Source organism: Heterodontus francisci, chromosome 16, assembly GCF_036365525.1.
Source record: "Heterodontus francisci isolate sHetFra1 chromosome 16, sHetFra1.hap1, whole genome shotgun sequence".
Lineage (NCBI taxonomy): Eukaryota > Metazoa > Chordata > Chondrichthyes > Heterodontiformes > Heterodontidae > Heterodontus > Heterodontus francisci.
The window spans coordinates 75,196,982-75,268,236 of record NC_090386.1 but is presented as its reverse complement, the minus strand read 5'-3'; the positions used below and the strand labels follow the sequence as shown (position 1 = coordinate 75,268,236).

General features: G+C 43.5%; 1 protein-coding gene across 1 annotated transcript; it reads left to right on the top strand.

The window, feature by feature from the left end:
- The first annotated feature begins 58,674 nt into the window (after positions 1–58,674).
- Positions 58,675–67,718, top strand: LOC137378207 (serine/arginine-rich splicing factor 6-like). Its single transcript, XM_068048393.1, has 6 exons — positions 58,675–58,881; positions 61,426–61,586; positions 62,184–62,302; positions 62,395–62,597; positions 64,687–64,782; positions 66,527–67,718. The coding sequence occupies exons 1-6, from the start codon at positions 58,775–58,777 to the stop codon at positions 66,897–66,899; spliced, it is 1,059 nt and encodes a 352-aa protein (XP_067904494.1). The 5' UTR covers positions 58,675–58,774; the 3' UTR covers positions 66,900–67,718.
- The last annotated feature ends 3,537 nt before the right edge of the window (positions 67,719–71,255 follow it).

The following is a 71,255-nucleotide window of genomic DNA, read 5'->3' as shown; positions in this document are numbered from 1 at the left end:
CTCTTCTTTGGGGAGGATACCTGTCATTTCTGGGTCTTACTCTGAGTATTTCCCCTTCTGCTGCACTCCTGACTGTTTCGTGCTGGAAGTGCACCTCAGCCTAGATCCCAAGGAGATTCAGAGCCATAATTTTTATTTCTGTGTCGCTTCCGAAGGGATAAGAATAGAATCAATATCATCATAATGAGCACTTTTTTTTACACACTGAGTTGTTATGATTGGGAATGCACTGCCTGAAAGGATGGTGGAAGCAGATTCAATAGTAATTTTCAAAAGAGAATGGATTAAATACTTGAAGGGGACAAAAAGCTATGGGGCTATGGGGAGACAGGAGAGCGGGACAAACTGGATAGCTCTGTCAAAAAGCTGGCACTGGCATGATAGGCCATATCATTCTATGATTCTATAATTATATCTGGCCAGCTAACATTCTTTAGAAGTTTTAGACAGACTCACCATTACATCTGCCTCTGTGAAAGACCCAGATTGAGTCATTAATGTAAAAAGATTCCGCTGATAGATAACTTCAAAAACAATAATTTGGGCAAGCTGACACATGGATTGAAAGTTGACTATCAGCTTAGAATACTGAAGGTTGGCATGTCATAGAATTATAGAATGGTTACAGCACAGAAAGAGGTAATTTGGCCCATCGTGTCTGTGCCAGGTCTCCATAAGAGCAACACAGCCAGTACCACTCCCCTGCCCTTTCCCTGTAGCCCTGCAAATTGTTTCTCTTCAGGTGCTTATCTAATTCCCTTTTGAAAGCCATGATTGAATCTCCCTCCACCACCACACTTTCAGGCAGTGCATTCCAGATCCTAACCACTCGCTGCATAAAAATGTTTTTGCTCATCTTGCCATTGGTACTTATATTGGCGTTCTCTGGTTCTCGACCTTTCCACCGATGGGAATAGTTTCTCCCTATCTACTCTGTCTAAATGCCTCATGATTTTGAACACCTCTATCAAACCTCCGCTCAACCTACTCTCTCTAAGGAGAACATCCCCAGCTTCTCCAATTTATCCTCGTAACTAAAGTCTCTCATCCCTGGAACTATTCTCGTAAATCTTTTTTGCACCCTCTCTAAAATTTTCCTGAAGTGCAGCGCCCAGAATTCGACACAATACTCCAGTTGAGGCCAAAGCAGTGTTTTACAAGCACCCATCATAACTTCCTTGCTTTTGTACTCTATGCCTCTATTTATAAAGCCAGTATGCCTTCTTAACCACTTTCTCAACCTGCTCTGCCACATTCAACAATTTGTGCACATATACCCCCATATCTCTCTTTTCCTGAACCCTTTAGAATTGCACTCCTTATTTTATATTGCCTTTCCTCAATCTTCCTACCAAAATATGTCACTTCACACTTCTCTGCATTAAATTTCATCTGCCATGTGTCAGCCAATTCCACCAGCCTGTCTATGTCCTCTTGAAGTCTATCACTATCCTCTTCACAGTTCACAATACTTCCAAGGTTTGTGTCATTTGCAAATTTTAAAATTGTATACTCATTAATATATATCAAGAAAAGCAGTGGACAAGTACCAACCCCTGCAAAAGCCCAATGTATACCTTCCTCCAATCCAAAAACAACTATTCACCACTGCTCTTTGCTTCCTGTCACTCAGCCAACTTCGTATCCACGCTATCATTTTCCCTTTCATTCCATGGGCTTCAACTTTGCTGAAGTCTGTTCAGTGGCACCTTACCAAATGCCTTTTGGAAGTCCATATCCACCACATCAATGCTTTCTGTTACCTCATTAAAAAATTCAATCAAGTTCGTTAAACATGATTTACCTTTAACAAATTTTTGCTGGCTTTCCTTAATTAATTCTTGTCACTTGTCCAAGTGACTGTTAATTTTGTCCGAGATTATTATTTCTAAAAGCTTTCTCACTACGGAGGTTAAACTGGCTGGCATGTAGTTGTTGAGTTTATCCTTACACCCTTTTTTGAATGAGGGTGTAACATTTGGAATTCTCCAATCCTCTGGCACCATACACCCATATCTAAGGAGGATTGGAAGATTATGGCTAGTGCTCCCATAATTTCACCCTTACTTCCCTCAGCATCCTCGGATGCATCCCAACTGGTCTTGGGGTTTATCAATTTTAAGTACAGCCAGTCTTTCTAATACCTCCTCTTTATCAATTTTTAGCCATCCAGTGTCTCAACTACCACTTCATTCACTATTATTTCCTTAGCATCTTCTTCCAGTTGTTCTTATTCAATATTCAGCGACCTTGCTGGAAGAATGTGTGTGTGATTGTTGGGTAAGGATAGGTTTGGGCTTGATTGCATCAAACAACCTCTGAATATTCACTGTCAAAGATCACACTTAAAGCTTGACTACTTGACTACTGCTTGACTACCAGAAGCCACCCAGATGCCCATGAAGTTATATCCCAGCAAGGTACTGACAACTTCAGTAGCAAGGGGAAAAGGAAGGAGAGAATATTGGTGGGTATAATTCTGGACATTATGGATCTTTGTAAATTATAAGAAAAGAAATAGCAGGGGTACGGGATAATGAGCATATCTCTTCCAACATCAGTTCCATCTTCCAGTGGGCACAGCTTTTACTGCAGTGCTTAGGTTTGTTCAATAATTAGGAAGGAATGGAAGAAGCAACAGTGAAGTGTCTTTTGTACCCAGCTACTCCTGGGCTAGCCTGAATTTGCTTATCTCTGACTGAGAATTGATGCTTGGCTTTGGGTCTCAGGTGTATTCAGCACATGGGGGGAAATTTCATGGTGACAATGACTTATGGCAATAAGGCCAGAGTGACATGGCAGTGCCTCGGAATGTTGTCAGTATCATAGAAATCATAGAAATTTACAGAATGGAAGGAGGCCATTCGGCCAATCGTGTTTGCGCCGGCTAACAAGGAGCCATCCAGCCTAATCCCACTTTCCAGCTCTTGGTCCGTAGCCTTGTAGGTTACGGCACTTCAAGTGCATATCCAAGTACTTTTTAAATGTTATGAGGGTTTCTGCCTCCACCACCCTTTCAGACAGTGAGTTCCAGATACCCTCTGGGTGAAAATTTCCCCGTCTAAACCTCCTACCTCTTACCCTAAATCCATGCACCCTGGTTATGGACCCCTCAACTAAGGGGAATAGGACCTTCATATCCACTGTATCTCATTTTATACACTTCAATTAGGTCTCCCCTCTGCCTCCTCTGTTCCAAAGAAAACGACCCTAGTCTATCCAATCTTTCCTCATAACTAAAATTCTCCAGTTCAGGCAACATCCTCATAAATCCCTTCTGTACCCTCTCTAGTGCAATCACTTCTTTATTGTAGTGTGGTGATCAGAACTGCATGCAGTACTCCAGCTGTGGCTTAACCAGTGCTTTATACACTCTCAGCATAACCTCCTAGCTCTTATATTCTATGCCTTGACTGATAAAGGCACGATCCCATATGCCTTCTTGATCACCTTATCTACCAGTCCAGCCACCTTCAGGGATCTGTGAACATGCACTCCTAGTTCCCTCTGTTCCTCTATACTTCTCAGTATCCTACCATTCATCATGTATTCCCTTGTCTTGTTAGCCTTCCCCAAATGCATTACTTCACACTTCTCTGGATTGAACTCCATTTGTCACTGTTCCGTCCACATGCCTAGCCCATTGATATCTTCCTGGAGTCTACAGCTTTCTTCTTCATTATCAATCACACTGCCAAATTTTGTATCATCTGTGAACTTCTTAATCATACCCCCTATGTTCAAGTCCAAATCATTGACAGATACCACAAAAAGCAAGGGACTTAGTACTGAGCCCTGCTGAACCCCACTGGAAACAGCCTTCCAGTCACAAAAACACCCATTGACCAGTACTCTTTGCTCCCTGCCTCTGAACCAATTTTGGATCCAACTTGTCACTTTGCCTTGGATCCCATGAGCTTTTACTTCTGTGACTAGTCATTTTAGTCAGACATGACCTTCCCTTAATAAATCCATGCTGACTGTCTTTGATTAATCCATGTCTTTCTATTCCTCAGAATGTTTTCCAGTAATTTTCCCACCACTGAGGTTAGGCTGACTGTCCTGTAATTATTCAGTCTATCCCTTTCTCCCTTTTTAAACAATAGGGCAATGTTAGCTGTCCTCCAATCCTCTGGCATCACACCTGTAGTCAAAGAGGAGTGGAAAATGATGTTCTGAGCCTCTGCTATTTCTTCTCTTGCTTCTCTTAACAGCTGAGGATACATACGAACATATGAATTAGGAGCAGGTGTAGGCCACTCGGCCCCTTGAGCCTGCTCCGCCATTCAGTACGTTCATGGTTAAACTGATTATTCCACATTCCCACCTATCCCCAATAACCTTTCACCCCTTTCACTTTCAAAGATGTCAAACCCCAAAATGCCTCCTCTCCCACTATACTAATTTCATTTAATATTTCACATTCCTCCTCCCTAATTGCAATGTCTGTATCATCCCTTTCTTTTGTGAAAACAAATGCAAAGTATTCATTGAGAACCACACCAATGTCCTCTGCCTCCACATACAGATTACCCTAATGGTCCTTAATAGGCCCTACTCTTTGTTTAGTTATCCTTTTGCTCTTTATGTATTTATAAAAAATCTTTTCTTGATTTTACTTGCCAATATTTTTTCATGCCCTCTCTTTGCTTTCCTAATTTCCTTTTTAATTTCACCCCAACACTTTTTATACTCCAGGTTTTCTGCAGTATTGAGCACTCGATATCTGTCATCAGCTTCCCTTTATTTTTTCATTAGCCTTTTCTTTAGCCTCTCCTTTAAGCCCCTTGACATCAGGGGGCTCTGGATTTGTTAGTCCACCCTTTCTCTTTAAGGGAACATACTTGCTTTAAACCTTCACTATTTCTTCCTTGAATGCCTCCCACTGATCTTGCACTGATTTAACTTCAAGTAACGGTTTCCAGTCCACTTTAGCTAAATCACATCTCAGCTTAGTAAAATGAGCTTTTGCCTAATTGAGAACTTTTATTCCTGGTTTATCTTTGTCCTTTTCCATAACTACCCTAAATTTAATTGAATTATGATCACTTCCAGCAAAGTGCTCCCAACTGATACCCCTTCCACTGCCCAGTTTCATTCATGTATGGACTTCTAGAAGGCATCTGACAAGGTTCCTCACAGCAGATTATTATCATAAATGAGAGTGCATGGAATTGGAAGTAGCTTTATGGCATGTGTTAGTAATTAGTTGGGAGGTAGGTGACAGGAGTAGGAATAAAGGATTTGTTCTCTGATTGGTGGGATGTGACATATGTTGTTCCCTTAGAATCTGTACAGATCCTCAACTTTTCACTATATTAATGACTTGAATGAAGGAATAGAGAGTTTTAGCAAGTTTACAGATGACACTAAATTAGGAAGCACAGTGTGAATGAGAGTATGAAGTGACAAATGGACATAGAGAATCTATGTAAGTGGCCAAACAATGGCTGATGGAGGTCAATGTGGGGAAGTTTGGGATCTGAAAAAGACAAATCAATATTTTTTCTTAATGCTGAAAGATGAGGAGTAAAGGGAATTTAAAAAAAATCATTTCTGGGATGTGGGCATCGCTTGCAAGGCCAGCACTTATTGCCCATCCCCAATTGCTCGAGAAGGTGGTAATGAGCCACCTTCTTGAACTGTTGCAGTCTGTATGGGACAGTACTGTTGGGTAGGGAGTTCCAGGATTTTGACCCAAAAACAATTAAAGAACGGCGATACATTTCTCAGTCAGGAAGGTGCATGACTTGGAGGAGAACTCACAGGTGGTGGTGTTCCCATGACCTGTTGCCCTTGTTCTTCTAGGTGGTAGAAGTCACGGGTTTGGAAGGTGCTATCAAAGAAGCCTTGATGAGTTGCTGCAGTGCATCTTGTAGATGGTACACACTGCTGCCACTGTGCATTGGTGGTGTATGGAATGAATGTTTAACATGCTGGATGGGGTACCAATCAAGTGGGTCACTTTGCCTGAGATGGTGTCAAGCTTCTTGAGTGTTGTTGTAGCTGCACTTATCCAGGCAATGGAGAGTATTCATCGCATTCCTAACCTGTGCCTTGTAGGTGGTGGAAAGGCTTTGAGGAGTCAGAAGGTGAGTCACTTGCCACAGAACACCCAATCTCTGACCTGCTCTTGTAACCACAGTATTTACGTGACTGCTCCTGTTAAGTTTCTGGTCAATGGTGACCCTCAGGAGGTTAATGGTGTGGTATTTGACTATGGTAATGCTATTGAACATCAAGGGGAGATGATTATACTCTCTCTTCTGGGGGTAATTACTGGCTGCCACTTGTGTGGCATGAATGCTACTTGCCACCTATCAGTCCAAGCCTGGATGTTGTCCAGGTCTTGCTGCATGTGGGAATGGACTACTTCATTATCTGAGGGATTAAAAATGATTGAACACTGTGCAATCATCAGGGAACATCCCCACTTACAACATTATAATAAAGGGAAGGTCATTGATGAAGCAGCTGAAGATGGTTGGGCTTAGGCCACTACCCTGAGGAACTCATGCAATGATGTTCTGGGGCTGAGATGATTGGCCTCCAACAACCACAATCATCTTTTTTGTACACAAATCACAGAAAACTATTGCACAGCTAAAAAAAAGTAATTAAAATGTCTAATGGAATGCTTCCTTTATCTCAAGACAATTGGAATTCGAAAGATATATTGTCCTTAGAAGGGGTGCAGCACAGATTCACTAGAATTATATCAGAGCTTGAAGGTTTACATTCTGAGGACAGGCTACAAAAACATGGCTTGTATTCCTTTAATTTGGCAGGGTGTGGGTCATCTAATCAAGATATTTAAAATAATAAAGGGATTCAATAAAATAGATACAGAGAAACTATTTCCTCTGGTGGGAATTTAAAACAAGATGTTAAATTTAAACCTTAAAATTAAATTTAGATCGAAGCAATTTAGGAGGGAAGTCAGGAAGCCTTTTTCGACACAAAGGGTAATGAAAATTTGGATCTGATTCTGCCAAAGGGCCACAGATGCTGGGCCAATTGAAACTTTCAAGACTGTGATTGGTAGGTTTTGTTCAGTAAAGATATGGAGCAAAGGCGTTTATATGAAGTTATGGTACAGATCAGCCATGATCTAAGTGAATAGCAGAAGAGGTTTGAACAAGAACAAAGAACAGTACAGCACAGGAACAGGCCATTCGGCCCTCCAAGCCTGCGCCGATCTTGATGCCTGCCGAAACTAACACCTTCTGCACTTCCGGGGCCAATATCCCTCTATTCCCTTCCTATTCATGTATTTGTCAAGATGTCTCTTAAACGTCGCTATCGTATCTGCTTCCACCACCTCCCCTGGCAGCAAGTTCCAGGCACTCTCCACCCTCTGTGTAAAAAAAGCTTGCCTCGCACATCCCCTCTAAACTTTGCCCCTCGCACCTTAAACCTATGTCCCCTAGTAACTGACTCTTCCACCCTGGGAAAAAGCTTCTGACTATCCACTCTGTCCATGCCGCTCATAACTTTGTAAACCTCTATCATGTCGCCCCTCCACCTCCGTCGTTCCAGTGAAAACAATCTGAGTTTTTCCAACCTCTCCTCATAGCTAATGCCCTCCAGACCAGGCAACATCCTGGTAAGCCTCCTCTATACCCTCTCCAAAGCCTCCACGTCCTTCTGGTAGTGTGGCGACCAGAATTGCACGCAATATTCTAAGTGTGGCCTAACTAAAGTTCTGTACAGCTGCAGCATGACTTGCCAATTTTTATACTCTATGCCCCAACCGATGAAGGCAAGCATGCTGAATGCCTTCTTGACTACCTTATCTGCCTGCGTTGCCACTTTCAGTGACCTGTGGACCTGTACGCCCAGATCTCTCTGCCTGTCAATACTCCTAAGGGTTCTGCCATTTACTGTATACCTCCCACCTGCATTAGACCTTCCAAAATGCATTACCTCACATTTGTCCGGATTAAACTCCATCTGCCATTTCTCCGCCCAAGTCTCCAACTGATCTATATCCTGCTGTATCCTCTGACAATCCTCATCATTATCCGCAACTCCACCAACCTTTGTGTCGTCCGCAAACTTACTAATCAGACCAGCTACATTTTCTTCCAAATCATTTATATATACTACAAACAGCAAAGGTCCCAGCACTGATCCCTGCGGAACACCACTAGTCACATCCCTCCATTCAGAAAAACACCCATCCACTGTTACCCTCTGTCTTCTGTGACCGAGCCAGTTCTGTGTCCATCTTGCCAGCTCACCTCTGATCCCGTGTGACTTCACCTTTTGCACCAGTCTGCCATGCGGGACCTTGTCAAAGGCTTTACTAAAGTCCATATAGACAACATCCACCGCCCTTCCCTCATCAATCATCTTCGTCACTTCCTCAAAAAACTCAATCAAATTAGTAAGACACGACCTCCCCTTCACAAAACCATGCTGTCTCTCACTAATAAGTTCATTTGTTTCCAAATGGGAGTAAATCCTGTCCCGAAGAATCCTCTCTAATAGTTTCCCTGCCACTGACGTTAGGCTCACCGGCCTATAATTTCCTGGATTATCCTTGCCACCCTTCTTAAACAAAGGAACAACATTGGCTATTCTCCAGTCCTCTGGGACCTCACCTGTCGCCAATGAGGATGCAAAGATTTCTGTCAAGGCCCCGGCAATTTCTTCCCTTGCCTCCCTCAGTATTCTAGGGTAGATCCCATCAGGCCCTGGGGACTTATCTACCTTAATGCTTTACAAGACACCCAACACCTCCTCCTTTTTGATAATGAGATGACTGAGACGATCTGCACTCCCTTCCCTAGGCTCATCATCCACCAAGTCCTTCTCCTTGGTGAATACTAATGCAAAGTACTCATTTAGCACCTCGCCCATTTCCTCTGGCTCTACGCCTATATTCCCATCTCTGTCCTTGAGTGGGCCAACCCTTTCCCTGGTTACCCTCTTGCTCTTTATATATGTATAAAAAGCCTTGGGATTTTCCTTAATCCTGTTTGCCAATGACTTTTCATGACCCCTTTTAGCCCTCCTAACTCCTTGCTTAAGTTCCTTCCTACTGTCTTTATATTCCTCAAGTGCTTCATCTGTTCCTCGCCTTCCAGCCCTTACAAATGCTTCCTTTTTCTTTTTGACTAGGCTCACAATATCCCGTGTTATCCAAACTTCCCGAAACTTGCCAAACTTGTCTTTCTTCCTCACAGGAACATGCTGGTCCTGGATTCTAATCAGCTGACATTTGAAAGACTCCCACATGTCAGATGTTGATTTACCCTCAAACAGCCGCCCCCAATCGAAATTCTTCAGTTCCTGCCTAATATTGTTATAATTAGCCTTCCCCCAATTTAGCACCTTCACCCGAGGACGACTCTTATCCTTATCCACAAGTACCTTAAAACTTATGGAATTACGGTCACTGCTCCCGAAATGCACCCCCACTGAAACTTCGACCACCTGGCCGGGCTCATTCCCCAATACCAGGTCCAGAATGGCCCCATCCCTAGTTGGACTATCTACATATTGTTTCAAGAAGCCCTCCTGGATGCTCCTCACAAATTCTGCCCCATCCAAGCCCCTAGCACTAAGTGAGTCCCAGTCAATATTGGGGAAGTTAAAATCACCCACCACTACAACCCTGTTACCTTTACATCTTTCCAAAATCTGTCTACATATCTGCTCCTCTACCTCCCGCTGGCTGTTGGGAGGCCTATAGTAAACCCCCAACATCGTGACTGCACCCTTCCTATTCCTGAGCTCCGCCCATATTGCTTCGCTGCATGACCCCTCTGAGGTGTCCTCCCGCAGTACAGCTGTGATATTCTCCTTAACCAGTAATGCAACTCCCCCACCCCTTTTACATCCCCCTTTATCCCGCCTGAAGCTTCTAAAGCCTGGAACATTTAGCTGCCAATCCTGCCCTTCCCTCAACCAAGTCTCTGTAATAGCAACAACATCATATTTCCAAGTACTAATCCAAGCTCTAAGTTCATCTGCCTTACCTGTTATACTTCTCGCATTGAAACAAATGCACTTCAGACCACCAGTCCCGCTGTGCTCAGCAACATCTCCCTGCCTCCTCTTCCTCTTAATCCTACTGGCCTTATTTACTATGTCCTCCTCATTTACTTCACTAGCTGTCCTACTGCTCTGGTTCCCACCTCCCTGCCACACTAGTTTAAACCCTCCCGAGTGACGCTAGCAAACCTTGCAGCCAGGATATTAGTGCCCTTCCAGTTTAGGTGCAACCAGTCCTTCTTGTACAGGTCCCATCTGTCCCTGAAGAGAGCCCAATGGTCCAGATATCTGAAACCCTCCCTTCTACACCAGCTGCTCAGCCACGTGTTTAGCTGCACTATCTTCCTATTTCTAACCTCACTGGCACGTGGCATAGGGAGTAATCCAGAGATTACAACCCTAGAGGTCCTGTTTTTTAACTTACTACCTAACTCCCTAAACTCCCCCTGCAGGACCTCATCACTCTTCCTGCCTATGTCATTGGTACCGATGTGTACCACAACCTCTGGCTGTTCACCCTCTCCCTTCAGAATGCCCTCTGTCCGTTCAGAGACATCCTTGACCCTGGCACAAGGGAGGCAACATACCATCCTGGAGTCTCTTTCACGTCCACAGAAGCGCCTATCTGTGCCCCTGACTATAGAGTCCCCTATAACTATTGCTCTTCTGCGCTTTGTTCTTCCCTGCTGAACAACTGTGCCAACCGTGGTGCCACTGCTCTGGCTGCTGCTGTTTTCCCCTGATAGGCCATCCCCCCAACAGTATCCAAAACGGTATACTTGTTAGAGACGGGGATAGCCACAGGGGATTCCTGCACTGACTGCCTGCCCCTTCTAGCCATCACCCATCTATCTGCCTGCACTTTGGGTGTAACCACTTCTCTAAAACTCCTGTCGATGACGCTTTCCGCCACCTGCATGTTCCTAAGTGCATCCAGTTGCCGCTCCAACCAATCCATGTGGTCTGTGAGGAGCTGCAACTGGGTACACTTTCTGCAGATGTAGCCGCCTGGAATGCTGGAAGCTTCACGGACCTCCCACATCTCACAGGTGAAGCACTTCACCCCTCTAACTGTCATTTCTGTCACTAATTAGTTGATTGATATAAAATAAATAAATACTTATTAAATCCTTACTAAATTATGATACATTTCACTTTGTGGTCCCTAGTGCTAGATTTCTACAATAAATATTAAATGCTGTCTAAATACAGTAATCTCCTCCCTCTGGTTTAGTTACTCTACTTATTAATTAGTTAATTAGTGTTTTAATCAATTTTTATCAGTTTTATTTTCAAATTCGGTATAGATTCCCTACCAGCCAATCAGGTCACAGCTTTCCTGTGACGTCACTTTTTCAGTTTTTTTTCCCCCCACCCTGCCGAAGCTGCCGAATCACAAGGTAAGTACTTTATACTGAAACTTACCTTCCCAGCTGCCCCCTGGCTCTCACTCTCACTGCTACCGCTGTTCAAAAAGAAGCTGCTGAATCACAAGGTAAGTACTTTGTACTGAAACTTACCTTCCCAGCTGCCCCCGGCTCGCACTCTCACTGCTACCGCTGTTCAAAAAGAAGCTGCCGAATCACAAGGTAAGTAATTTATACTGAAACTTACCTTCCCAGCTGCCCCCGGCTCGCATTCTCACTGCTACCGCTGTTCAAAAAGAAGCTGCCGAATCACAAGGTAAGTACTTTATACTGAAACTTACCTTCCCAGCTGGCCCCTGGCTCGCACTCTCACTGCTACCGCTGTTCAAAAAGAAGCTGCCGAATCGCTAGGTAAGTAATTTATACTGAAACTTACCTTCACAGCTGCCCCCTGGCTCGCACTCTCACTGCTACCGCTGTTCAAAAAGAAGCTGCCGAATCACAAGGTAAGTACTTTATACTGAAACTTACCTTCCCAGCTGCCCCCTGGCTCGCACTCTCACTGCTACCGCTGTTCAAAAAGAAGCTGCCGAATCACAAGGTAAGTAATTTATACTGAAACTTACCTTCACAGCTGCCCCCTGGCTCGCACTCTCACTGCTACCGCTGTTCAAAAAGGAGGGGCTGAATGACCTATTCCTAGCCAATGGAATACAACCAGTAGGTTTTGAAACCCTGCACTATACAGACTTCTTGAGCACTTGTTCCAAGGAGACATCTACTTTCAAAATGGAGAGAAAAAAATACTTTTAAAATATTAAACTTCACCTTTTTTCTGTACAGTCGGTTAATAAATGTGAATTTGTGAAGAGTGCCTACCCGACTAAGGGTTAAAGCTCAATGCTACTTTGATTAACACATCTAAAATTAAGTTGAAACAGGATTTGGTTTGGAACAAGATTGAATATTACGAATGTAAGTAGTGATAAAGTTGATTCAACACTTTGTGTAACTTGGCGGATCCTGAACTGATGGGAGCATGAAAATGTCTCGTCACTGAAGTCATTCAGTTAATGATTAATAATGTTGGATGTAAGCTTTGCCAGATAGTCTTGCATTTTGCTCAATTTATCTTTGGAGAAAGGAGATGATTGCAGAACATTTCCTTTTTTGAAAGAGTTGAAAGGAGTCCACAATAAAGTAGACTGTACATGGTCTATGAAAGACCGGGTCCAATGGGCTAAATTGTCTCTCTTTTTATGCATGTATTTATTTATGTTTTCATGGGCAGAACACCACCAAGAAAACAGTCCATTGCAATTGATTACCCCATCTAGTGGATCAACTGAGTCACTGCTGCTGCATTCAAACTATAAAGCTCATTTTTTGAAGCCAGTTGAATGGAAAGTTGACATCTTCTCAATGTGATTTGCACGACAGTTGCTCCATTCAGAAGAGAATGATGTGATCACTGATTATCTGCAGGGGAGTTACAATGTCCTGGATCTGCTCATTTGTATACCCATTGATGCAGGCATTGGTGCAAAATGGGTGTTTGCAGCTGAACGACCTGAAAATTTCTGTGTAGTCTTTAAGAAGACAGTTCAGCTTGAACTCCCTAGTAGCAGAGTCAGGAACAATCAGGTAACAGAGGAACTGTGCTTGGTTCATTCACATTACTCTCTAATAATGTCACTGCTTGTCTGCCCAAGATTTTTATTATTCTTGTACAACAATAATGACTTGGATTTATATAGTGCCTTTAACATAGTAAAAAGTCTCAAGATGCCTCACGGGAGTATTATCAGATAAAATTTGGCACCAAGTCACATAAGGACAGGTGACCAAAAGCTTGATCAAAGATGAAGTGGAGAGGTTTAGGGAGAATTATGACTATGCAAGCACCAGTCATACCCAAACAGTTGCAGAGTAGGAACCCATCCAGGAGAAGAACGCCAAAAAATTACATCTCCAGCCCTTCTTTGAGGAGATTAAAGGCAGCAGGCCCAGATTTCTGGATGTGGGTATCACCAAGACACCCAGAAATATTACTTATGTCATCCGAAGGGAGGCGGCATTGGCACTGAACTGCAACTTCCCCACCTGAGGACTGCGGATTGGGGCAGAAAAAAATTCAGCAAACTCATCAGGGCTGGCAAGGTAACACAAGGGTCACTGTCTCCTTTTCTTCCTTGCCCACCCTGGGTCCACACACATGGGTTGAAAAAACATTTACAAATTGAAGAAGTCTCTTACAAAAACTTCCCAGACTCTTCAAATCTCACAAACTTTCACTTTTTCAGGTGATCCAGGCAGTTCCGCAGTCTGAGTTACCAAGAGTGCAATAGCATCACAATATCAGGAAATGCCACTGGCTCCATGTCATATTCAAATGAGGCCAGTGCATCCAGGGAACAGAATAGGTCAAAAACAAAAGGAAACATAGGAGAAGTGTCTTAAAGATGCACAAGTTCCAGAAATGACTTCCACCGTTATCTCTTTACTAAAAGAACTTCTTATACAATTTTTGGGCCACTGAAAATATTGCGGAATTCATCACTAAGATAACTGTTGGTGGTTGGTAATCAAAGGACATATTTCCCACGTGCATACCACAGGTAAATCACCGAGGCGCATTTTAAGGAAACTGCACTTGCACAGCACATGATTTTCCAGTTGAAAATCGTGGGCTGAGTACATGATTTCCTGATGTCAGCTCCTGACAGTTGAGCATATAAGCAATTTCCTCTCAAATTCTACCTCAGCCAAGCCCAACAATGTACCCATTTTATTGTTCTTTTCTTTCATTTTTATTTGTTAGGGCAGTCCCAACAAAGCAGCATTCTCTCAATACTGCACTAAATAAAGTGTTAGCCCAGATTATAAACAGAAGTCCATCGTGGGACTTGAATAGACACATTTTCTGACTCCAAGGCAGCCGAATCAAGCTGATACTTAGGTTTTTGTTTTATTAGTTTCCATTTCATTGAACCAGATATTCCCACTTCTATCAACAAATGACATGTAATTTGCTAATAAGCACTCAGTCAACCTTGCTTCATGTAGCATCTGTTATTTGCACTCCACTGCTTTGCAGCAGACCAGTGGCACTGAGCAAGTGCAAATACAGCTATCATTATGAAGATAAGATCAACCACTATTTGTTTTCCTTTTCTGTTGTGGGTAACAGAAACAATCAAAGCAGAACACTGGGTTGCGGGTCCATATTACAGATGACTTTTCAGCTTATACCACCCTCACGTCCCCATGGCAGTACATGACAATCACAGCTAGGCAGGAAATTAGAAGCTTTTTGACTATTCATTTTTACTACTGCTGCCAGTTTGAAAACTACACCACAGTTAACAATAACTTTGATCCCAATTACCATCAGCTGCAAAAACTAACCTGTAGTGGTAGGCTGAATGACGAAGCTAAACCCTGTAAAAACTTCTATTCGTCCGACAATTTACCAAAAGAATTGTAGGTCATTGATGATATAACTGTTGATAAAACTCCTTCACAATAGCTTAATTCTGTACTAAAGATCAATTTGTTAAAACATATTGGCATGAAAATCCATAGTCAGTGATGCAAGCAGTCACACTAACCAAAAATATTTGTTATGTAAGATAACTGAATTTCGGCCGGGATTTTGCAGTCAGTGGCAAAGGGACTGCACTCACTGCCCCCCACAAAGATTTAGAGGGCACGATTTCCCCTGTTATGATGTCAGTTTTATTCTGGTGTCATCAATAGGTGATCTCTGGCATCCAGGAACAGTGAAGTCATCAAGCAGCCAATCAGATCAAAGAATTTTCACAGACAGCAAACCAGGAAGTGAAAAGCAATGATTATCATTCACTTTTTAATCATTTTACAGATAGTGAAATAAAAATTGGGACTTACACATGTGGTATCGAGAAATGGCTGAAGGCACTGGATACTGCAAAGGCTACGGGCCCTGACAACATCCCAGCAATAGTACTGAAGACTTGTGCTCCAGAACTAGCCACACCCCTGGCCAAGCTGTTCCAGTACAGCTACAACACTGACATCTACCCAACAATATGGAAAATTGCCCAGGTATGTCCTATCCACAAAAAGCAGGACAAATCCAATCTGGTCAATTACCGGCCCATCAGTCTACTCCCAATCATCAGCAAAGTGATGCAAGGTGTCGTCGATAGTGCTATCAAGCGGCACTTACACAGCAATAACCTGCTCAGTGATGCTCAGTTTGGGTTCCGCCAGGGCCACTCAGTTCCTGACCTCATTACAGCCTTGGTCCAAACATGGACAGAAAGAGCAGAACTCAAGAGGTGAAAGTGGCTGCCCTTGATCTCAAGGCAGCTTTTGACCTAATGTGGCATCAAGAAGTCCTGGCAAAATTAAAATCAATGGGAATTAGGGGGAAGGCTCGCCACTCGCCATCCTGACTTGCAACTATATCACCGTCCCTTCACTGTTGCTGGGTCAAAATCCTGGAACTCCCTTCCTAACAGCACTGTGGGTGTACCCACAGCAGATGGACTGCAGCAGTTCAAGAAGGCAGCTCACCACCACCTTCTCAAGGGCAATTAGAGATGGGCAATAAATGCTGGCCTTGCCAGCGATGCCCATATCCCATGAAAGAATAAAAAAAATATAGACTGCAATTGTTCAAGAAGGCGGCTTACCACAACCTTCTCAACGGTAATTAGGGATGGGCCACAAATGCTGGCCTCGCCAATGCCACCTACATCCCATGAAAGAATAAAAAAAGGTGAAATATCACAAACAAACTCAATTTGTTCATTATTTTAAAAATCTATGGAACTTTTATCATGAAATGGAGGGAATGACACTCCGGATTTCTAAAATCAGTTTTTCAGAGCCAGAGAGGTTGTTTAGTACAGCTCTGACTTAGTATACCATTCAATACTCAGTTACACCTCATTCATCCAGGCTTAACTTTATCAATTCATTTGCAGCAAGAATAGTACATAAAAAGTCGACGTTCACACTAAATCACTGATACTGTGCAGATTACTTCTGTGAAAACTATAACAGCGTACTCTGTAGAAGAGCAGGCTATCACTGGCAGCAACGTCTGGATTTCCGCATTTAACTGCACATGTGTGGACTCCAGAAGTTGCTATTAGTTTTACACAGTAGTGATGGTGAACACTGACAGTCCTGCCATCATTAAAACAGCAAATTCTGGGCCCTTTACATTTGACATAAAATTGCTCGTATGCCCTTTGGGTCTGATGTCCTGAAAGTTTGGCTATCCTATAACAGTTCACCCAAATTGTAATTATTCATTTCTTGACAGCATGCGGCACCATGCTGTTCGGCCATGGGCCACCATAATTGACCTGATTCATCCTAACCCACCAACAACACGCATATAGAATCAGAAGTGGTTGTTGGATCGTGATCAGTGGGAACCTTTGCTTATTTCTTCCCCTTTACTCCAGAAGCATGGATCCCAATTGTAATGCTAGTGCAGTACAGACTTTTGATGTAAACTGGATCCTTCTTGGTCTTTATAGCTCAGCTACATAATAGATACATTTGCTAAGCCATCAGTAGAGCAGCCAGAAGTACATTTTAATTTATGTCTGAAAAGATTGACAGAAAAAAGAAAGACTTGCATTTATATAATGCATTTCATGACCACTGGATGTCTCAAAGTGCTTTATAGCCAATGAAGTACTTTTAAAGTGTAGTCACTGTTGTAACGCGCACAGCAAACTCCCACAAACAGCAATGTGATAATGAGCAGATAATCTGTTTTTTTTAATGTTGAGTGAGGGATAAATATTGGCCAGGGCATCGGAGATAAATCCCCAGCTCTTCAAAATAGTGACATGGGATCTTTTACATCCAGCCGAGCAAATGGGGCCTCAGTTTGGCATCTCATCCGAAAGACGACACCTCCCACAGTGCAGTACTCCCTCAGTACTGCACTGGAGTGTCAGTCTTGATTTTAGTGCTCAAGCCCTGGAGTGGGACTTGAACCCAGAACCTTGTGACTCAGAGATAAGAGTGTTACCAACTGACCCACAGGAATTGAGATGTAGGTTATTTTCAAATAGTATTGGGAAACTTTTTCTTACTGAACATGAACCCTTTGTCCATAAATTATTTTCTTCTTTTTAGTAGACAGGATGTTAATCTGTCTAAGAAAATTTTCTACTCCCTTCGTCCCTTCAAACTGCTTAGCTTGGAATTATAACCTTGAAATTGTGTAGGGCTTTCACTGATCTCCTGCCATAATCGTGAAGCCAAAAAGAGAAACAATAGGAGATTTGAAGTTGTTAGACGACACTAACATATGCATCATTGTGATTCTTTAACTGATGTAGATGAGTTACTATTGGGAGACCTATCACAACAGTAACCTTAACAGCAATGAAAAATTACATTTCCAATTGAAATTCAAGATTTAACCATATCCAACAATATTTTGAAGTTGTAAGAATTGCAATTTTGTGGATTCTCATTGATGGTGAGACATTATAGTTGTTAATAATCTATGGAAAGAAAAAAGAGCCACACAGTTGTTCAAATATACCTAACACCACCAATGACACCGGATTTTGCAGACAGTGGCAAATTAACCGTGTTAAAAATTCACTTACGCTTGAATAGATGATTCCTAACTTCATCTGGCATGTTTAGTGGGCATCTCCTAAGTATCCCAACTTCAGGTCCTTCACGTGTTTGAATGCAGAATTCCTCAGCAAGGTCCTTGTAGTATAAGGATCTGAAAGGGTTAATGTTTGGAACAGTGTGAGTAGCACCTCCTACTGTGATGATGTCAGAGATCATATGTGATAGAAACTGAAGAAGGAAAAACGGCATCATGTCAGCAATGAGTTAGATATGCTTAAGAGAAACTGTAAACAGTTTCTGAAATGTAATCAATGAGTTATTGTTTTCAACCTTACAAGGACTCAGCGATCTCTACAAACTAGAGGAATCAAACCTATCTCCCAGTAGCAACAATATACAACATGGTGGCAATGGTGAACAACAGAAAAATTTGAAGAAAACTACTTATCTGCAAAAGTAGTGCCAGAAGACTACAGAACTCATAAGGACGCTGGGAAGAGCTCCAGAGTGGCTCCAGGCATGAAGGACGGCATGGTGAGTCAGGGAGTTGGTGTACAGAGGCATTCAAGCTACACCACAAAGGTGTAGTGGTCTGTGAGGAAAATCCTGATCTAGCGATCACAGGCTTCGTGTCGGAGAACCAAGCAATGGTCGGGATCTGGTGAGCAACCCTTGGAAAGGGTACAAAATTGATTATAAAGCGCACTAGGCAGGCAGCATTGCCAAAGCCAATTCCTTAGAAAAGGTGAATCTGAAGTTGGCAGCCATTACACAAGAGGGCCGCGAGGCTGAAAAGCACAGGAGAACTCCTAGAAAGGATGGGAAAACTCCCGAAAAGCATGGAAGACTTCCATTATGGGAAGGAAAATTTTTAAAAAGAACATAAATACCTAAAAGCTTAGGAAGGCTATGGAGCCTCAGTTTAAGCTACTAGAGAGATTTGAAAAAATGGAAGGAATGAATTAAATTCAAAATTGGTATCTGTGGAGGAAATGATTTCTGAGATTCTGAATTGCTTCTCAATTAAACAGCAGGTCAGAAGCAGAACAAGTAAGTACATTACGGCACTCCATAGGAGCAATAGCAGACTATGTTATTGCTAGACAAGGCATTAATGAAACATCCGATAAATTTTATGAAGTTTCAAATGCCTTCAACAAGTATTTTAACCTGAGGAGCAATAAAATCCTAGAAAGGGCTAGATTTAGCTGAAAAGTCCAGTAACCTGGTGAATCAGTAGATGCTTTCATTAATGACCTTTACAGGTTAGTTGAATGTGAATATGGAGACCTAAACTCAGAATTGATAACAGGCTGCATTGTAGTGGGTATTGCTGATAATTCCTCATCAGATTTATTGAGTCTAAAGAAGACATAACCCTAGAAAAAGCAATACAGCGGGTGAGACAAGCAGAGGTCCATAAGCAGAACAGAGCAATCCTCAGAGGTAAAGAAAAACCTTGGGTCAGGAAACCTCCAATGACTGTACAGCTCCTGAAGCCCAGAACAGTAAAAGAAGCACCAGAAAAGAAGGTGCACGACGCCATTAAACTCTGCCAGCACTGTGGCACCAAAAAGATCCACAGGCACGAACAGTATCCTGAAAACAAAGCAGAATGCTTTCAATGGAAGAGAGTTGACCATTTTGGGAAGATGTGCCAAAGTAAAGCCTCTACTTTAAAAAGTTCCAAAGAAAAATCTTTACACATAGAGCCATTAATGAACTGGAACAAACTGATTTAGAAAATAAATCATAAGACTTCCTTGGTGAGATCAATGACCCTAATCATGCATTCTGGATTGCAGACATATATGTCAATGGACATATCACCAACTTTAAACTAGACACAGGAGCTAGTGTGATGGTTTTGTAGTGTGCTTTTCAGCCTCACGGTCCTCTTGTGTAATGGCTGCTGACTCCAGATTCACCCTTTCGAACGAATTGGCTTTGGCATTGCTGCCTGCCAAGTGCGCTTTATAATCAATTTTGTACTATTGCTAGGGTTGCTCACCAGATCCCGACCATTGCTTGGTTCTCCGACACGAAGCCTGTGATCGCTGGACCAGGATTTCCCTCACAGACCACTACACCTTTGTGGTGTAGCTTGAATGCCTCTGTACGCCAACTCCCTGACTCACCATGCCTTCCTTCATCCCTGGAGCCACTTTGGAGCTCTTCCCAGCATCCTTATGAGTTGCTTATAACCAACAGATGCTCAGTTACACAGTCCAGGAGGGATTGACCTGAAAGTCAAGGGAAAGCTACAGGCAACACTCCAGCACAAGGGAGAACAGATATTGGAAACATTGTATGTCTTACAGAATCAAGAATTTTCTCTTTTAAGTTGAAGAGCTTGTATAGACCCTCATCTTATCAAGAAGATGGAAGAAATTAAGTGGCAAGAATCTGGGAGTCACTTCCAAAAAGACTTTCCAAAATTATTTACTGGTCTAGGAAGGCTTAAGACTGAATACAGCATTACGTTGAGAAAAGATGCTAAACTGATGTGTCTTTTTATGCCTAGAAAGATACCACATCTACTAATGAAGTAAGTCCAACTTCAGTTAGAAGAGATGACCAGGATGGGAGTTATTTCACCTGTCACCAAGCCAACAGATTGGTGCTCGGAAATGGTTCCAGCTCCTAAACCGAACGGTAACCTTCACATTTGTGTAGACTTAACTCAACTTAAGGTTGTCGCAAGAGAAATCCATCTGATGTCTGCAGTAGATGAAAGCTTGTAAAAATTATCCAAAAGTAACGTTCACAAAGCTGGATGCAAATAGTGGCTTTTGGCAGGTCCCATTGGACAAAAATTCAATATTACTGACGACCTTCATTACTCCATTCGGAAGGTTTTGTTTTAATCATTTACCATTCGGTGTAACATCTGCACCTGAAATATTCCAAAAAACTATGTTGAACATTCTACAAGGAGCAATATGCCATATGGACAACATCTTAGTCCATGGTGAATCTGTTGAAGAACATGACCTGAGGTTTTGAGCGATTTTGAATCGTCTACAAAAAGAAGGCCTGACACTAAATGAAAAGTGTGAGTTCTGGAAAAAGTCTATTCGTTTTTGAGGACACATTGTTAGCAGCAAGGGCATAATGGCAGACTCACAAACAACGAGAGCCATTAGTGAATTCCCAATTCCTACCTCTGTCCAAGATCTTCAACGATTCCTTGGAATGGTCAATCAACTGGCAAAATTTCAACCCCATCTAGCGCAAGTTACTGAACCCTTAAGCAACTCTTAAAGAAAGCTCAAGCATGGTGTTAGAATGCACATCAGGAGCAGGCATTTCAAAGGGTCAACGAAATGCTCCTTTCACCAGATATCTTAGCACATTATAACATTTCACCACCGACCACAGTTGCAGCAGACGCCTCATCTACAGGGTTGGGGGCAGACCTTTCTTAAGCGCAACCAGATGGATATCGCAGACTGGTTTATTAGGCGCCTCAAGCATTGTCTGAGACTGAGACGAACTACACTGTCATAGAGAAAGAAGCTCTTGCAGTCACGTGGGCTTGTGAGAAGTTCTCAGATTATATCATCGGCTTAAAGTTTGTCAGTGAGACAGACTATAAACCCCTAGTTTCCTTCCTTGATGAAAGGGAAGCTTGAATGCCTGCAAGAATCCAGAGATTCTGGTTGAGACGAATGAGATACATGTATGAAACAGTTTGTCTACAGAGCAAACTGCAAACCTCTGCAGATGCATTGTCCAGAGCTACTGTTGACCATCCTACCAACAGTATGTTAAGTTCATTAATGAAATTGAGTCATAGTCACAGGTTACTGCATCACAATGGGCAGCAAGTTCAAAAAAGCTCCAAGAAATTTGTCATGTTCAGATGCAAGATGAGGAATGTATCCGAATACGCCAATATAACGCACAAGGTTGGCCACAGCAACGTCCCATTGGTACGGTGATGAAAATCTACTTTCAGGACAGGAGGCACTTTACTACTGTGGGTGATTTGCTAGTAAGTGATGAGAAGCTGGTGATTCTGGTCTCACTCAGGACTGATACATTGGAGAAAATACATCAGGGCCACCTGGGTATCAGGAAATGCAGAGCACGGGCTCAGTCATTCATCTGGTTGTCTGGAATATCAAAAGGTATAGAAGAAATTATTTCAAATTGCCAGGTATGCACAGTGCACAGACCAGACCAGAGGGAACCTCTTATTCTTTGGCCTCCTTGTTTCAAGAGGTGGTCAGTGGTTTATGGAGCAGCGCCTAGAGTGGCTATAAAGGCCAATTCTAGAGTGACAGACTCTTCCACAGACGCTGAGGATAAAATTGGTTGTCGGGACTGTTACACAGTTGGCTCTCTCCTTACACTTCTGTCTTTTTACCTGCCAACTGCTAAGTCTCTTCGACTTGCCACTCTTTAGCCCCGCCTTGATGGCTGTCCGCCAGCTCTGGCGATCACTGGCAACTGACTCCCACGACTAGTGGTCAATGTCACAGGACTTCATGTCACGTTTGCAGACATCTTTAAAGCGGAAACATGGACGGCCGGCGGGTCTGATACCAGTGATGAGCTCGCTGTACAATGTGTCCTTGGGGATCCTGCCATCTTCCATGCGGCTCACATGGCCAAGCAATCTCAAGCGCCGCTGGGTCAGTAGGGTGTATACGCTGGTGATGTTGGCTGCCTTGAGGACTTCTGCGTTGGAGATATGGCCACCTGATGACAAGGATTCTCCGGAGGCAGCGAAGATAGAATGAGTTGAGACGTCACCCTTGGTTGACATACGTTGTCCAGGCCTCGATGCCGTAGAGCAAGGTACTGAGGACACAGGCTTGATACACTCAGACTTTTGTGTTCCGTGTCAGTGCGCCATTTTCCCACACTCTCTTGGCCAGTCTGGACATAGCAGCGGATGCCTTTCCCATGCACTTGTCGATTTCTGCATTGAGAGACAGGTTACTGGTGATAGTTGAGCCTAGGTAGGTGAACTCTTGAATCACCTCCAGAGCGTGGTTGCTGATATTTATGGATGGAGCATTTCTGATGTCCTGTCCCATGATGTTCGTTTTCTTGAGGCTGATGGTTAGGCCAAATTCGTTGCAGGCAGGCGCAATCCTGTCAATGAGTCTCTGCAGACACTCTTCTGTGTGGGATGTTAATGCAGCATCGTCAACAAAGAGGAGTTCCCTGATGAGGACTTTCCATACTTTGGTCTTCACTCTAAGACGGGCAAGGTTGAACAACCTGCCATCTGATCTTGTGTGGAGGAAACTTCCTTCTTCTGAAGACTTGAACGCATGTGAGAGCAGCAGTGAGAAGAAGATCCCAAACAGTGTAGGTGCGAGAACACAGCCCTGTTTCACACCACTCAGGATAGGAAAGGGGTCTAATCAGGCGCCGCTATGCTGAATTGTGCCTTTCATATTGTCATGGAATGAGGTGATGATACTTAGTAGCTTTGGTGGACATCCGATCTTTTCTAGCAGTCTGAAGAGACCACTTCTGCTGACGAGGTCAAAGGCTTTGATGAGATCATAAAAGCAACGTAGAGGGGCATCTGTTGTTCATGGCATTTCTCCTGTAGCTGGCGAAGGGAGACTAGCATGTCAATGGTGGATCTCTCTGCTCGAAAGCCGCATTGTGCCTCAGGGTAGACACGCTCAGCCAGCTTCTGGAGTCTGTTTAAAACAACTTAAGCGAAGACTTTCCCCACTATGCTGAGCAGGGAGATTCCACGGAAGTTGTTGTAGTCACCGTGGTCACCCTTGTTCTTATAGAGGGTGATGATATTGGCATCGTGCATGTCCTGTGGTACTGCTCCCTCGTCCCAGCACAGGCAAAGCAATTCATAGAGTGCTGAAAGTATTGCAGGCTTGGCACTCTTGATTATGTCAAGGGTAATGCCGTCCTTTGCTGGGGCTTTTCCGCTGGCTAGAGAATCAATGGCATCACTGAGTTCCGATTTTGTTGGCTGTTCGTCCAGCTCATCCATGACTGGCAGAGATTGGGCTGCATTGAGGGCGATATCAGTGACAACATTTTCCCTGGTGTACAGTTCTAGGTAGTGCTGCACACAGCCATCCATTTGCTTGCATTGGTCAATGATCGTTTCCCCTGATTTAGACTTGAAGGGGGCGATCTTCTTGATGGTTGGCTCAAAAGCTCTCTTAATGCCATCGTACATTCGTCTGATGTTTCCGGTGACGGAGGCCAGCTGAATATGACTACATAGGTATTTCCAGTAGTTATTTGCACAGCGACTGGCTGTTCTTTGTGCAGCGCTTCTGGCTACTTTAAGTTCTACGGATGTTAACTCGCTGGGAGTTTTCTTGTGGTTCAACAGTACAGTGCGCTTCGTGGTTATGACAGGTTCCAGCTCTTCAAAGTGAGGTTGAAACCAGTCTGCATTCTGCTTCTCACATTTGCCAAAGGTGGTCATTGCTGAGTCATAGATGGGGTCTCTGATGTGGGCCCACTTGGTCTCTGCATCCCCTGCAGGAGTGTTTTGAAGAGCTTTTTCAAGTGAATTTAGAAGCTTATGCAACAGCTGTGGATAACAGGTATAGAAGAAATGATTTCAAATTGCCAGGTACGCGCAGTGCGCAGACCAGACCAGAGGGAACCTCTTATATCGACCCAATTTCAAACCAGACTGTGGGAATGTCTGGAGATGGATCTATTTATGTTGAATGGGAAATCCTACCTGATTGTTATCCATTACTTCTCCAGATGGATTGAGGTCAAAAGTTTATACACAACGACAATGGAGACAGTCATTCGAGTGTTACAGGAGATCTTTGCAAAACATGACATTCCTGACGAGATCGTGTCAGATAATGGTACTCATCCTACTCCTGTGTAGGGGCCCTAACAACCCCACGGCCTTGTGGGCGTCTCGGGAGAGACCAAGGCTAAGGGAGTAAACCCTAACAGAAAATCCGGAGCGGAACCCTATAGGCGGTCATGTGTCACCTTTGGCATGTTTCCGGCAGTTCCTGCACCCATACCGTTGCCAAACGTCACGCTCTGCACTCCTTTGGACCCCACCAGAAAGGCCGAGAGGGGTGTTTTGACGATTGGGCAACTCTCAACCTCCATACATTCGCCCAGGCATGCGCCATGGAGAGGTCACTCCATAGTTGCCTCACAGCAACTGAAACAACACGGAAGGCAGCAGTTACGGGTTATAAATCCAGCCCAATTGGCGTAGAGATTGGGCGCCATGGGTTGCTTTTGTCGGTGGGAGAGGTCATCGCACTTCACTGGACAGCTACCGCCCGCCTCAAACCGGGCAGCCCCCGGTCAATAAGGTTCTGTCCCGCCACAGTCCACCTGCTACAATGGGTGCTTGGAGCTCAGGGTCATTGCCCGAAAAGTGGACTGCAACACTGCACCAAACAACATGAAAAAAGCTTTGCAAGCTGGAACATCAGAACTATGTGTTCTGGCCTGTCGGAAGACCTTACACAAATCAACGATTCTCAGAAGACCGCCATCATTAACAACGAGCTCAGTAGACTCAATGTAGACATTGCAGCACTTCAGGAGACACGCCTCCCCGCGAGTGGATCTCTAGCAGAGCAAGACTGCACGTTCTTCTGGCAGGGCAGGGATCCTGAAGAACCAAGACAGCATGGAGTGGGCTTCGTCATCAGAAACTCCTTGCTCAGCATGATAGAGCCTCCCTCAAATGGCTCGGAATGCATACTGTCCATCCGACTGCTCACCACCTCTGGTCTAGTACACCTACTCAGCATCTATACTCCAAAACTCTACTCCCCACCTGAAGCTAAAGACCAGTTCTACGAGGAACTCCATAATATCATTAGCAGCATCCCCAACACCGAACACCTGTTCCTGCTGGGGGACTTTAATGCCAGGGTTGGGGCCGACCATGACTCATGGCCCTCCTGCCTTGGGTGCAATGGCATTGGAAGGATGAATCAGAACGGGCAGAGACTGCTTGAGTTGTGTACCTATCATAACCTCTGCATCACCAACTCGTTCTTTCACACTAAACCCTGTCACCAGGTTTCATGGAGGCACCCAAGATTGCGTCGTTGGCACCAGCTAGACCTCATCGTCACAAGGCGAGCCTCCTTAAACAGTGTTCAAATCACACGCAGCTTCCACAGTGCGGACTGCGACACCGACCACTCCCTGGTGTGCAGCAAGGTTAGACTCAGACCAAAGAAGTTGCATCATTCCAAGCAGAAGGGCCACCCGCGCATCAACACGAGCAGAATTTCTCACCCACAGCTGTTACAAAAATTTCTAAATTCACTTGTAACAGCCCTTCAAAACACTCCCACAGGGGATGCTGAGACCAAGTGGGCCCACATCAGAGACGCCATCTATGAGTCAGCTTTGACCACCTACGGCAAACGTGTGAAGAGAAATGCAGACTGATTTCAATCTCATATTGAAGAGCTGGAACCTGTCATAGCCACTAAGCGCATTGCACTGTTGAACTACAAGAAAGCCCCCAGTGAGTTAACATCTGTAGCACTTAAAGCAGCCAGCGGCACTGCACAAAGAACAGCCAGGTGCTGCATGAATGACTGCTGGCAACACCTATGCAGTCATATTCAGCTGGCCTCAGACACCGGAAACATCAGAGGAATGTATGATGGCATTAAGAGAGCTTTTGGGCCAAACATCAAGATGATCGCCCCCCTCAAATCTAAATCAGGGGATATAATCACTGACCAACGCAAACAAATGGACCGCTGGGTTGAGCACTACCTAGAACTGTACTCCAGGGAGAATGTTGTCACTGAAACTGCCCTCAATGGTCCCAGCCTCGAACAGTCATGGATGAGCTGGATATACAGCCAACAAAATTGGAACTCAGTAATGCCATTGATTCTCTAGCCAGTGGAAAAGCCCCTGGGAAGGACAGCATTACTACTGAAATAATCAAGAGTGCCAAGCCTGCTATACTCTCAGAACCACATGAACGGCTATGCCTGTGCTGGGACGAGGGAGCAGTACCTCAGGACATGCGCGATGCCAATATCATCACCCTCTATAAAAACAAAGGTGACCGCGGTGACTGCAACAACTACCATGGAATCTCCCTGCTCAGCATAGTGGGGAAAGTCTTTGCTCGAGTCGCTCTAAACAGGCTCCAGAAGCTGGCCGAGCGCATCTACCATGAGGCACAGTGTGGCTTTCGTGCAGAGAGATAGTCTGTAGACATGCTGTTCTCCTTTCGTCAGATACAGGAGAAATGCCGCGAACAACAGATGCCCCTCTACATTGCTTTCATTGATCTCACCAAAGCCTTTGACTTCGTCAGCAGACGTGGTCTTTCAGACTGCTAGAAAAGATTGGATGTCCACCAAAGCTACTAAGTATCATCACCTCATTCTCATTTCCATATGAAAGGCACAATTCAACATGGCGGCACCTCATCAGACCCCTTTCCTATCCTGAGTGGCGTGAAACAGGGCTGTGTTCTCGCACCCACACTTTTTGGGATTTTCTTCTCCCTGCTGCTCTCACATGCGTTCAAGTCTTCTGAAGAAGGAATTTTCCTCCACACGAGATCAGGGGGCAGGTTGTTCAACCTTGCCCATCTAAGAGCGAAGTCCAAAGTACAGAAAGTCCTCATCAGGGAACTCCTCTTTGCTCACGATGCTGCTTTAACATCTCACACTGAAGAGTGCCTGCAGAGTCTCATCGACAGGTTTGCGGCTGCCTGCAACGAATTTGGCCTAACCATCAGCCTCAAGAAAACGAACATCATGGGGCAGGACGTCAGAAATACTCCATCCATCAATATTGGCGACCATGCTCTGGAAGTGGTTCAAGAGTTCACCTACCTAGGCTCAACTATCACCAGCAACCTGTCTCTAGATGCAGAAATCAACAAGCACATGGGAAAGGCTTCCACTGCTATGTCCAGACTGGCCAAGAGAGTGTGGGAAAATGGCGCACTGACATGGAACACAAAGGTCCGAGTGTATCAAACCTGTGTCCTCAGTAATATAAAAGCAAAATACTGCGGATGCTGGAAATCTGAAACAAAAACAAGAAATGCTGGATTCACTCAGCAGGTCTGGCAGCATCTGTGGAAAGAGAAGCAGAGTTAACGTTTCGGGTCAGTGACCCTTCTTCGGAACTGACAAATATTAGAAAAGTCACAGATTATAAACAAGTGAGGTGGGGGTTGGGCAAGAGATAACAAAGGAGAAGGTGCAGATTGGACCAGGCCACATAGCTGACCAAAAGGTCACGGAGCAAAGGCAAACAATATGTTAATGGTGTGTTGAAAGACAAAGCATTAGTACAGATTAGGTGTGAATATACTGAATATTGAACAGCAGCAAGTGCAAACCTGAAGAAAAACAACCTGAAAAAAACAGTGGGTAAGCAAACTGAACAAACTAAGATGAAATTAAATAAATGCAAAAAAAGATTGTAAAAAATGTAAAAAGTGGTCTCCTCTACATTGGGGAGACCAAGCGCAGACTGGGTGACTGCTTTGCGGAACATCTCCGCTCAGTCCGCAAGCAGGACCCTGAGCTTCCGGTTGCTTGCCATTTCAACACTCCCCCGTGCTCTCATGCTCACATCTCTGTCCTGGGATTGCTGCAGTGTTCCAGTGAACATCAACGCAAGCTCGAGGAACAGCATCTCATCTACCGATTAGGCACACTACAGCCTGCCGGACTGAACATTGAGTTCAATAATTTCAGAGCATGACAGCCCCCCACTTTACTTTCATTTTTAGTCATTTTTAGTTATTTTTTCTTCCTTTTTTTTTACATTCCTTTTTACATTTTTTACAATCTTTTTTTGCATTTATTTAATTTCATCTTAGTTTGTTCAGTTTGCTTACCCACTGTTTTTTTCAGGTTGTTTTTCTTCAGGTTTGCACTTGCTGCTGTTCAATATTCAGTATATTCACACCTAATCTGTATTAATGCTTTGTCTTTCAACACACCATTAACATATTGTTTGCCTTTGCTCCGTGACCTTTTGGTCAGCTATGTGGCCTGGTCCAATCTGCACTTTCTCCTTTGTTATCTCTTGCCCAACCCCCACCTCACTTGTTTATAATCTGTGACTTTTCTTATATTTGTCAGTTCCGAAGAAGGGTCACTGACCCGAAACGTTAACTCTGCTTCTCTTTCCACAGATGCTGCCAGACCTGCTGAGTGAATCCAGCATTTCTTGTTTCTGTGTCCTCAGTACCCTGCTCTATGGCAGCGAGGCCTGGACAACGTATGTCAGTCAAGAGCGACGTCTCAATTCATTCCATATTCGCTGCCTCCGGAGAATATTTGGCATCAGGTGGCAGGACTGTATCTCCAACACAGAAGTCCTCGAGGCGGCCAACATCCCCAGCTGATACACACTACTGAGTCAGCAGCGCTTGAGATGGCTTGGCCATGTGAGCCGCATGGAAGATGGCGAGCTCGCCACTGGTATCAGACCCACCGGCCGTCCATGTCTCCGCTTTAAAGACGTCTGCAAACGCGACATGAAGTCCTGTGACATTGATCACAAGTCGTGGGAGTCAGTTGCCAGCGTTCGCCAGAGCTGGCGGGCAGCCATAAAGGCGGGGCTAAAGTGTGGCGAGTTGAAGAGACTTAGCAGTTGGCAGGAAACAAGACAAAAGCGAAAGGGGAGAGCCAACTGTGTAACAGCCCTGACAAACAGATTTTTCTGCAGCACCTGTGGAAGAGCCTGTCACTCTGGAATTGGCCTTTATCGCCACTCCAGGCGCTGCTCCACACAACACTGACCACCTCCAGGCGCTTACCCATTGTCTCTCGAGATAAGGAGGCCAAAGAAGACTTCTCCAGATGGATTGAGGTCAAAAGTTTATACACAACGACAACGGAGACAGTCATTCGAGTGTTACAGGAGGTCTTTGCAAAACATGACATTGCTGACGAGATTGTGTCAGATAATGGTACACAATTTGCAAATGACTACTTCATACACTCTGTGGAAAAATGTGGATTTGCACATCTTACAAGTTCCCCTAGATATCCACAATCTAATGGTGAAGCTGCTAGAGGAGTCAGAACTATCAAAGCACTGTGAAAGATGAATGAAGATTTTCAAACAGCACTCCTGAACTATAGAGCTACTCCATGCTATGTGGACTAGCACAGTCAGAGCTGTTGATGGGTAGAAAACTTAAAAAACAACTTCCTATCCTACCTAAGATGTTACTTTCAGTTTAGAAGTCCAGGATTATCAGAGAGTTCAAGACAGAGAGAAGTCTTACCTGATGGGAATCTGAGGGCAATTTCAGATTGGACAATTTCAGGCCAGGGAAGGGAAGGCAGAAAATTAGTGAGTGACTCAGAAAGAGAGAAGAAGCAAAGGTTAAAAAGTGTGCAGCACAGGAGTTTGGCAGTTGAAAGGTATTTATTTAAATGCAAGGAGTATAGTAAATAAAGCCGATGAGCTGAGGGCACAGATAGACACATGGCAACACAATATTGTTGCTATAACGGAAACTTGGCTTAAAGTGGGGCAAGAATGGCAGCTCAATATCCCTGGATATAGAGTTTTCAGGCGGGATAGAAAGGGGGATAAAAGAGGAGGGGGTATAGCATTATTGGTTGAGAAATCAAGAACAGCTGTGAGGAGGGATGATATGCTAAATGAATCATCAAATGAGGCCATTTGGGTGGAGATCAGAAATAAAAAAGGGACAGCCACACTACTAGGCGTGTACTACAGACCCCCAAATAATGAGAGGGAGATAGAAAATATGTAGGCAAATTTCTGAGTGTAAAAACTATAGGGCAATAATAGTTGGAGATTTCAGCTCCCCTAAAATCAACTGAGATACAAATAGTGTGAAGGGCACAGAGGGCACAAAATTCTTGAACTGCATTCAAGAGAACTTTTTTAGCCAGCATGTAATGAGCCCAATAAGAAGGGGCCCAAGTCTAGATTTAGTCTTTGGTAATGAAGTTGGGCAAGTAGATGAAGTAGCAGTAGGTGACCATTTTGGATAGCAATCATAATACAGTTAGTTTTAGCATAGTCATGGAAAAGGACAAAGATAAGACAGGAGTTAAAGTTCTAAATTGGGGAAAGGCAAATTTTACAAAACTGAGAGGCGATCTGGTGAAAGTGGATTGGACACAGCTACTGGAAGGAAAATCAGTGGCAAACCAGTGGGAAGCGTTCAAAAGCGAGATTCTACAGGCATAGTGTAGGCATGACCCCACAAAGATATTCGGTGGTACGGCCAAATCTAGAGCCCCCTTGTTATCTAGAGGCTTACAGGGTATGTTGAAGCAGAAAAAGAAAGATTATGACGATCACAAAAAACTAAAAGCCAAGAGGTGTATAGAAAGTGCAGTAAAAAAGGAAATTAGAAAAGTAAAGAGAGGACATGAAAAAATATTGGCAAGTAAAATCAAGGAAAACCCAAAGATGTTTTATCAGTACATTAAGAGCAAGAGGATAACTAAGGAATGGGTAGGGCCAATCAGAGATGTACAAGGGAACTTACACATGGATGTAGATGATGCGGGCAGGGTTCTTAATGAGTTTTTTGCCTCTGTCTTCACAAAGGAAAGGGATGATGCAGACATTGTAGTAAAAGAGGAGGAGTGTGAAATATTAGATATGATTAGCATAATGAGAGAGAAGGTACTAGAGGGTCTGACATCCTTGAAAGTGGATAAATCACCAGGACCGGATGGATTGCATCCCAGGTTGTTAAAGGAAGCCAGGGAGGAAATAGTGGATACGCTGAGGATTATCTTCAAATCCTCACTGGATATGGGCGAGGTGCCAGAGGATTGGAGGTCTTTGAATGTTATATCATTGTTTAAAAAGGGTGCAAGGGATAGGCCAAATAATTATAGGCCGGTCAGTCTGGCCTCAGTGGTGGGTAAATTATTAGAATCAATTCTGAGGGACAGGATAAACTGCCACTTAGAAAGGCACAGATTAATCAGGGATAGTCAGCATGGATTTGTTAAGGGAAGGTCATGTCTTACTAACTTACTTGAATTATTTGAGGAAGTAACAAGGAGGTTTGATGAGGGTAGTGCAGTGGATGTTGTCTATATGGATTTTAGTAAGGCATTTGACAAGGTCTCACATGACAGACTGGTCAGTAAAATGAAAGCCCATGGGATACAGGGGAATGTGGCAGGTTGGATCCAGAATTGGCTCAGTGGAAGCAAAGGGTAGTAGTCGACAATGTTTTTATGAATGGAAAGCTGTTTCCAGTGGCATTCCACAGGGCTCAGTGTTGAGTCCCTTGCTGTTTGTGGTATATACTAATGATTTGGACTTAAATGTGGGAGGCATGATTGGGAAATTTGCTGATGACACAAAAATTGGCCTCGTAGTTAATAGTGAAGAGGATAGCTGTAGACTCCAGAATTATATCAATGGTTTGTTTGAGTGGGTAGAAAAGTGGCAAATGGAATTCAATCTGGAGAAGTGTGTGGTAATGCACTTGGGCAGGGCAAATAAAGCGAGGGAATACACAATATGGAGGATATTGAGAGGGGTAGAAGAAGTGAGAGACCTTGGAGTGCATGTCCACAGGTCCCTAAAGGTGGCAGGACAGGTAGATAAAGTGGTGAAGAAGGCATATGGAATACTTTCCTTTATTGGCCGAGGTATAGAATACAAAAGCAGGCATGTAATGCTGGAATTGTATAAAACGCTGGTTCGGCCACAGTTGAAGTATTGCATACAGTTCTGGTCGCCACATTACAGGAAAGACATAATTGCTCTGGAGAGAGTGCAGAGGAGATTTACAAGAATGTTGCCAGGGCTTGAATGTTGCAGCTATGAGGAAAGATTGGATAGGCTATGGTTGTTTTCCTTAGAACAGACTAGGCTGAGTGGTGACTTAATTGAGGTGTACAAAATTATGATGGGCCTAGATAGAGTAGACAGGAAGGACCTGTTTCCCCTAGCAGAGAGGTCAATTACCGTGGGCACAGATTTAAAGTGATTGGTAGAAGGATTAGAGGGGACATGAGGAAAAACTTTTTCACCCAGTGGGTGGTGGGTGTCTGGAATTCACTGCCAGGAATGGTGGAGGAGGCAGAAACTCTCAATTCTTTTAAAACATACCTGGACATGCACCTGAAGTGCTGTAACCTGAAAGGCTATGGACCAGGTACAGGAAGGTGGAATTAGATTGGGTGGCTGGTTTTCGGCCAGCACAGACACGATGGGCTGAATGGCCTCCTTCTGTGCTATAATTTTCCTATGGTTTTAAACAGCAAGCTTCTAATTATAATGGGACATATCGTACCAGAAAGCTACCCACGTTGATGGAAAGAGACAAGGTATGGGTAGGTAAAGGCCTGCTCAGGTCAGGAAAAAAACCCCGACCTGAACCCAACAGAACCACATCGGACCCGAGCGTGACCCAGCCCAAGTCCTTCCATTTTTTCCCGTGCCTGACCCAACCCGCGTCCAACCTGACCCCGACCCGATCCGAGCCTGACCTGGCCATAGTGCACTCACTGTTCATACCACTTTTGGAAGGAAGCTGCAGCATGAGCATGATGACGTCATTGAGACGCTCACTCGCTCACTGCACAGACTCAGAGTCTCCCACCTTGACTCCCAGCTCAGGTAGGCTTTTCAACTTTTGACACTTACTAAACTCAACTTCCCTTTTCCTCCCAGCAGAGCAAAGGTTAGTACTGTGTGTGTCCGACCCGGACCTGGCCTGACTCAACCCGAGCCCGAATGCCGGACCCGGAAGAGTGACCCGACCTGACCCGAGCCAAACCCGACACATGTCGTCGGGTCCCGTCAGGTTCAGGTTGGGTAGTAGGCCTTTATGGGTAGGAGACCAAGATAGAGGAGTAATCGTCCAGAGAGATGGAAATCAACAGATATTATTTAGTACATACTTCAGAAGGTACTATAAGAAGAAACAGGAGAAATCTTATCTCTATTCATCAAAGACGTCAAATCAGTCATATGTTTGGCTGAACCAGATGTTGATCCTGAAAATCAGAGAACACCAGATATTACAAACCTCAATGAAGGCCGTCCAAGTCAAGAAGCAAGAGTTCAGAGAAAGACTACTGATCATCCAAGTCTGACAAGGGCACAATTAGGGAGAGTCGTGAAGCCTCCTGACAGATTGAATCTGTGATGTCAGAGACTTGGTGGGGGAGATGGGGTCGTAGGTAAAGTAAAAATGAATGTATATAGAAAAAAATATATATGGACAAAGACTTGGGGGGAGATGTAATATAAGGGTCTGAGAGGGTTAATGTTTGGGACAATGTGAGTAACACCTCCCACTGTGATGATGTCACAGATCACACGTGGTCGAGACTGAAGAAGGAGAAACAGCATCATGTCTGCAGTGAGTTAGACATGCTTAAGAGCAAGTGTAAACAGTTCCTGAAATGTAATAAGTGAGTTATTTTTTTAAACCTTACAAAGACTCAGTGATCTCTACAAGCTAGAGGAATCAAACCTAGATCCTCGTCGCAACAGCAGTCCTGGTGTAGCAAAGCTTGCAGAGGAACAGGGCAAATCGGACAGCAACTCCCTGATATCCGGGTTTTATTGCATATATATGGGTGCTACAAATTTCTGTCCCATTTGCTCCTTAGTAACAGTGAACACAGTTAGCCTCACTGTTACTCCTACTGAAAAATCCTGGCCATTACTACAGAGCTCCTTAAATTATTCTTTGGAAAAAAATACACTTTTATTTAATTAGTTTCAAAATGATTTGTTCTCTCTGCTTTTACATTCTCACTAATTCTAAGAGATTCTGCCCCATCTTCGTAGAGCTAGCTCACAGAAAGAAATGGCTCAAAGCTTTTCATATGAAGGGGCAGATTCAGCAGTCTGGTTTATCAGGAGAGTATTTTCAGTCGGCAAAGAATTGGAAAAGCTGCTCATGTGCTCATTTCACAGCGGGCTGCAATACCTCAATTTGCTGCATTTTGCATACTAGAGTGCTTACATTTATTTTGTCACTTATCTTAATTTAGATCCCAGATTTAATGCAAGAAATACTTAAGTTAACACCTGGTACAATTCTGCAGGATTAGGCCCTTTTTTCATTCTTTTCACCTTCAGCATCCATTTCGAATGGGAGCAAGGAAGCTCCACAAGCAATTAAACACTTAATGAAGGGCTTTTTGCAACATTTACTGTACCTTTTTATTAAAATATTACTAATAGATATTTTTCTTCCATTTTTATTGATAACACTTTTTGTAACAGAAGTTTTGGGGATCAATTGTATTTTTAGTTCTTGAGACAAGAAAGATTAGATTGCCGAAGTGTTGTAGTGGGTCGTTTTATGATGATGATCTTCAATAATCTCTCACAGATTATTATTATTTTACATCATATGGGCTTGATTTTCTTCCAGGGTGGTGTAGTGGACCTTCAATAAACTAGCACTACCCCTTCCAAATCAACTATAATCTTGTCTTTCCAGCTACTGCTCTCATAGTCTCCCTCTCAACTCATCTCTTAAAGTAACAGGGAATGGTACAGAAGCAGGGTGATGTACGGGGAAAGTCCTGATAGCTTTTAGTAGCATGTTAAGCTGAATTTTGAACACGTGTTCCAAGCTAACTTGGAAGCCTGTTCATATGGTAGGGTGAATTTGGTCCTCAGTGGCAACATTGGGCCAACTGAGCTGCATAGGAGTTGCATGCAGGCAGTTGCTTGATGGTTCATTTATGCTCCTGGCCACAGCCCTCACGTTATCAGAAGAAGCCATCTATTTCCCGAACAATAAGAAAATCTTTCTGATCCTGGAATCAGACAGTGATTTCTGCCTCCAGAGCCCTGTTTACCATTCCTATTTAAGTTTCTTCAATGGACTATTAAAGGTATCAGCTGGAGATTTTTCCACAAAAAACTTTAAAGATGGATTTTACCTTCCCCTTGACAAAGAAAGGTTTCAGAAGAATCTTTTAGTTTCAATGTTAAAAAGAATCTAAAGTGCTGAGATAGAACAGTGTCAGCAAAATGAATAATGTTGTGTTATTTGGCCACTGTCAGTATAAACCTTATTATGCAGTTTTTCACGGCAGTAAATTTGACTGCAATTGTGCAGGGCTGGTATTAATTGGGCTAGCAAATGGGTATAGCTGTAGGTGAACAGGATATTATTTCTGTCTTACATTATAGTTGAGAAAGCAATCACAAACTCATTTTTATGCCAGAAGCATTTTTTTTCTATTAAATGTAAAGATTAGTGTAGAAATGTAGCAATATATCAGTAATAGAGAGAGTAATAGAGCGTTCTCATTACATTATACCCATAGGCATTTTTTTCTTAGTCCACAGTGATATCTTGTTTCTGTCATGGGGTACCGAGCAGAGGAAGAGAAATTTCACAGTTAAGGTACCCCATCCAAGGCTGATAGTTCAGCAGCCAGTTTAAAAGCAGTGTTGGTAGAAACCTGAAAGTAGGTGGACTAGTGCGCAAAGTGAACAATCCTTTCAAAGGAAGTGAGCAAACCCCAACCTGTGAATTTCTAAGGAACTGATCAGGTCGAATCTTGTGAACATAAAGTAAATTAGATTGCAAGTAAGAGGCTATTTGAGCTATGAAAGACTGGGTGAGTGAGACTCTATCCGATTGTGCGAGAGAAGGTAAGAGAGGACGTTTGGCACAAGTTTGGGACCAAGATGGAATGGGCTTCAAACTGCAAGACCAGACAGGTAAGGGAATAAATTGTTTCTAGAATTGCTACTTGTATGTAGCACAGCTGATAGGATTGTAGAAATGGTGGAATCATAATCAAGAATACTGGGGCTGGATTTTCAGGTCCCACTGGGGGGCAGGAACGGAGGCTGTCGGGGGTCCAAAGTACCGGCACTGGCCATGACTATCAGGACAGGGGGAGGGCAGTCCAGCAATCCAGCCCGATCACTGATTAGGGCCAATTATGCTGGTTAAGGAGGTCATTAAGAGCTTGTTAATGGGGGATGTTGTGATTCTCATGGGGGTGAATGGGCTACACGTACTGTCTGGGGCAGACCAGGTGAAGGAAGTGGGTACACAGTGGGAGGCCAGTTATGGCCACTGCAGGGATTTACCTGGGCCCCAAAAAAGGGTAAACAGCACAGAGGGAGACTCAACCATTGACAAACAGATGCCCTTGGTGCAGCGCAGGTACCGGGGAGAGTGGGCAGAAAGTGCTCAGGCATTGAATGGCACATCACCCAGCTGGCATCGCAGGGTCAAGGCTGCAAAGACAATTGGGTCACCACCTGACCACAAGGAAGGCAGCAGGTGGCAATGGGGCTACGACTCTCAGATTTTGGGCGCAGTGGTGATGAGGAGCAACACCTACCACAGGCAGGGCGGAGCCCTGGCTTCAGGAGAGCAGTGGAGAGGGACGAGAGGCAGAAAAGGTACAGGGGCCATACCTTCAAAACATAGGATCTACTGGTGAAGATGGAGCTATCTAGAGATGACCAAGAACCAGTGCCAGGAAAATGGTCACAGATATCTGTGCTGTTGTCACCGAAGACCTCAACTTGCAGCACTGGTCGTCATGCCCTGCCTGTAGCCATTAAAGTACTGTGGTTGGACTTCTTCACTGTTTTCTCCTTCCAAGGATTAACTGCAGACCTTGGTGGCATCTTGCTACCAGCTGCACACCACTGTATCTCACAGGTCACTATTGCCCTATTAACCAGAGGTGGACAGTAAATTCAGTTCATGACAGATGCAGCCTCGTACTCAGAGAAGGCAGTGGGTTTCGCTGCCATTGCTGGATTCCCCCAGGTGCAGGGCATCATCAGATGCACGCATGTGGCAATCAAGGCACCCAGTGACAGGCCAGTCAGATTAATCAACAGGAAAGGCTTCCACTCCCCCAACATTCGCTGGAGTTCAGAAGAGTGAGGGGGTATCTCATAGAAACCTATAAAATTCTAACAGAACTTGACAGGGTAGATGAAGGGAAGGATGTTCCCGATGGTGGGGGAGTCCAGAACCAGGGGTCATAGTCAAAGGATATGGGATAAACCTTTCAGGACTGAGATGAGGAGAAATTTCTTCACCCAGAGAGTGGTGAGCCTGTAGAATTCGCTACCACAGAAAGCAGATGAGGCCAAAACATTGAATGTTTTCAAAAAGGAGTTAGATATATCTCTTGGGTCTAAAGGGATCAAAGGGCATGGGGCGAAAGTGGGAACAGGCTACTGAGTTGGATGATCAGCCATGATCATAATGAATGGCGGAGCAGGCTCGAAAGGCCAAATGGCCTACTCCTGCTCTTATTTTCTATGTTTCTATTCAGCTGCTCTGCGACCACAACAAGAGGTTCCTGCGTGTATGCGCTCACTTTCCTGGCAGTTGCTATGACTCCTTCATCTTCTGCCAATCCAGCTCTTCACTCCAACCCCCAAGTCTGTGGATAGATTATAGGGGACAAGGGAAATCCCTTGAAGAGATGGCTACACACCCCTCTACAAGGCCCAGACAGAGGCACAGAGGTGATACAACCAATACCACCTGCTCATCAGGACAACCGTTGAGCAGGACATTGGACTTCTGAAGATGCATTTCCAGTGCCTGGACCGGTCGCATGACACCCTGCAATACACTCCTGCTCATTGTGGTAGTCTGCTCTGCTCTCCTTAACATGGCCCTCCAGAGAGGTGTGGACCTTGAGGATGGTGAGGCTCTGGAGTGAGACAGCTCATCGGAGGAAGAGGAGGAGCAGGATGTGGAAGAGGAGGAGGAAGATTAATTTGAATGGGAGGATGCCAAACACCAAGGTACTCTGATTGTGCAGGGAGATGGACGGGTCAAAGGTTTTGTCAGGATGCCATGAATGTCAGGGATCATCTTATTCAGGAACATTTCAACTGAGTCCCTCTGACCCAGGGTGAACGTCATGATATGGAACTCACTCTGAGATGCCTATACTAACATTCCCATTGAAGACGCAGCCTGGAACCTGTCATCCCTTACCGCCAATGAAGGATATACATCAACCTGGAGGTTTTGCCGTCACTGTTGAGGAGGCTTTGATTTCCTTCACCACTTCATACCTCTTCTTGTCCTGCCATCAATAAAAGGAGTCTCACACTTGTGGCTTCAAGTGTCATTATTTATATAGTGCTCAGAAAGGACAAAAGTGCACAGTTACATCAAGAAGACACCTACTCTGTACTCTGAGTGATGCAGTGGCCTCTGCGCTTGGCCACTTCTATGCAGTGCTCCCCTTGTGACGTTGAAGGAATTGGAGGCAGCCTGCTCACTTGACTTGGCTTGCAGCTGAGATGCATGTGGCGGTCGTCCTCGTCATGGCAGTGCCCGTGGTGGCATCTCCAGAGGCTGCTGCACCTGCATCATTTCAGGGGCAGCCTCTGTCGCATGGCCCTGCTGCACAGATGCTCCCTCTGTCAAAGGGGCCAAGGCGACCGAAGAAGAAGATGGTGCCCCACGAGCATTGGCACCTCATCCTCCTCAGTGACATTCTCACCTCTTGGCTGGTTCTCCAGATGGTTGGAAGGGGAACTAGCTGGGGCAAAACTGGCATCCCCCCAGACATCTCTGTGCCACCAGCGCCAATGGCGGGTGGCATGCATCCTGTGTTCATCAGTGTGCAGTTCCTGCGTGCACTCCAAGTGCTGCCGCATATGGCTCTCCATGAGGTTAGCCACTCTCTCAATGGAGGGTTGTCTTATGAGAAAAGGTTGTACAGGCTAGGCATGTATCCACTGCAGTTTCGAAGAGCAAGAGGCGACTTGATTGAAACATATAAGATCCTGAGGGGTCTTAACAGGTTGGATGTGGAAAGGATGTTTCCTCTTGTGAGAGAGTCTAAAACGAGGGGTCAGTATTTAAAAATAAGGGGTTGCCCATTTAAGACAGAGATGAGGAGAAATTTTTTCTGTCAGAGGGTCGTGAGTCTTTGGAATGCTCTTCCTCAAAGGCAATGGAAGCAGAGTCTTTAAATATTTTTAAGGCATGGGTAGATAGATTCTTGATAAGTAAGAGGGTGAAAGGAATCGGGGGTAGGCGGGAATGTGGAATCGAGGTTACAATCAGATCAGCCATGACAGCGAATTGTGGAGCAGGCTCAAGGGGCTGAGTGGCCTACTCCTGCTCCTAATTCGTATGTTTGTATGCCTTGCATTGTGCCCAGCTAAGCAGGGCTGTGTCTGTCCGCCCTCCTCCAAGAGGGACTGCCCACAGTTACCTTTGCCTCTGGCACCTCGTCCTGCTCACTAGTGCCAGGCTTTTTACCAAGTGCCACCCTATCTAAACCTGCATGAAGACCCATTGAGGTGACTGTATTTTTGCTGGTAGACGATGTGCTTGTAAGATGTGATGTTGCTTCCGCGGATCATTGCTGGGCTGGTGATGCAGAAGGAGAATGTCTCATTGGGTGGATCGCTGCACCTGTGGGAGACACAAGAAGACATCATGGGAGCTAGGCATGCTATCGGATGAGGTGGAGTGCAATGCACGCCCTTTGTGAGCTGTAATCATCATCTACACCATGAGTGCCCATTTCGCTATGGCCGACTTCCTCGTGGTCTGCAATCCTGGCTATTTTTATTGCTGTCTCCTCTATTGGTGTGACGACCTGCAGGTAGGGTACCCTTCCACCTGTTTGAGTCCTCTCTTGGTCATTATGTGCCAGTTTCTCCTGCAAGGAATAAAGAGAGGGCAATAAGGCATTGCTGTCCTCTATGGCCAATGGCAGTTGGTCCACTTCATTGGAGGGTGCATAGGATCATAGGAAATAGGAGCAGGAGGAGACCATTCGGCCTGTCAAACCTGCTCCACCATTCAAACAGATCATCGTGGCTAGATTGATAGTTAGTTTCCCCAGCACTGAAATATTTCCCTTCCCCTCCACTATTAAGGCAGTCTTCTTCAAGCATGCAGGCTAAACCTGTTCTTGTGAGAGGTGTCAATGTGGTTTAGATGCTGGTACAAGTTGCTCTTTCTTTGATCTGAATTTTTCCCTGTTACTGATCACCTGATGATGAGTTAGGTTAGTCACTCAGCTTCCAGGGGAAGTGTGGTTTCAAACATTAGCATAGTGCATGAATGAATTATGGTACCAAGCTAGTAACTCATTACATTTTAATGAACTTAAACTGATCCCTTTTAACATTGTTATGACCAGGTGAGAGGGGTCTAGGGGTTTCTTCTCAGCCTTTGCCTGGTTGAACCGTAACAGGGTTTAATTTTAAAACAATGTTTTTAGATCCCCCCTCAGTGAATCCTTGTTTACAGCTTTCCAATTGCAAAGCAAAGAAATCAAAACGAGAGGTTTTCTTAGATTTGAACCAGAAAGGCAGAAGTTTATTAATCTTAAACTCTTAATTCGGTTAGCGACTACGAATATGCGACGTGACCACGCTAGCATGCATATGCGATAAATACACACGCAGATAGAGACAGAAAAGGGAAAAGTTTAAGGCAATAGCTGGGTGTATTGACAGTCCTTTGAGTTCAATGTGAAGTCTTTGGTTGCCGGTAAGTCTTGCTGTTCATTGGGGTCCAGTGCACGCTTTAACTTATTTTCATGTCGGAGTCTTCTATCTCTTGAGGTTTAAGCGACTTCAGTGGGTCCGAAGGCTTGTGAGAAAGCAAGAGCGAGCCAGCGAGGAGAGAGGCTGTCTTGTTCCAGGTTCAGTTACAATCTGCAGTCTCTCTTCAAACTGACTTGTGAGCACAATTCAAAACCAGACCTGGGCCAACAGGTTAGTCATGTGACTCACTGTTTAAGCAACCTCCTGCGTTTGTGGATTTCAAAGCTCTCTGTGGGGCGGGGGGATGCGGGGTGGGAGTGCAGTCTCTTACCCTGACAAGATGTGGATCACCATTGCCCAGCCCAATCTCTGTTAATTGAATCAGTGAACAATTCTTTTGTCTCTCCAAGCACTGTCTCTTAGTATGCGAGTGTTCTCCAGCCAAATCTCTGGTGATCTTTTTAAACAAGTCATCTCTTCACTCCAGCCACAGTTTAAAAATTAATGTCATGTGACAAAATTAATATGCCTCATTCTTGGCAGGCGGAGTTCTTCATGACAACATTTTATCATAAGACTTCACCCATCCTAACAGATGAGTTAAGCTAGAATATTTACAAACAGGCCTACATTTAAACTGTATTGAAAAATGACTTTAATGAGCACAGCCACAGAATTCCCAGAGTAGTGAACAACACAGATTAAGAATACATTTTCTGTATGCATCAAATTCAGGAAGTAGATATAGGCAGATGACTTATACAGGTTTAGTTATAATGAGTTATACTACTGCACTTACTTTCTGATGTATGTTTTAGTGCTGGCAGGTCCTCAGCAGTACAATGGCTCACAGCTATTCTGAAGGGTCAGTAAGTGGCCTGTGCACACACCCCTCCGAAAATCAGGAGCAGCATTTGCCCTGAGTCTCCTCAGATGGTGTGTCTGCTGGAGGGTGAATACCCAGAGGTCTGTCCTGAGGGTTGGATGTAGTGCCCCAAATTACTCCCTACTCTTAACTTCTTCCTTTATTCCAGTGCAGGAAAAGGTTCTTCTCACCATGCTTCTGCTGCTGACAGTGGCAGCGATGTCCATCCATACCTGCTTTGTCTGTCTGGGTGGCCTCCTCCTGCAACCCTCCGGGAACAGGACATCCCTACTCTCCTTCAGGGCCTCTAGCATCACCTCCAGGTCCATTTCTGAAAATCAAGGGGCTGCCCTGCCAAGGTTCCAGGCCTTCGGCTCTCCTGAGATATCACGGAAATTAAATTTTCTTGGATCCTTCACTGTGCAGTGACAACAGGCCCACACTTGAATTGTCCTGTGACCTTTAATTGGCCGTGAAACCCGTCTCTATATCAATTAAGTGGTCGCTCCCATGAAACTCGGGTCCATTTCTATGTCCCCTGAGGAATAGGTTCGGGATCTGGAAATGGTCCTGACTTCTGTTTCCCACGCCTGTAGTAAAAATCCAGCCTCTGGTGTGTGTAAAATGTATGATGTAGGATATGCTAGATCTGTTAAGTATCCAGAACTAATACATTCACATGAAGTGTCAGAGGGTTGCATTGCTCAAGCAGAGGAATGCTGGGCTTGACAAACAGTTTTTGGTTCCACAACATAAACAAGGAAGAAAAGTTTTTGGAAGATGCATTCTAGAAGGTAGTCACCCCACAGATAGAGAGGTATTGTGTAGCAATAGAGGAAGTGGATGACCAGCTTTAGGAGGAGACACGAGGAACCAACACAGGAAAGTCCTGTGAGTCTAGACTTGTCTAGAAGTAATAAGTATACAATTGTTAAAGGGCGCTAAGATATACAAGGGGGTGTGCTATCGACAGGAACTTCCTCAAAACCTTTGATAAAATCCAACATCACGACTTGAGCTACACAAGTTTAAGGTACTGGGTTTCCAGGATGGAACTCCAAGGTTGATAAGGAAGTGACTGAAAGAGAGTTAGCAGTGGTAAGTAATGTCGGACTGGAGAACTGTACTACATGGAGCTCTCCAGGGATCAGTTTGGGTCCTTTATTGTTTAGGATCACGGAATAATACAGCACAGAAGGAGACCTTTCGACTCATCAACTCGGTGCTGGCTCTTTCGAAGAGCAATCCAGTTAGTCCCACTCTCCCATACATCTACAGGAAGGGGGAGCCACCTGCTGAATGTGGTGACTATCTTGATCTCCAGCCCATGTCAATGGAAGAGAGGTCAATGAAACTGAATATCAGGTGCAGTGTTGCTGGGTGACCGATGTGATGCTACCTGTATTGCATGCCCAGCCTTGTCCAATTTCACCCAAATTACTCCCTACTCTTAACCTCTTCCTTTATTTCAGCCCACCCCATTTGTACCTGCATTGTCTTTCTTCAGTAATCTTTGTGCTACCAACTTCCAGAATGCAAAAACTAAGAGAGGGGGATTTTTTTTAATGAAGTTTCTAATTAGCAAAAAATGTTAGAGAAACCAAATAAAAAAGAGAAGTTACATTTATTTAGTGCCTTTCATGTCCTCAGAGTTTGTTGAAGTGTAGTCACCATTGTAATGCAGCCAGTCAGCAGTGAGAACAAGATCCCATAATGACCAGATCTGTTTTTGTGCTATTGAATGAAGGATAAATGTTGGTCAGGTCATTGGGGAGAACACTAAAATAAAAGCAAAATACTGTGGATGCCGGAAATCTGAAATAAAACAGAAATGCTGGAAATACTCACCAGGTCTGGCAGCAACTGTGGAGAGAGAAACAGAGTTGATGGCTGGGATTTTACGCTCCCAGTAAAGAGTGGGCTAGTGGCAGGGAGGGGTGTAAAATGGAATGGGAGACTCGGGGGACCCTTCCTGACCCGCTCCCGCCTCCATTTTACGCGGGGTGGCGGGGAACGGCCCACACACCCCAGGCCAATCAAGGCCCTTAATTGGCCAATTGACAGCTACTTAAGGGCCTCTGCCTGCCTCCGCAGGGATTTTACCATTGGCCCAGGCCTGAGAAAAGCTGCCTGACAAAAGTAGGCGCTTTCTGACTGTCTGGCGAGGGGGGCCCTCCTGATTGGGCACCCCAATGCCCCAACCACCCCCAAAGCCCAACATGCACCCCGCTAAAGCCTGGCTTGGGTATAAAATTAAAACCCAACCCGGGCCTGACCTGACCACAGCCAAACCGAGCCCTTTAATTTTTTTTGTGCCCGACCCAACCCGACCCGACCAAATCTCCTTCATCTGTTCCGCCAGCAGGCTATTCCTGCAGCTGGAGTTGTGGGGAATCATGGGTAAGCCTGATCCCGTGACTTCCCGGAGGCAGAGTCCAGCCCGACCCGACCCGACCCGAGCCCGATTGCTGGACTCAGAATTTCGACCTGACCCGACCCAAAAAGCAAAAACATAAGAAACAAGTTTAAAACCGGCACATGGGAAAAAAGAAGAAACACAATCAAAATGGTGGTCATGGTCTGAAATTGTTGAACTCAATGTTGAATCCAGAACACTGTAAAGTGCTGAATTGGAAGATGAGGTGCTGTTCCTTGAGCTTGCGTTGAGCTTCACTGGAAAACTTCATGTGGTTCACTAATGTCCTTTAGGGAAGGAAATCTGCTGTCCTTACCTGGTCTGGCCTACATGTGACTCCAGACCCACAGCAATGTGGTTAACTCTTACATGCCCTCTGAAATGGCCTAGCAAGCCACTCAGTTGTATCTAACCGCTACGAAGTCAATAAAAAGGAATGAAACTGGACGGACCACCCGGCATCGACCAAGGCACCGGAAACGACAATGGCAAACCCAGCCCTGTTGACCCTGCAAAGTTCTCCTTACTAACATCTGGGGGCTTGTGCCAATGTTGGGAGAGCTGTCCCACAGACTAGTCAAGCAACAGCCTGACATAGTCATACTCACGGAATCATACCTTACAGACAATGTCCCAGACACTGCCATCACCAAGCCCGGGTATGTCCTGTCCCACCGGCAGGACAGACCCCACAGAGGTGGTGGCACAGTGGTATACAGTAGGGAAGGAGTTGCCCTGGAAGTCCTCAACATCGACTCTGGACCCCATGACGTTTCATGGCATCAGGTCAAACATGCGCAAGGTAACCTCCTACTGATTACCACCTACTGCCCTCCCTCAGCTGATGACTAAGTACTTCTCCATGTTGAATGCCACTTGGAGGAAGCACTGAGGGTGGCAAGGGCACAAAATGTACTCTGGGTGTGGGACTTCAATGTCCATCACCAAGAATGGCTCGGTAGCACCACGACTGACCGAGCTGGCCGAGTCCTAAAGGACGTAGCTGCTAGACTGGGTCTGTGGGTGGTGGGGGAACCAACACGAGGGAAAAACATACTTGACCTCGTCCTCACCAATCTGTCTGCCACAGATGCTTCTGTCCATGAATGTATTGGTAGGAGTGACCACCGCACAGTCCTTGTGGAGACAAAGTCCCGCCTTCACATTGAGGATATCTCCATCGTGTTGTGTGGCACTATCACCGTGCTAAATGGGATAGATTTCGAACAGATCTAGCAATGCAAATCTGGGCATCCATGAGGCGCTGTGGGCCATCAGCAGCAGCAGAATTGTACTCAACCACAATCTGTAACCTCATGGCCCGGCATATCCCCCACTCTACCATTACCATCAAGCCAGGAGACTAACCCTGGTTCAATGAAGAGTGCAGGAGGGCATGCCAGGAGCAGCACCAGGCATACCTCAAAATGCGGTGTCAACCTGGTGAAACTACAACACAGGACTATCAGCATGCCAAATTGCGTAAGCAGCATGCGATAGACAGAGCTAAGAGATCCCTTAACCAACGGATCAGATCTAAGCTCTGCAGTCAAGGCACATCCAGTCGTGAATGGCGGTGGACAATTAAACAACTAACTGGAGGAGGTGGTTCCACAAATATCCCTAAACGCAATGAATGATGGGAGCCCAGCACATCAGTGCGAAAGATAAGGCTGAAGTATTTGCAACAATCTTCAGCCAGAAGTGCCGAGTTGATGATCCATCTCGGTCCTCTCCTGAAGTCCCCGGCATTTCAGATGCCAGACTTCAGCCAATTCGATTCACTCCGCGTGATATCAAGAAAGGACTGAAGGCACTGGATACTGCAAAGGCTATGGGTCCTGACAATATTCCAGCAATAGTACTGAAGACCTGTGCTTCAGAACTTGCCGCACCCCTAGCCAAGCTGTTCCAGTATAGCTACAACACTGGCATCTACCCGGCAATGTGGAAAATTGCCCAGGTATGTCCTGTACACAAAAAGCAGGACAAGTCCAACCCGGCCAATTACCGCCCCATCAGTCTACTCTCAATCATCAGTAAAGTGATGGGGTCATCAACTGTGCTATCAAGCAGCACTTGCTTAGCAATAACCTGCTCAGTGACGCTCAGTTTGGGTTCCGCCAGGGCCACTCAGCCCCTGACCTCATTACAGCCTTGGTTCATACATGGACAAAAGAGCTGAACTCAAGAGGTGAGGTGAGAGTGACTGCCCTTGACATCAAGGCAGCATTTGACCGAGTATGGCATCAAGGAGCCCGAGCAAAACTGGGGTCAATGGGAATCAGGAGCAAACTCTCTGCTAGTTGGAGTCATTCCTAGCGCAAAGGAAGATGGCTGTGGTCGTTGGACGTCAATCATCTGAGCTCCAGGACATCACTGCAGGAGTTCCTCAGGGTAGTGTCCTAGGCCCAACTATCTTCATTTGCTTCATCAATGGCCTTCCTTCAATCATATGGTCAGAAGTGGGGATGTTCGCTGATGATTGCACAATGTTCAGCACCATTCGTGACTCCTCAAATACTGAAGCAGTCCGTGTAGAAATGCAACAAGACCTGGAAAATATCCAGGCTTGGGCTGAAAAGTGGCAAGCAACATTCATGCCACACAAGTGCCAGGCAATGACCATCTCCAACAAGTGAGAATCTAACCATCTTCCCTTGACATTGAATGGCATTACCATCGCTGAATCCCCCACTATCAACATCCTAGGGGCTACCATTGACCAGAAACTGAACTGGAGTAGCCATATAAATACTGTGGCTACAAGAGCAGGTCAGAGGCTAGGAATCCTGAGGCGAGTAACTCACCTCCTGACTCCCCAAAGCCTGTCCACCATCTACAAGGCACATTGTTAGCGGGAATGAATCTAGAAGAATCACTCGACACTCAGGTCTGCTCCAATGTCAAACAGTTTATTTAGTTACGCCAGCGGGGAGCAGGTCACTGGTCTGTCCAGATGCCTCTCCACCGAACAAAGGAAAATCCACAACGGATATACAGTTACTCAGCCCATCCCGGCTGGACATAATCCAATCATAACGGTTATTGATTACATACATTACACATATTACCAATTAGATTACTCATTCGGCATCATGTGGCTACGTGATCAGCTCATGATCATCTTGTGATGTTTCCCAGACCCCCTTATCAACTATCCCTGAGTCTTCACAATGAATCCTTTTACCTTTATCAAGCTTGCATTCCTGATTGCTTCGTGCTGTCTGTAGTTACACAAAGCAGCTGTCTTATACACTGATATGAGGGGCCTCCTTGGTCAGCCTAACTGTCTGTCTCACAGTACCATTCTCAGGGATATGACTTAGCCAATCTTGCTCCCACAGTGCCTTGGGTGAGTACTCCATTTTGTAACAATATGTGGCTATACTTTCAACTTGTATATGAGTGTATATATATATATGTTCACTAGGATTATATGAATCTACTTACTCAAATAACATTTAAACAGTATGATATTTACTGCAGGTGCCTCTGCGCTTGGGAATACCCTACAACAATCCCCCCTTTCGGTAGGAGACTAACCATAGTCTCCTCAACCGACACCATTTATTGTTTGTTTTTACCCCTTTAAACTCGCCCGGTATTCCCTGCCTCGGACGTGCTGGTCAGTCACGTGATTTCAGGAATTCCGGTCGTATTATATCAAATTAATGTGATCCACCTGACTTAGCCCTTTAGATAGACAAATTGTCTCCCTTGCCTTTGCTCTGGTTTTCATCCTCCTTCGCTGCACATGGCGCCTATATGATCGGCAAGCTAGTATGCCCCATGCTATGGCCTGTATTAACTGTATTCCAACTAGCACATGAGAAATTATCCTAATCCAAGGGTGGATATTCAAATTCATCCCCCAATCACAAATTTTCTCCGCCAGCTTGTACTTTGAAGTTCCTGTTCATTATTTTCCTTAAGAACCTTTAACTTTCTTTTTAACTGATGGTAAAGCTTCACTGAGTGACCTACTTTGTCCCGTAATCCGCTCAATTTCTCATCTATGTGTGGGATTGGGGCTTGCTCTGACTCTTTATAATGCTGGAGGTGATCGTGGAGCTGATCAGTTGCATTAATGGTTTCCAGCCCCCGCTGTTGGATATAAACTATCCAGGCTAGTCCTATAGTGACTGGTTGTTGAGGGGTAAAACAGAAGTCTGGGTATGGTATGGGACAGCGTCAACTTCCATAGCAGTATGATGTTTCGATGGTGGAAACGCAGTACTTTCCATTTCCCTGGTACCCCGACCTTGCAAAATCTCTGTCAGATAATATCGGAGGGAGGTATTGCTCTGTCGATCCAATCTGGTACCTCCCCCCTTTGGAGCTGATCGAGGTTGTGTCTCATTTGTTCCACCATCCACAGCCCATAAGTGTGGCACAATTGTCCCTGCCGGGTACGGCATCCAAAGTGATTAAAAGTCTTGGCATGGGCCTCCAGCACCGCTATTCCATCTAATTGTATTTCCATGGTTCTCTGCCCCAGACCTGTTTGATTGGGCCCCCTCAGCTTGAATTATGAGCTCCCTTATAACCCTCCAGAGTCGTTCCACATTCTCGTTTACCGCTTGTGTATGTAAAGAATTGGTTAAAGAAGTTCCAGTATTGATCCCTGTTAACTTATCATTTAGTATTTTTTTTCCTCTTGTATCTATGAAATGGGTTACGCCCCCTTATCCTTGTGGCCCCTGTGGCGTCAGCAGCTTGTCACACTATTACAGTGGCTAACATACTATACATAGTCTTAGCCTGTTCTGAACAATACTCTGGCATCCGGATACCTGAGACATTGATCAACACAGGCACAATTTCATGTTTTACATTATCATACAACGCTTCCCCTGGGCTCGATGTACCCACACACATCCATGTTCCTTTCAACTTTCCTTATCATCTGTTGCCCAATGGGAGGGGCACAAACAATTCCAAAGACACAGCTCTCAGTTACCCCTTCCCCTTTCTGTCTGGTCACGCAGTTAGCGCAGGTCATCTGTGGAACACCGTACACATACTGCATCTTTGCCCGGATTCACCGTAAGCCATGCAGTCAAGTAGGTTTACTCGCCGTTATACACTTCCCATCCAACATGTTGTGCAATGCCCCATAGTTCATATAGTACATATTAATACTCCTTTCATTAATCCGTTGTGCATCCATTACCGGGTCTTTGTTCTTCCTCTCCGGATATTAGCATCAGGCCCCACAGCCACTGCAGTCCGGTTCTTTCCCATTCTCCACTAGTGGTTATATCTGTAATTTAAACACACTGCCCTGGTGGTCACCAGGTGTTAGTACTTGTCCATGTTGTGAGTATCCCCTAATGAGGGATACATGTCTACCTGTGGGGACCGAACATGTCCTGGGGAATCCAGGAGTTAATTTATATTCTTGGAAATTAGCTATTTATTTCACTATTTGTTTATCCCCAGAATTCCTTTATTAGCGCTTGCATCAGCCAGATCTGATTGCCAATTCCCATTAATTATAATTCTATTTCATTTTGAGCCCTGGAGAACCTTTACAATTAATATTCATAATTCCTTAAAACAGAAATCAAACATTTCCGTTTGATTCCAGACATTAGTGTATATTGTTTGTGTTTTTTTTTAACCTTTGATGACATTTTAATTCCTTAAATAACTTGTCAAATTAAACTGGATTTTCGACATCTCAGATTATTCCAAATTCAAATAACAGTAAATTTCCCTTTGAATGCTTTAATTAACCACTCATATCAATTTAATTTTGTTTATCGGTTCCAATTTCTTATGCCCAGACTTGGTGATATTGCATTTTTTTTAGTAAAGACAGAAGTGCTTGCAACTATTTCTCCTTCTCAAGCACTTTGTCTCATTGATAAAGATAGTTGCAGCAAGGTTAATTTCTTGCTTGTCTCCAAATGGCGGAGCAAAGCATTCTCCGCTACGTCGCTTTACGTAACCCTTTTTTATCGAAAAGAACTAAACTCCATTTTAAATGGTTTTTGGTATCCTTAGGATTTTCAAACAACAAAATCTTTAGTAACATTATGAACTTCAAAGGAAACCATCTCCATCAGGAAAGACAGCATTTTAGATTAAACTCCAATTGTTTCCAAACTTTTAGCATCTTTTGTAAGAGGTTTCTAATCTAAGGATTTTTTATAAAACAAAGATGATTCCAAATTCCAATTTACTGCAATAAATATTTAAAAATCAAAACTGCCGATGTTATATGAGTGAGTCCTATGTCCGGAACTTAAGACTCCCCCAAAACTCGACATGCTAAACTTGAAAGTTCATTGTGGTTGCAAATGACATTTCCAGTTTTTAAAAAAATTTAACAGGTCAATTAACCTTAACAATATTAATTTAATTCAGACTTATTAACTTATAATACTTATTAACTACACACAGAACAGAATAGCACGTGCTTTTTTTAAAAAAAAAGGTAAATTATGTCATTTTTCTTGTTCTTCAAGTGCCTTTTCAAATGACTGTAATAAAACCAAAAACTAAAGAAAAAGTTATTTAACATTCTTACAACAAAAGACTTAACACCAGCTCCTTACACAAACTTTAATCTTTCCCATTATCTCCTTTGCTTATCCTTCTCTCCCTTAAAACCAATATCCAATTCCTGACATTTGCTACTTAAAACAGTCAGTAAAACATGTCTTTAATTTAAACTCCAAAAAACTAGAACAGATTTTAAACTGGAACTCCAATTAAAGCAGGAGTTGTAAACTTCAAATTGGATTTCTGCCAAACATCTTCAGACCTTCAAGGCTGAAGCTTATCTCTTAGAAAATTGTTCATTGCCTTTTCACAGTTGCAAAACCAACTTTTAAAATCAAAATAAAATTTTAACTTAAAATATAATTCAATTTTATATCCCATTCCTGGGTGCACAATCTTAAATCGAAATGAACACACTCAACAATCACTTTTCACACTCATTCAATTCCAAACAACTTAATAGACTCATGCTTTCAACATTAAAGCCAGACAACAAAGAGTTAACGACATAAAAACAAGAAATGCTGGAATCACTCAGCAGGTCTGGCAGCATCTGTGGAAAGAGAAGCAGAGTTAACGTTTCGGGTCAGTGACCCTTCTTTGGAACACTGACCCGAAACGTTAACTCTGCTTCTCTTTCCACAGATGCTGCCAGACCTGCTGAGTGATTCCAGCATTTCTTGTTTTTATTTCAGATTTCCAGCATCCGCAGTATTTTGCTTTTATTAAAGAGTTAACGACAGTCCGTTCTACAGAACACAAGCTGTACCGAACACAAGCTGTACATCCCAGAAATTCAATTCATTCGTGGACGCTTCCAACAATCACACATTCGAATCAAAGACATAGTAACTTGTTTTTACTCTAAAACATAGCCCTTTGTGTCACTCTGCCATAAACTTAGTGAATGCTTTTTTCCTTTTTGTTTCTCTGCCAGTTGGCAGGTAATGGACCCCTCCGGTCCCCACTCGAGCTCCATTTTTTCACTGGCCATACTTGGGTAGAACCGTTAGAATCTACTCTCAGAGGTCCGCTTTTAACCTAGTGCAACTTGTAGTAGACCGTCTCCTGGCTATCTGTCGGGTCACAAGTCTGTCCGTATTTCATACAACAAGCTTATGATATATATACGCATACATATATTCCAAACCCTCCTTGACAGTGCCTACGTCTCTTAACGAACTACCTACCACCGTTTGACCATTGTTCAGATCCTGTTCACAAACTTGGCATTCGTCGGTCGCGAAATACCACCCGGCCCCGGGATAAGCTTTAAAGATACTCACCCGGTGTTCCTGATGGCATCAAGCGACTGCCAAATCCTGTTCTCAAGTTCGGGATCAGGCTCCAGCCAACTCTCCCTTGCCCCCTTTGTTCCCTTCGCCCATTCCTGGCCTTCACGTGGGACTCAGTCGTCCTCTTAATTCCGGCTCAGGCTGGGATATCAGGGTCGCAGAAGAGTTGACTTACCCCTGATCCTGCCGACTACGCCAATTGTTAGCGGGAATGAATCTAGAAGAATCACTCGACACTCAAGTCTGCTCCAATGTCAAACAGTTTATTTAGTTACGCCAGCGGGGAGCAGGTCACTGGTCTGTCCAGATGCCTCTCCACCGAACAAAGGAAAATCCACAACAGATATACAGTTACTCAGCCCATCCCGGCTGGACATAATCCAATCATAACGGTAATTGATTACATACATTACACATATTACCAATTAGATTACTCATTAGGCATCATGTGGCTACGTGATCAGCTCATGCAAGCCCCCTGATCATCTTGTGATGTTTCCCAGACCCCCTTATCAACTATCCCTGAGTCTTCACAATGAATCCTTTTACCTTTATCAAGCTTGCATTCCTGATTGCTTCGTGCTGTCTGTAGTTACACAAAGCAGCTGTCTTATACACTGATATGAGGGGCCTCCTTGGTCAGCCTAACTGTCTGTGTCTCACAGTACCATTTTCAGGGATATGACTTAGCCAATCTTGCTCCCACAGTGCCTTGGGTGAGTACTCCATTTTGTAACAATATGTGGCTATACTTTTAACTTGTATATGAGTGTATATATATATATATATATATATGTTCACTAGGATTATATGAATCTACTTACTCAAATAACATTTAAACAGTATGATATTTACTGCAGGTGCCTCTGCGCTTGGGAATACCCTACAACACTCTCCACTTGCCTGGATGGGTGCAGCTCCAACAACACTCAAGAAGCTCGACACCATCCAGAACAAAGCAACCCGCTTGATTGGCACACCATCCACAAACATTCACTCCCTCCACCACCGATGCACAGTGGCAGCAGTGTGTGCCATCTACAAGATGCACTGCAGCAACGCACCAAGGCTCCTTAGACAGTACCTTGCAAACCCCCAACCTCTACCACCTCGAAGGACAAGAGCAGCAGATGCATGGGAGCATCATCACCTGCAAGTTCCCATCCATGTCACACACCATCCTGACTTGGAACTATATCGCCGCTCCTTCACTGTCGCTGGGTCAAAATCCTGGAACTCCCTTCCTTACAGCACTGTGGGTGTACCTAACTCACATGGACTGCAGCGGTTCAAGAAGGCAGCTCACCACCACCTTCTCAAGGGCCATTAGGGATGGACAATAAATGCTGGCATAGCCAGTGATGCCCACATCCCATGAATGAATAAAAAAAAAAGTGCAGCAGGCCAAGGCCAGAAATCTGGACATGAGAACAGGGTGGTGAATTAAAATGGCAAGCAACTGGAAGCTGGGGGTCATGCTTGCGGACTGAGCAGAGGTGTTTTGCAAAGCTGTCACCCAATCTGCATTTGGTCTCCCCAATGTAGAGGAGACTGCATTGCGAGCAGCGAATACAGTATAATGAATTGAAAGAAGTACAAGTAAATTGCTGCTTCACCTCGAATGAGTGTTTGGGGCCTTGGATGATGAGGAGAGAGGACGTAAAGGGCAGGTATTACACCTCCTACGATTGCATGGAAAGGTGCCGTAAGAAGGGGACGAGATGTTGGGGGTGATCGAGGAGTAGACCAGGGTGTTGCAGAGGGAAAAGTTCCTTTGGAATGCTGACAGGAGAGGGAGGGGAAGATGCATTTGGTGGTGGCATCATGTTGGAGGTGGCGGAAATGGCGAAGGATGATCCTTTGTATGTGGAGGCTGGTGGGGTGGAAAGTGAGGACAAGGGGAATCCTGTCACGGTTCTGGGAGGGAGGGGAAGGGGTGAGAACAGAAGTGCGGGAAATGGGTCAGACACAGTTGAGGACCCTGTCAACCACAGTGGTGGGGGAAGGGGGCGGTTGGGGAGTCCTCAGTTGAGGAAAAAGGAAGACATATCAGAAGCGCTATTGTGAAAGGTTGGATCATTAGAAAAGATGCGATCAAGACAGAGAAACTGGGAGAATGGAATGGAATCCTTACAGAACGCAGGATGTGAGAAAGTGTAGTTGAGGTAGCTGTGGGAGTTGGTGCGCTTACAATGAATATTAGTAGACAGCCTATCCCCAGAAATGGAGACAGAGGAGTCAAGAAAGGGAAGGGTAGTGTCGGAGATTGACCATGTGATGGTAAGAGAAGAGTGGAAATTGGAAGCAAAGTTGATGAAGTTTTCCGGTTCTGGGCGAGAGCAGGAAACGGCACCAATACAAACATCAATGTACTGGAAGAAGAGTTGGGGGAGCTGGCCTGAGTAGGACTGGAACAAAGAATGTTCGACATACCCCACAAAAAGACAGGTATAACTAGGACCCATGTGGGTTCCCATAGCAACACCTTTTACTTGGAGGAAGTGAGAGGTGTTGAAAAAGTTGTTCAAAGTTCAGCCAGGCAGAGGGTGGTTGTGGAGGATGGGGACTGGTTGGGCTTCTGTTCAAGGAAGAAGTGGAGAGCCCTCAGACTGTCCTGCTGGAGGATGGAGATGTAGAGAGATTGGATGTCCATTGTAAAGAGGAGGTGATTAGGGTCAGGAAATTGGAGATTTTTGAAATGATGTTAGGTGCTAGAAAATTCACAGGTGTAGATGGGAAGAGACTGGACAAGGGAAGAAAAAATAGTCAAGATAGGAAGAAATCAGTTCAGTGGGGCAGGAACAGGCTGAAACAATGGGTCTAGCAGGACAGTCCTGTTTGTGGATTTTGGAAAGGAGATAGAAGCAGGCTGTTTGGACTTGCGGGACTATGAGGTAGGAAGCTGTAGACGGAAGTACTCCAGAGGAGATGAGGTCGGTGACAGCCCTGGAGACATTAGCTTGATGTTTGGTTGTGGGGTCATGGTCCGGGGGAAGTAGGAAGGAGTGTCTGAGAGTTGGTGCTCAGCCTCTGCAAGGTTGAGGTCGGTGCGCCAGACAGCAACAGCACCACCCTTGTCTGCAGGTTTGATCACAATGTTGGGGTTAGACCTGAGATAATGGAGTGCAGCAAGTTCAGTGGGAGACAGGTTAGAGTGAGTGAGGGGAGCAGAGAATTTAAGACAGTTCTGAATGAAAAGATCGAGAGTGGGTAAGAGAACAGAGGGTCGGTGGGGGTGAGGGGTTGTGTGGAGAGGACTTCTGGCCAAAGAAGTCAGTCCTGAGGCGAAGGCAACGGAAGAAGAGCTCAACGTCATGCCGAGCGTGAAGTTCATTGCGGTGGGGGTGTAAGGGCATAGCTGAGTCCTTTGCCAAGTACAAATTGTTCAATGTCAGAGAGGGGGATGACAGAGGGTATGGTGAATACACGGCAAGGGATGTGATTAGAAGAAGGGATGGAGTCAGAGGGAAGTGAAAGGGAAGAAAGATCTGGAGGGGCATTGGTACCCATGAGAACACCCTTGATCTTCTTAATATGGTTGTCCCATGATCTTTGACAGGCACTTGAAAGGGTAAATGGAGCCTCAGTTAACATCTCATCTGAAAGGCAACAATCCAACTCTGCAGTACTGAAATATCATCCTAAACTATATGCTCAAGTCCCTGCAGCGGGTCTTCAGCTGAGGTGAGAACACTACCACTGAGCCAAGGTTAAGAAAATAACATTTAAATATTATAATAAAGAAATAACTATTTAATTTCAGAGTTTGAGGGAAAAATATTGTACGAATTCAAGAGCATTGAAGTAAAATTCAGACGAGCATTCAAATTCCTTGTCACATTCATTTTTAGGACAACCTGCATCAATTTTTTAAATTTTGGATATGGACATAAGTTGTATATATTTGTCTTGCAAGATATACTCTCTTGGCATTGCTTTGCAGACGAAGGTCTTAGGAAGGTTGTACTCATCGCTTGCAGGCCCGCTGGTGGCTAGTCAGGCCTATCGTGACTGGCAGATTCTCCCACAATGGGTACAAGTGAAGGTGTAGTCGCTGCTGGGGGCAATTGGATCTATCCTTCTCCTCTTTTTCTCTTTCGTACTGGTTCTTCGTTCAGTCTCAAAGGTGTCTGTAGCACTCCCAATGTAGCAACTCCAGGCATCACGATCTATGGCCCACGCTTCCTACTGATGATGGTCGATGTGGCACTTAGAGAGGGACTTCTTCAAGGAGTCCTTGAAACACTTGCATGGGGCCCTTCTGTTCCTTTTACCAGTAATTAGTTCTCCATACAATACTATCTTGGGCAGGCGATTGTCATCCATCTGGGCAACGACCCACCCAATGCAGTTGGCTTTGCAGGAGGATGGCGTCAATGCTGCTGATGTTGGCTGTTTCCAGGATTTCAATGTTTGTGATGCAATCCTGCCAGCGGATCGTGAGGATGTTGTGGAGGCAGCGCTGATGAAAGTGCTCTAGAAGGTGTACATGATGGCAGTATAGGACCCAAGACTTGGCATCATACAGAAGGGTGATGAGGAATACGGCTTTGTACACTTTGAGTTTGGTCTGTGCTCTGAGCCTGTGGTTGCTCCACACTCATTTGTAGAGTCTGCCGAACGTGCTGTTTACTTTTGAAAGTCTATTGTCCGCTTTCTTGTCTATGCTGGCATCAAATGAGATGACGCTCCCCAAATAGGTAAATTGCTTGACGGCATTCAGCTCGCTTCCCTCGATGACAATGTTTGGTGGTATATATTCTGCATGGGGTGTAGGCTGATGCAGGACTTGCTTTTGCTTTTGGATGGTAGCCATTCATCATTCTGCCATTCACATCCCCTCCAGACACATCTTTGGGCTTTTTTACTTACCACTCCCTTTGGCCCTCTGCCACCACAGAATCGCAGAATTGTTACAGCACAGAAGGAGGCCATTCAGCCTGTCGTGTCTGTGCTGGGTTTCCAAAAGAGCAATTTACCTAGAGTCACTCCCCTCCCTTCTCCCCAGAGCCCTGCACATTCTTCCTTTTCAGATAACAATCCAATTCCCTAATGAATGCCTTGATTGAAACTGCCTCCATCACATTCTCAGGTCATGCATTCCTAACCACTCGCTGCATGAAAAAGTTTTTCATGTTGCAATTGCTTCTTTTGCCAATTACCTGAAATCTGTGACCTCTTGTTCTCGATGCTTCCACCAATGGGAACTGCTTTTCTCTATCTACTCTGACCAAATCCCTCATGATTTTGAACACCTCTATCAAATCTCTTCTCAACCTTCTCTTCTCCAATCTATTCACGTAACTGAAGTTCCTTATCCTTGAAACCACTCTCAAGAATCTTTTCTGCACTCCCTCTAATGCGTTCAGATCTTTCCTAAAATGTGGCGGCCAGAACTGGACACAGTACTACTACAGCTGAGGCTGAACCAGTATTCGATATACATTTAACAAAACTTCCTTGCTTTTGTACTCTATGCCCCTATTAATGAAGCCACCTTCAATGATTTATGCACATATATACACTCAGGTCTCTCTACTCCTGCACTCCCTTTAGAATTGCACCCTTTATTTTATGTTGGCTCTCCGTGTGCTTCCAGCCAAAATGAATCACTTCATGCTTCTCTGTATTAAATTTCATCTGCCACTTGCCACCCATTCCACCAAACTGTCTGTGTGCTTTGAAGTCCTACACTATCCTCCTCACAGTTCACAATGTTTCCAAGTTTCTTATCATTCACAAACACTTTTGTCATTTAATCTCTGTCTTTCACCCTATCACAGACCTTCCTGATGTTCTTCGTCCACCCTCCCACATTTCACTTGCTCAAAACCTGTTACATTTCTAACTTTTCCCAGAATGATGAAAGATGATGGACCTGAAACTTCAACTCTGTTTCTCTCTGCAGATGCTGCCTGATCTGTCGAGTATTCCCAGCATTTCCTGTTTTTAATTTCAGAATTCCAGCATCTACATTTTTTTGCTTTCGTAAAGGAAGAGCAGATGTGTTTGGAGTAGGTGTGAATGGCAGGATGATGTAAAGTTGGCTGTCCCAAAACCAAAAAAATTAGGAGAACTACAAGGCCCAGAAGACATAGCGCGCATAGAATGATGACGTAAGATGAGCTGAGCGCGGGTTTCGCTGACGTTCGCGGCGAGACTTCGGGTGGGGGAGGGGGTGTTTCACGTCATTGCCGAAACACAAAGGCAAAATAAAGCGGCGCTCCGAGCTCGCTCTGAGATTTGAAAATAAATAGAAACGATGCCGCGTGTTTATGTCGGGAGGTTGAGTTATCACGTTCGCGAAAAGGACCTGGAAAGGTTTTTCAAGGGTTACGGGAAGCTGCTGGAGGTGGATCTGAAGAATGGGTGAGGGCTACACGGCCAGTGGCCGGGGAGGGGTAGGGAGGGAATGGGGGCGCGGCCCGGCTTACCCTCTGGACCCGGCATCGCATCCGTCTCACTCCCATCTGCTGCACCCTCGGGATCGGTGGAAGGTTTTTGTCCTCCCGCAAGTTTGGCGGATCTGGAATGAGCCAGTTGGGAATCCCTTCATTTTGCTGCTGAGTGAAAGGGGGTGGGGAAGGTGCCGCGTGGATGAGCGGGTATTGGGGATAAAATGGCGGCAGGAGGTGGAGCGTTTGCGGGGTTAGCAGCTGGAACATGGGGGAGTTACAGATCAAGCCCGGGTTTTTAAATCGTGCATTCTGCATAAAACTCGGGGGTACTCCCTCCCCGGCAGTTGCACTGCTTTGTTTGCATTTACTTAATTCATATTGAAATTGCATTTGTATTTAGGGGCAAATGCAACATGAAGAAGCCTCCCCATCCTAGTTCAGTGTGTTACTCTTTTGCATTGCGTGCACCTTTTCATATTAATATATTTTCCAATTAAAGAAATGATTTGGGGAGCGACACAAATCGTCATCAATTCCTCTTTTTTTTTTACAGTCAGGTGTTCAGGCTGTTAACCCAGTTTGTTTTGCAAATTGTGGTCTTTGTGGCGGTTTTGCAACGGTTTAGAGTGTGGTATTTGAACAGTTCTTGTAAAATAAGAGGTTGTGGAAGTGGTTGGATAGAACCGCAATAATCTCAAATTTACAGTTTTGATCCGAGATGCGAAAAAGTTATAAACATTGGAATTGCAGCGTGTGTGTAATGAGGGGTTTTGAAGTAGAAGAGGAAAATTGGTCTTCGTTAGTTTTGACTCCGTAATTAAAGGGCACAAATTTTAAGGTGGTCGCCAAAATAACAACCGAATGTTGGGCGAAATTTATCTGCAGCGTCGGAATGTGAAATACCGTACCAGCGATAGTGGGGAAAGTAGAATCTTTATTACAGCAGAATCCATATTGGCTATTAAAAGGGCAATGCATATTTGTAAAATAAATTCAGTAGGTTTGGGGTATGGGCAGGAAATAGGATTAAGTGATTCTCTTTCAGAGAGCTGACGCTGAGTTTCATGATTCGAAGTAGAGGAAATTGCTTTAAATGTTAATTTTACGACCATACGAAGTATGAGCAGGAGTAGGTCACTCGGTCCTTGGAGTTTGCTCCGCCATTCAATAAGTTCATGACCGAACTGATTACTCCACATTTCCACCTACCCACTTGCTTATCAAGAATCTATCTACCTCTGCCTTGAAAAAATTCAAAGACTCTGCTTCCACTTCCTTTTGAGGAAGAGAATTCCAAAAACTCACGATCCTCCGAAAGAAAAAAATTCTCAACTCTCTTCATATTTTTAAACAGTGACCCCTGGTTCTAGATTCTCCCACAAGGGGAAACATCCTTTCCACATCCACCCTGTCAAGACCCCTCAGGATCTTATATGTTTCAATCAAGTTGCCTCTTGCTCTTCTAAATTCCAGTGGATACATGCCTGGCCTGTCCAATCTTTCCTCGTAAGACAGCCTGCCCATTCCAGATATTAGTCTAATAAACCACCTCTGTACTGCCTCCAATGCATTGACATCCTTAAATAAGGAGACCAGTATTGTACACAGCACTCCAGATGTGGTCTCACCAATGCCCTGTGTAGCTGAAGCATAGCCTCCCTACATTTGTGTTCAATTTCCCTCGTGTTAAACAAAAACATTCTATTAACTTTCCTAATTATGTGCTGTACCTGCATACTAACCTTTTGCGATTCATACAGTAGGACACCCAGATCCCTCTGCATCTCAGCATTGCCCTTTTTTTAATACTTACTGACAAAGTGGACAATTTCACATTTTTCCACATTATGCTCCATTTGCCAGGTCTTTGCCCACTCACTTAACCTATTGTATCCCTTTGTAGCCTACCTTATGTCCTCTTCACAAGTTACTTTCCTACCAATCTTTGTATCATCAGCAAATTTAGCAACCATATCTTTGGTCCCATCATCTAAGCCATTTATATAAATGGTAAAAAGTTGAGGCCCCAGCACAGATCCCTTTGGCACATCACGAGTTCCATCTTGCCAACCAGAAAATGATCTATTTAGGCCTACTCTGTTTCCTGTTAGCTAGCCAATCTTCTGTCCATGCCAATATGTTACCCCCTGCACCATGAGCTTTAATTTTTAAATTTACAACTATTCTTGTATTTTAGCCTTAGTCCACTGACAGTCCCAGGACTAAAGTCGTACTCAAGACGTGTAACATTAACCCTCACCTAAAAAAAAATAAACTTCGTAACTCTTACCTTTCCATTGTCTTTCCATTCATTCATGTTTCCTAATTTTGAATGGACCTGCAGAAGCCATTTAAGTATCAATTGTTATCCATTTATTTTGGGGTGGGGGGTGTTTAAGGGAATTGTTGATTAATATCAGAAGAAACTGTATGTAAGCTGTTTATCATATGAACCATGTGAAAGTTTTCTAAAATGTTTTAATTGATTAATTTTCCCCCCCTCTTTTTTTCCCAGGTATGGATTTGTTGAGTTTGAAGATTCACGTGATGCAGATGATGCAGTTTATGAACTGAATGGGAAAGAGCTCTGTGGCGAGCGCATAATTGTGGAGCATGCTAGAGGACCACGTCGTGATGGGAGCTATGGCGGTGGTTATGGTGGTGGTGGCGGTCGCAGTGAGTGGTTTAATATCTTGCTCAACATATCTTTGCTTAATTTTTGAATTTGTTTTTTAAAATTTCTAACGGTATTTTTATTGTTTTAAATTGTATAACAATGAAAGTGTTCATCCAAACCTTTTTAACGAGACCTTGATCTTTTAATTAAAAGAATCCAGTGAGGCTAAGATGTCTGCCCGTTCCGATTGACCTTGGCTTTGCCTTACAATATGTAGCCTTTGGCGTTTGGCTGACCTAATGGAAGCCATGACGACAGCTGCCTTTGCCATTAGACCCCGGGTGATGAGGATGCCAAGGGTTAGACATTACTGGTTAATCTGAACTAGGTGCCTGTTACCATATGTGTGTTGTACCAAACTTCTAAAATCTGCTAGAATGTAAGTACATAATGTAATATTTAGTTTTAATATTTGGCAAAATATATGCAGACATGCATGGTAACATAATTGTAGCATTTAGTGTAAATACAAAATCTATGAATTGTAATTATTAACTGAGCTTACTTAATATTTTGATCTGTTTTCATTCTCATTCAAAATATTACAGATTTGTCATAAATTGAGTACTTACTGACTTTCTGTTAAACCTCTTAAGGCGGTGGTGGTTATGGATATCGAAGAAATGGACGGGAGAAATATGGACCGCCTGTCCGAACGGAGTTCAGGCTCATTGTTGAAAATCTTTCAAGCCGTTGCAGCTGGCAAGATCTAAAAGTTAATATTCGGAGTACAGATATTTTTCCAGGTAATATTTAATGTTGATGTTTCATTGTTCTCTGACTGGCTTTTTATTTCTATTTTTGAAGGATTTCATGAGACAAGCGGGAGAAGTGACCTATGCAGACGCTCATAAGCAGCGTATGAATGAGGGTGTGATTGAATTCAGATCTTACTCTGATATGAAGCGAGCTTTGGACAAGCTGGATGGCAGCGAAATTAATGCAAGAAGGATTAGATTGGTTGAAGACCGGCCCCGCAATGGACGCTCTTCCTCTGGTAGTCCGTCACGGTGAGTAATCTTTTTCAGTGCAAGCTTTCAGAGAAATATTTGCTCTATTAAATATCTTCCTTTAAAGTTGCCAGTATCCACATCTTTGGTAATTAGTTTGCCCTGTAGAGATTGTATTCCAAGCAGAGGGGTAGCTAACTTAGTATCACCTTTATAAGAATAAGTTTATAAAATCCTCATGATGTTGTGACAGCAGTGCCAACTATATGGTATGTTTTAATGTGGTAGAACATCTGAAGGGACTTTACAAGAGGATCAGACATTGGAATTGATGGTTAAGAACAGAAAATACTGGAAATTTCAGTTAGCATCTATAGAAAGAAAATGCCCAGTTAATGTTTGAGTTCAGAAAAAGGATTCTACCTAAAATGAAAAAGTTTCTCTACAGATGCTGACTAGTATATTTTTATTTCCAACACGTGGGGTGGGGGGGGACTGCAAATGTTGATGGTTGGTGGAAGATGCAAGTTGAGGGGGTTTCAAAGATTGGTAGAAATGTAGTAAGCATATGGGCTTATAAGTTTTGTGAAGTTAAGGATATTGTGGTCGAAAGCTTTGTCACTGATGAAGCGGATTTGCTGAATCAATTCATAGTGGAGATTGAACTGAAATGCAGTACAGATGGAAGCTGCAGAGGTTGATTTGGATCAGCAAAACAGAGGGCAGTAGGGGTTGGTGGAAGATGCAGTACAAAGAGTTGGGCAAGAAATTGAAAAAGATAGGTGATACAGTTGTATAAGTGGAAGTCATGCTCTTGGAATCACACGAGCATAAAAACCTCCCTATCATATCAGGATGCAGGCCTTGGCAAAATCCATGAAGCTAGACCAAAGCAGCTGCGAATGTTTAACAATGGAATACGATGTTTCAGCCTAGCAAGATAGCATTGTTGACTTGATAAGGCAGTCTTGGTACTGTGGGTAGGACAGAGAGAAGATTATGAGCATGGGTTGGTTGAAAGGAGGAACTTGCGATCGTAATGGCTTTCACAACCTCAGGATCTTCTAGAGTAACACTGCAGCCAGTTTACACGCATTAGTGTTCCAGATATGATAAATGACCAAGTAATCTGGGCAAAATTTGTTAGTCTGGACACTGGGAGGATTCCTACTTTTCTTGGAGTAGTGCCATTTTTTGTGTCTACTTGAGAAAGCAGATTAATTTTTTTTAATGTATTTTCTGAAAAATGCAGTCTCTAACAATGCAGTAGCCTGTCAGTACTGCACTGAAGTGTCAACCTAGATTATATGTTTGTCTTGAGTGGGTTTTGAACCCACAACCACCTTCAGCAGTGTGACTGCTACCACTGAACCCAAGGCTGACCTTGTTGAGCTGAGAGTTAGATTTCATTGGCATTCAAACGAAGGGCATTGATGATGTGGTTGTAGACAACACAGCTGTTTGGGCTTTGTGATTGGACTCTCGCCTCTGAGTCAGATGGTTGTGGATTCAAATTCTACTTCCAGAGAATTCACAAATTCAAGCTGGTACTCCAGTGCATTATTGAGGGAGTGTTGCACCTTCTGAGGTGCAATCTTTTGATGAGAAGTTAAACCAAAGTTCTGCCTTTCCTCTCAGGTAGACATAAAAGATCACATAGTTGGGGAATTCTCTCCAGTATCCTGTTCAATATTTATCACTCAAACCAATGTCGCAAAAACCGATTATCTGCTGATTTAACACGTTGTTTGTGGGAGCTTACCGTGTGCAAATTGGCTGAGTTTTCTACATTACAACAGTGATTATACTTCCAGAAAGTACCTCATGGGATCAGCCATGATCGTATTGAATGGCGGAGCAGGCTCGATCGGCCATATGGTCTACTGCTGCTCCCATTTCTTCAGTGTGCAAGATCTATATGTATCACCAGCATGCTGTGCGCTTCCTTGTCTATTTAATGCTTAAACTGATCTGGGTGTTATAAAGATAGGAATGATTTTTATAAAACATACTGTCCTCAACTAGAAATGGGTTTACTGAGAAACATGAGCTGAGGTGCATTTTTCAACATAAAATAGCTGACAAAAAATAATCTCTCAAGGTTTTTCTGGGTAGCCATATTGCTTTCAAGTAATATTTTAATTCACAGGTCTAGGTCTCGAAGTCGTCGTCATTCTCGTAGTAGAAGCCGTAGGAGCAGCAGAAGCAGATCTGGCAGCGCCTCAAAGAGCCGATCACGTTCTCGGTAGGTAAATTGTTGAATGGTTTTTGTATGTGCTAAATTTTGTTGGAAGGCACATTCTGCATGGTATATGTTGGGTCTGTGAGCTTTTAACATGATCTAACTTTACAGAAATTGTACTTTTGATGCAAAATGGTAGAAATGAAATGAATTGCAGCTTATTACTGAAGGTATGTAATACTGCCTAATTAACTCTTAAAATGTTACATTAATTTGCACAGGTAAATATAAAAATATTTATGGAGTTATGTATAATTGAAACAGTTCAGAGATAAAATGGCCATGAGTAGAATTTTGGTACATCCAATATAGTATGGCCCTGAACTCTGTTTTTTAAACAAACAGCCAGATTGCCAATCAACTCCATCTCATTTGTTTCTTTTGTTTAATTTTCCCCCCCTTTTGAATTTTGTAGACTTTGTTTTTACCACTGTTGTGTTATTGGTCCTAATCAGTACACAGCTTCTGTCTTTATCAGTAGCTTGCCTGTTATGGAATTATTAATTTGCATTTTGTGGCCCAAAAACAGTACTTGTATTATGCCATTGAACTTTGTGAGCAATCCAGTTTTAAGCTTGTTTAGGGTGGATGGATGGAGAAGTGGGTCATTTTTGTAGTTATTTTACTAAGTCCCTATTCTCAATTTGCTAGCTATTTAGTTGAGTCAAGACGCATTAATCTTTGAGCCAGTATCAAAGTAATGTTTAGGAACAATTGACTTGTGCTCATGCTCATTGTATCTAATGCATTTGTTTTTGAATTAAGAGATCCAGACTTCCTTTTGTAAAGTTGCTGTTTATATCTTTGCAGAAAAAGGTTACTTAATTCCAAATGTTGCATCAGCCACAGTAGATTAAAAATTTCTTGAAGTTTGCCACAAAAATATTTTAAGTGCTTTTTCTGTTTAACTAATTTCACTAATCAATGCAAGTGGTTGGAGTTTGACATTTTGCATAGGAACCTAACTTTTAGTTTCATAGGTAGATTCATGCTGGTTCACTTGTATACTTTTGTACCTGTACAAGGTTGCATCTACAAGTGAATATGGAAATCACCTCATTTTTTGTTCTGGTTAAGTAGTACTCACTGTGATTTATGCTTTTGATGTCTTCAGGTATTTCCCCAGGTCCCCTCCCCATTTTTGAATTAGAACATCAGTTCATTAGGTTCAATTTATGCCATTTTTGTCTAATTTTCCCTTATCCATGGTATTGACTGTTATGTAACAAGTAGTCATTATTAGTCAGCATCAGTAGGGTTGGGGGTAGCTTTCAGGGCTAAACTTGATCCTGCCCTTTTAAATAAAAACAAAAAGTACTGGAACTCAGCAGGTCTGGCAGCATCTATGGAGAGAGAGAAACGGTTAACATTTCAAGGCTGTGACATTCCATCAGATCCTGTCTTTACTGGGTATTACACTTCATTTTGGGGTTGCTGAATAGCAGCCAACTGAGAACCCTTAGTGACTTTTTTTTTTGTTTTTCCAAAGCTGGGTAAGTAGTGGGGGAGGCTGAATGATTCCAGTGTTAAGGCAGTGATCAATTGGCTCTGCATACTGAGCACTTTCTGATCTGTTTGCATTTGCTACTTGCTGAATAAACTTTTTTTTAAACTGTTGAGTCATTAGCATTCTATTCAATTTGGATGTTTGTCCAATCTCTTACAACTGTCTGTCTTGCTAAATTTATTATGCAAAAAAGTTGATGCTTTCAAATTCAATAACTTTCCTTTGCATTTCTAACTCCAGATCACATAACAAGGACCGTTCCAGGTCCAAATCAAAGTCTCCAGAAAGGAAATCTAGATCAAGAGGTAATTCCAAAGTCAAGTCTGATAAGGGCTCTCATTCCCGGTCTCCAAGCAAATCGAAATCTGAATTGAATAATAAATCACACAGCAGATCTAGATCCCCACAAGTAAATGGCAAAGGAGATGCTAAATCAATGTCTCATTCGCGTTCAAAGTCCCGCTCCAGATCAAGAGAAGTGTCTGTTCCTACATCACCAGTTAAATCAAAGCCAAGATCAGAAAACGTGTCTCCGTCCAAATCTCATTCTCGATCGGTGTCTCGGTCCCGATCTAGATCCATGTCCAGATCTAGATCTGGCTCTAAGGATTAGCTACAAACCTCTCAACTCTGAATTCAAGCAGAGTGCTTTCTTTAAAATAGCTGTTGTATATGTAAATGCAACTTTTGAAACTCCAGATTTTTTCAAACTGATGTCTTTCTTTCTAGTGTAGAGTGCAGTATAGGGATGATTGTACATAAACCTTCATATTACTGAATTCTGTTAAGCAATAAGTGCACATATGGCAGTTGCTTTTTTTTCTAACGATAACCTTTTCAAAGTGTAATGTGCTATTTGAGGGTATATTTTATTTTCCTATTTTACTGTGGTGAGAACTATCGCAGAACATCTTGATAGTTGCACTTTATTTTGGTGCCAAAACTCTACTTTTTAAATTTACAAGTAATACTATTGAACTTCCCCTTAAAAGTTAAAGTAATTCAGCTCCCTGGCATAACTTTGTATGCAGCAGGCATAGAAGTACATTAATGGAGGTGGCAAGGTTATAATTGTGTATAATGCTTCCTGAAGTATCTAATGTCATGCTTAGATACCCCAATCTATCATGGTTGGTGTATATGTAGTTAAACCATACATATTAACAATGTAATCTTGTCAAGCTTACATGTAGCTGAGCAGAGTTTTGTAGGCTAAAATGACTTCTAAATAACACTGTACGTATTGTATGGGATGCATTCTTTACAGTTGAATGTGCACAGTCTCCACTTATGAAAGTAATCTATTCTAATTTAGATTGTTGATCTTTGTGCAGACCAGCATTTACAGATGCATGTTTTTTTCTACACCTGGAACATATTTGAAATGTGCATGGTTTCAATAAAGCATTTTATTGCAACTTTTGTAATTTTATTTCTTGTGGACTTCACTGCTTTGTCTTAAATGTTTAAATGCATATCTTGGTAAAATATGATAAATCTTTTTTTAAAGAAACCCTTCAAATTGTTCTAAGCAGGATGACTATATGTTGGAGCATCAAGTTAAGATACAAAAGCTGACTTCAATACAATGACATTCAAGAATTCCTAGGATATTATGGATATTTTACACAGGTGCCATTGTTTCACAGATCCAGAAAGTATCTTGTATAGATTACAATTAATTAGCATTATTGCAGCACATGTGCACAGTGCAGTTACCCTCTTCTAGCAGTGCATAGTAACTTAGTGTGGCATGAAATGTATAACACAATGTTTTTGCAAATGTATTGTTCAGTAGTAGTTTTGTTAAAGCAAAATCAGGTTTCCTTTTCTCTGGAAAAACATTGATTTGTAAAGTAGACTACATGTCTCAACATTTGGCTGAGCAGAGATCTAGAATTCAGAAGGAGTGAAGGAGCCATCCACTTTCAGTCTTTGCAATGTAGTTACTGCAAAGTTGATGAGGATGGTAGCTGACTCCTGCATTAATTTCTCTCCCTATTGTGGGTGAACTGAAACTGATGCTTGGCATCAGGTGATTTGTAGGAGCTAAAACCGTTCAGCTGATTTTTTTTTACTGTAAATAGTTGAATGCTTGTTGCTCAGTTTTGTACTAAGATCTGAAAAACCTTATTTACACTAGCTTTTGATGAATTAAAAAGGCTTGACAGTTGAAACTCTGGTTTGAATTTTCAAACTTTACAATATTGCATTTTCTTGTCACTTTCTAAGTTGACAAACTGGTATGTTTGATAATTGAATTTTTGTTTTTGCTGGATAAGGTTCTACAAATTTTTTTTTTAAATTCATTCTTGGGATGTGGGTGTTAAGTGGCAAGGCTGGTGTTTATTGACCCTCCTAATTGTCCTTGGGAACGTGTTTCTGACCTACATTGAACTGCTGTAGTCTGGTGGAGATGCTGCCACAATACTGCTATAAAGGGAATTCCAGGATTTTGACCAACAGATGAGGAAGGAACCGTGACATATGTCCAAGTCTGGATAGTGTGTAATTTTGAACTGGGATGGTTGGGAGGTGCTGCTAAAGAAGCCATGCCAGGTTTCTGTAGTGAAGTGGTACGCTGCAGCCACAGAATGTCAGTGGTAGTCGTGTAGGCTAGTGAAATGCTGATCAATCTGACTGTTGTCGTGGATGGTTTCATTCTTGACTGTCGCAGTTGTATCCATGTAGGCAAATGGACAGTGCTTCATCACACTCTTATGTCTTGTAAATAGTGTAGGGATTTGGGGGAGCCAGAAGGTGAGCCACTTGCTGCAGAGTACCCAGCTTCGGACCCCTTGTATTCATGGCATTCTTGTGGCTGACCTAATTGAATTTCTGGTTGATCCTGGACCAACATCAACCCCAAAGATGTTGATGGAGGTCTCTGGTAATGCAGTGTTAAGGGAAAGTGGTTAGGTTCTCTTGTTTGGGATGATCATTCCTAACACTTGCACAGTGTGAATGTCGCTTGCTATTCACTAGTAATGATTTGCAGAGTTGCTATGATGAAGTCACGCTTCCAATTGGTGGATTATGAATGTGCAGTAAACAAGGGAGATAACCTCAACCTAATTAATATATCTTTTACATTAAATCAATTCTTAATGTGTGCTTAATTGCACTTGAAAATATGTTCTATTTGCACATTTTTCTTTGCTCAAGAAGGAATTTACTCTTTTTGTTTCTTGAATCATCTTTGAGATTTTTCCTAGTTGAGATTAGCTATCTGAGCACCAAGTAGGGTTTGCAAATGGGATATTTCTTCATGGCACAGTTACACACTCCGAACGCTCATCTTAACACTGCAAAATCTGAACATAAACTACAGGAAATGCATGGTTGGTTTGTCAGCATTTGGGAAAAAGACGACAGCATTCTTGATACAGGCTATTTTTTGAGAGTATTCTTAGGTTAGGTAGCAAATAGCCAGATTCAAAGTAAGTTTGCTCTCAACATACCAGCCATGTTATACTAATATTCCCACAAACTGAAAATTATAGTGAAGTGTTTTACAGAGGGAGGAATTTTATGAATGGAAAATCTTAATTACAATTCAAAGGGATCATTTTTAGAGCAAAGTGTTTCTTAAAATGGCTTGCAAAAATGGATGGTCAAAATATGCTAATAAGCTTTAATAACCTGGTGGCTCAAGTAGATGAGGGTTTTCTGAATGTACTAAGCAGGTTTTAGAGAGTCATGGATGTTTTAGAAATATTACGATTTTGTTGTTTAGAAAAGTTGAGATATAAAGTAACTTGGAAAAATATGTTTAATGTGTTAGACAGTGGCTTAAAAAAAAATCTGTTAAGATTGGTGGAAAGGCAAGTACAGATGATTTATCAAGGATGGACTCCAGGGACTGAACCAACTTGTGTTGTATGTAGCTGTCAACCGACATTGTTGCATATCTTATGTTGTCAAATGCATCAAACTTCTTTGACTTCCAAAGGGCAATAGCTATCTAAAACCAAACAGCTCATTTATCATAAAACCTCATTCGTAAACAGCATCAACAAAAAATTGCAGATTTCAAAATACAGAAAATCTTATAACTGGGAATACCCATAATTTTGGACTGCAAGGTGATTGTGAACATCAGGTTCAAAACCTGTACAATCGTGGGAGATTTACATAGCACCTGACTGTTTAGTATCTGACTTGGGGTGCGGGGGTGGTTGCAGACCTTGGTCGATAGAATTTGAGTCTTACTCTGTAAACCTTAACGTGTTAGAAAATTACAGGCGTGAGGACTCATAAAATCGTCTCCTGGGTACTTTACAGTAAAAAAAAAATGGTTTCCAATGCATCTGAGAAATAGGCTGTTAAAGTTTAAAATTTGTCCTTTGAAAAAAACTAAATTAGGCAAAGGAAATTAAAGCGTTGGGAATTAGACATTCCAGAAATACAAAAAAAGCTGATTTGAGTGCAGAAAGGGAGGATGACTAACTACTGAGAGTACTGCACATGCGCACTATCATCACAGCCCCGCAAGCAAAGACCCGAGTGAGCATTGTATTGGTAAGAAAACCAAATTATTTCACTATTAGTAAAATAACATAAAATACTTCAAAAAAAAGCAAAGACAAGATCCTGCCGGGCAAATAGGGTCGGCCCTTATTTTACATGTTTTTTCTATATTCCTACCAAATTGATTCATTGCCTTTCAGTTATTTTATTTTACCGCGGCTGTCACTTTTTAACGAAAATATGGTACATATATATTTGCATTTGGTCAGGAAATCAGTGGGAGCAGCGCACAGATTTGTTTCAGATGTGCCGCGCAGTGTGTGCAGTGACAATTTGTGAATTTGATACCTTTTTAATGCTTGTAACTTTTTCGTTAACTGTATCTGAGAATTAAAAGACAGAAAATTGGGAAACAACAAACGGGACTCAGTGGCGGTGGATCGATCACTTGAATCTCAATTCAGGGTGTTCACATGTATCCAAGTGTGTCCCACTTAAT

Bases quoted from the DNA above. Each gene is read 5' to 3' on its own strand.
- LOC137378207 (XM_068048393.1), top strand. From the start codon at position 58,775: ATGCCGCGTGTTTATGTCGGGAGGTTGAGTTATCACGTTCGCGAAAAG. The intron at 58,882-61,425 runs GTGAGGGCTACA...TTTTTTTCCCAG, and splicing joins GAGGTGGATCTGAAGAATGG to GTATGGATTTGTTGAGTTTG. The intron at 62,303-62,394 runs GTTAATATTCGG...CTATTTTTGAAG, and splicing joins GCAGCTGGCAAGATCTAAAA to GATTTCATGAGACAAGCGGG.